The following is a 72,089-nucleotide window of genomic DNA, read 5'->3' as shown; positions in this document are numbered from 1 at the left end:
AAGAAAACCATTATATACAAGGGAAACTCAATAAGATTAAGTGCTAATTTCTCATCTGAAACCATGGAGGCATGAAGGCAGTGGTATGACATAGTCAAGATACTAAAAAAAAACAAAAAACTTCCAGCCAAGAATTCTCTATCCAGCAAAGCTGGCATTCAAAAATGATGGAGAATTCAAAATATTCACAGATAAACAGAAACTAAGAGAGAATGCCAATAAGAAAGTGGCCCTTCAAGAAAAACTACAGGGAGTTGTGCAGGTTGAAAGGAAAAAACATGAGAGAGAGAGTTGGAGGAAAGTGTAAGAACAACTAAAAATACAAAAAGAGAAATAAAAACAGCATATGACATACACAAAGCCAAAAAAAAAATAAGACTACTGTAAGTAATTCCTTGATAGTAACAACACTGAATGTTAATGGATTAAACACCAGTCAAGAAACAAAGATTGGCAGAATGGGTAAGGAAATATGACCCATCTATATGCTGTCTACAAGAAACCCAGGGATCGAGCAGGTTGAAAGTAAATGGCTGAAAAACAATCTTACAAGTATACAATATTGAAAAAAATGGCAGGAATAGTTATATTATTATCAAACAAAATAGACTTTAAATACAAAACTATTGTAAGACAAAAGATGGATAGTATACATTAGTAAAAGGGGTAATCTTTCAAGAAGAAAGAACAATCATGAACATTTATGCACTTAACCAGGGCTCCTCAAAATACATGAGGCAAACACTAGAAAAACTTAAGTGGAGAATAGATGCCTCTACAATTATAGTGGGGGACTTCAATACACGACTATCACCATTAGACAGAACATCTTCACAGAGAATCAAAAAAGAAACAAAGATTTTGAATACTACGTTAGAGGATCTGGACCTAATAGACATATACAGAACGCTACACCCAAATACAGCAGGATATACATTCTTCTCAAGAGCACATGGATCATTCTCCAAGATTATCCACAGGTGAGGCCACATAGAAAGTCTCAATGAACTCAGAAAGATCAAAATCATTCAAAGTAATTTCTCTGACTACAATAGAATGAAGCTGGAAATCTGCAAGGGCCAGAAAATCAGATTAGGCACAAAGATATGGAAGTTACACAACACACTCTTAGACAAACAGTGGGTCAACAAGGAAATCTCAAAAGAAATCAGTAAATACCTTGAAATGAATAAAAATGACAACACAACATCTAAAAACTTATGGGATGCAGCAAAACTTGTGCTGAGAAGGACATTCATCTATCAAAAAAGAAGAGCGAAAATTGAAGACCTAACTGCACATTTGGAGGAATTAGAAAAAGAACCACAAACTAACCCCAAAGGAAGTAGAAAGAAAAAAAATAACAAATATCAGAACAGAACTAAATGAAATGGAAAATAAGAAAGCACTAGAAAAAATAAACAAAACTGAGAACTGGTTCTTTGAGAACATCAATAAAATTGAGAAACCCTTAGCTAGACTAACAATGGAGAAGATGCAAATACACAAAATAAGAAATGAGGAAGGGGATATCACCACTCACCCTCACAGAAATAAAGAGTACCGTAAGAGGATACTTTGAAAACTGATATGCCAACAAGAAGGACAATTTAGAGGAAATAGATTAATTCCTAGAAACACACAAGCAGCCTCCACTGACAAAAGAAGAAATTGATGATCTCAACAGGCCAATATCAAGTAAAGAGATAAAATCGGTAATCAAAAACCTCCTATCTCAGAAGAGCACAGGACCAGATGGCTTCACAGGTGAATACTACAAAAAATTCCAGAAAAAAACTAACACCAATCTTGCTTAAACTCTTCCAAAAATTGAAGTAGAAGCAAGATTGGCTAACTCATTCTATGATGCCAAAATTACCCTAATATGAAAGCCAAACGAAGAGACCAAAAAAGGAAAATTACAGACCAATCTCTCTAATGAAACTAGATGCTAAAATCCTCAACAACATACTTGCTAAACATATTCAACAACACATCAAATGAATTATACACCATAACCAAGTGGGTTTCATCCCCAGTATCCAAGGATGGTTCAACATAAGAAAATCAATTAATGTAATAGACCACATAAACAGCAAAAAAAAAAAAAAAAAAAAAATTACAGGATCATATCTAAAGATGCAGAAAAAGCATTCAACAAAATACAATACCCTTTCCTGATAATAACACTGCAAATGATAGGAATAGAAGGAAACTTTCTGAGCATGATAAAGCATAAATATGAAAAACCCATACCTAAAATCATTTACAATGGTGAAATCCTAAAAGCTTTCCCTCTAAGACAGGGAAAAAGACAAGGATGCCCACTATCACCACTCCTCTTTAACATTGTATTAAAAGATATGAAAGGCATCCAAATTGGAAAGAAAGAAGTAAAAATGTCACTATTTGCAGACGACATGATTCTATACATAGAAAGCCCTGAGAACTCTATAGCAAAGCTTCTAGAACTTATAAATGAGTTCACTAAAGTAGCAGATTATAAGATCAATGCACAAAAATAGCAGCATTTTAGTACTCCAATAATGAGCAATCTGAGGAGGAAATCAAGGAAAAAAATACCATTAATTTACAAGAGTAAATTAAAAAATCAAATATCTAGGAATAAATTTAACTAAAGATGTAAATGACTTATACACAGAAAACTACACAACACTGTTAAAGGAAATCAAAGAGGACTTAAATAAATGGAAGAATATTCCCAGTTCATGGATAGAAAGACTAAATATCATTCAGATGTCTATCCTACCCAATCTAATCTACAGATTTAATGCAATCCCAATAAAAATCAACATGACATTTTTTACCAAACTGGAAAACTAACTATGAAATTTATTTGGAAGGGAAAGAGGCCCCAAATAGCCAAAGACATATTGAAAAAGAAAAATGAAATCAGAGGAATCATTCTACCTGACTTTAAAACATACTACAAAGCTACAGTGGTCAAAACTGCATGGTATTGACACAAGGCTAGACACACTAACCAATGGAACCAAATCGAGAGTTCTGATATAGATCCTCACATATACAGTCATCTGATACTTGACAAGGCTTGGTGGCCCACTCAATTGGGAGAGAATGGACTCTTCAACAAATAGTGCATGGAGAACTGGATATCCATATGCAAAAGGATGAGAGAGGAACACAATCTCACACCTTATACAAAAATCAACTCAAGATGGATCAAAGAACTAAATATAAGAGGCATGGCCATAAAGAACTTGGAAGACAATGTAGGGAAGAATTTACGGGACCTTGTAATGGGAAATGGCTTCATGAATTTCATACCCAAAGCACAAACTATGAAAGAAAAAATAGATAAATGGGACTTCCTCAAAATTAAAGCCTTTTGCACCTCAAAGGAGTTTGTAAAGAAAGTGAAAAGACACCCTACCCAATGGGAGAAAATATTTGGTAACCATATATCTGACAGGAGCCTAATATCCAGCATACATAAAGAAATCCTATATCTCAAAAATAAAAAGAAAAACAACCCATTTAAAAAATGGGCAAGTGATTTGAACAGACACTACTCCAAAGAAGAAATACAAAAAGCTAAAGGCTCATGAAAAGATGCTAAACATCACTAGCTATTAGGGAAATGCAAATCAAAACTACAAGTCACTGAGGGCAGGAAGAGGGTAGAAGAGGTGTGATATAAGGGCATTTTCAGCACTTGGAGTTCTCCTGAATGATATTGCAAGGACAAATACAGACATCATATATCCTGCCATAATCCATGAATGGACTGGGAAAGAGTATAAATGACTGTGTGAACTGTAAACCACGCTGTGTAGCAGTGTTCCAAAATGTATGCATCAAATGCAACAAATGTGCCACACTGAAGAAAGAATTTGGTGATGTGGGAGGAGTGGGGGTGTGTGGAGTGGGGGTATATGGGATCGTCATATTTTTTAATGTAACATTTTGTATGATCTATGTATATTTTTAAATTTTTTTAAATCTATTTTAAAAATTGTAACTACAATGAGATACCACCTTACACCCATTAGACTGGCAGCGAATAATAAAACAGGGGATTACAAGTGTTGGAGAGGATGTGGAGGAATAAGAACCCTCATCCACTCCTGGTGGGAATGTAGAAGGATCCAGCCATTTTGGAGGACAGTTTGGTGCTTCTTCAAAAAACTAAATATAGATTTTGCCATATGACCCAGCAAGTCCACTGTTGGGTAAATACCCAGAAGAACTAAAACAAGGACACGAACAGATACAGGCACACCTATGTTCATAGCAGCATTATTCACTATTGCCAAAAGTTGGATTCAACCCAAGTGCTCATCAACAGATGAACAGATAAACAAAATGTGGTATATACATACAAGGGAATACTGCTCAGCTGTAAGAAGGAATACAGTACTAACAGATGGGATAACATGGATGAATCTTGAGGACTTTATGTTGAGTGAAGAAAGACAGGCATTGAAGGACAAATGACCTTTCTGTATGAACTAAGCAAATTGAGCCTCTCAGAGAGCTAGAGACTGGAAGCAGGCTTATAGGAAATAGAAAGGGAGAAGTTTGTGAGCCAATGCCCGCATGGGCAAAATCTATGGTAAGGTGGAAGTGAGTAGCTCTGCAGTGAAGGGATATGACAGGGGTGTAGGTATACTATTGGGTTGGGTGGTACAAGCTTGACAAAGGCTAGGATTGGGAGCATGGGTCAGATGACCCATGGAACTGGGGGGAGAGTTAGAGGAAGGAGCAGGTGAACACAGGGAATTGGTGGGCATATGGTTGAAACTATAATGTTGAGAAAACTCCTTTGGCAATATAATAGGGAAGGGTTACTAGTTTAGGGTGTTTCATGGGGGCACATTTGGCACCGAACACACCTGGGGTAGGCTTCTAGGGAGTGTCTGAGTGCTAATCTTGTCATAGTGTGTTATATCAGTGGATAGAGATCCATACAATGAGCAGGAAGGTCTTGTACTCACATCCTGGGGAGGCCCAATGTTTTCAAACAGAGGGGCGAGAGCATGGAGGCACCTAATAGGGGAGAACAGAATAGTTTGTAAAGCCCTCAGCATTGTTGCAAGTTTCTATAAATCTTGCCGTTCAAGCAGTAAAGCCTGGTTGTCACTGTGGGTCCCAAGGGGAGCAGAAGGGAGGGACAGAATAGATGGAAGAGGTGGTAATTAGGGTACAATGGAAGTGTTCTGCATGATCATGCAATTATGTTAAATTTCACCAAAAATTTATAAAACTGTATGGTCTAACATGTAAACCACAATGTAAACTACTGACCATGGTTAGTGGCTATGTTTCAATATTTGCATATCAATTGTAAAAAATGTAACATCCACATGTAAAAAGATCATTAATAGGGAAGGGGGAAAGGGGGAGGATGTTGAGTATATGGGTGTCCCTTACATTCTGTATATGACTTTACTGTGACCCAAAACTTCTTTGAAGACGTAATTTAAAAAAAAGTAAGACCCTGATGAAGAAAAGGAAGAAATTGCCACTGTACATACAGGACAACACCTATCACAGTGATGAAAGGCAAAACATCAAAATAAAATTTTTCATTTTTTTAACTTTATTTTAGTTTTTCTAAATTATTATGTATTTCATTTCTTATGTTTAAACTTATCATTACTATCTCATTATCCTATTAATTGAAATTGGCAATATATTAGGTTTCATTTCTGAAGAAGTTTTGAATCACAGAGGGGTTCAACTATGACAGGGGAGAAGCATTGGTGCAGGGTGTCATTGATGGGGGATGCATGGGAGCAAGTGCACCTGGGCATGCATATAGGGTATATGGATATGTTCGGATATTTTTGGGTATTGACCCAGTGGGTGGAGATTCACATGACAACTGAGGGAGTGCTGGGTTCCTATCCTGGGGAGCTCTGTCAGATTCCCCAAAGGAACAGAAGCAATCCCCCAAGTGCAGGGACAATGACAAGTGAAGAAGGGTGGTCCAATAATGGGCACTTGATACTGACAACTATGCTTATAAAGCCTTTTGCTCTGGAAATTTCAACTTGGCCTGGTGTTACAGTGTGCCTAAGAGTTACCTCCTAAGGGCCTCCGTGTTGCTCAAATGTGGCCAAACTCAGCATTACCTTCCCCCCAGCATGGGACATGCCTCCAGGGAAGGGCCTCCCTGCACCAAGGGATTATTATGAAGTCCTGGCTGGTGATACAACTGGAAAAAGTTCTTGAATAAAAGGGAGAAATGGTAAGGGCAAATGAGTTTACATGGCTAAGAGACATCAAAATGAGTCAGGAGGTCATCAGAGGGGTCATGCTTAAGCACATCGCAGCAGGATCTCTTAGCCAAAGTAGCTACAACCACAGGTAGTGTGCTCCTGAGGGCTACAGAGACACCCAGGTACTACAGTCGTGGCAGATGGCTCCAGTATTTGGTGCCTTGCCAATGGGCCCTACTTTGGAATTTGTGCTTCCAAGCATGACAGAGTTGGACTCAGATGTGACTTCACTACACATACTTCTTCTGTCCCTTTTATTGAACCTGTGGTTGGTGCTGGGGTTGGTGTATGTCCAGGAGATTGGAATATCTGGGCTGTCCATATGCTAGGTGAGCCCTGAGCCTCAGTGGAGGTGCAACACCTACACTCCTGTTCGTTGGACTTACCCAGGTCAGCTGCCAAGGAGGTAAGGATGGTCAATCACCACACCAAGGAACCAAGAGAGTCTACACTTGCAAGCAGGAGAACCCCATCCATCAGCTATGTGGGATCGAAGTGCCCTCTCAATTAAAAAGTAGAGTGGCCATCACCATCCCAGAATCCTCAGGGTTGGGGAATAAAATATGGACTAGATTGGACTGACGGGTGTTATACTATAGAATTATTATGAATCTAGGAATGGAAGAAATTATATCATTGATATGGAGACAATGGCTTCTGGAGTTGCTGAAGGCAGGGAGTGGGAAAAAGAGGTGTAGTATCCGGGCATTTTTGGGACTTGGAATTGTCCTGAATGATATCACAGATGCAGGACATTATATATCCTGCCATAACCCCCTGAATGGACTGGGAGAGACTATAAACTAGAATGTGAACTATAATCCAGGCTATGTAGCAGTACTCCAAAATGTATTCATCAAATGCAATGTATGTACCACACTAATGAAAGAAGTTGATGTGGGAAAAGTGGGGGATGTGGGGAATGGGGCATATGGGAATCTCCTATATTTTTTAAGGTAATAATTGTGTGATCTCTGTATCTTTTAAAAGTAAACAAAAAGTATTTATTATTTTTAATTGGCAATACCGTCAGTAGGTATATTCCCAGAATAACTGAGAGCAGAGATATGAACAGATATCTGCACACCAATGTTCAAAGCGACATTATTCACAATTGCCAACAGATGGAAACAACCCAGGTTGTCCATCTAGTGACAATGGATAATCAAACTGCAATTGGATATTATTCAGTTGTAAGGAAAAATGAAGTCTTGAATGAACCTAGAGGACAGTATGTTGATGAAGCAAGCCAGGCACAGAAGAACAAATATTGTAGGTTTTGCTATTATGAACTAAATATAATGAGCAAAATCATGGAATTAATAGCTAGAATATATTACTAGAGAAAAGATTATGGTTAGAGAATGAAAAACTGCATATTAATCTGCACAGAATTGGTCAAAAGTTGTTTGGAAATGAATAGAGATGGTGAAAGCACATCACAGGATTTATAATTAATAGCGCTAACATATGGGTATGATAGTGGTTGTTTTTTGTTGTTTTTCTCTTTTCTTGAGGTAATGAAATCCTCTAATATTGATTGAAGTGATGAATGCACAACCTGGTGATTATACCAAATGCCATTGATTGTACACTTTAGATAAATCATATGGTTTATGAACAAAAAACTAATTGGGTGATTGGGGAAAAATACACAAAATGTAAGATATGGATTATAGTGATAATAATAATTTTTTAAAAGGACCTAAATAAAAACCAACAACCATAAAACTCCTAGAAAAAAATGTAGGAAAACATCTTCAAGATCTTGTGGAAGGCAGTAGTTTCTTAAACTTTATATCCAAAGCATGAGCAACAAAGGAAAAAAATAGGTAAATGGGACCTCCTCAAATTCCAACACTTTTGTGCCTCAAAGGAATTTGTGCCTCAAAGGACTTTGTCACAAAGAGTGAAAAAGCAGCCAACTCAATGGGGAAAATATTTAGCAATCACATATTCGATAAGAGTTTAATACCTATGATATATTAAAAAATCATACAACTGAACAATAAAAAGACAAACTAACCAATTAAGAAATGGGCAAAAGACTTGAAAGGACAATTGTCCAAAGAGGAAATATAAATGGCAAAGAAATACATGAAAAAATGTTCAACATCACTAACTATTAGGGAAATGTAAATCAAATCTACAATGAGATACCATTTCACACCTGTTAGACTGGCCACTATTATAAAGTAGGAAAACTACTAGTGTTGGAAAGGTTGTGGAGAGATAGGAAGAGTTATTCACAGTTGGTGGGAATATAAATGTATCGCCACATGGACAACTGTTGGGCAGTTCCTAAGGAAGTTGAATATAGACTTGCCATGGGACCCAGCAATATCATTACTAGGTATATACCCAGAAGAACTGAAAGCAGTGACACAAATAGACATCTGTACATCAGTGTTCAAAGCAGTGTTATTCACAATAGCCAAAAGTTGGAAACAACCTAGGTGTCCATCAACTGATGAATGGATAAAAAATTGTGGTATTTACACATGATGGAATATTATGCAGCATAAAGAAGTAATGAAGTCATGAAGCGTATGACAACATAGATGAACCTAGAAGGTTTATGTTGAGTGAAGCAAGCCAGACACAAAAGGATAAATACTGTATGATTGTGCTTTTATGAACAAAATATACTATGTAACTTTATGGAGTTAATAATTAGAATATAGATCACCAAAAAAATAGAACAAGTTGTTTATCCAGTCAACAGTTGATGGACACCTAGGTTGTTCCAACTTTCGACTATCATGAATTACACTTCTATGAAGGGAAAGCTGAGGGTTAATTTGGGAAGAATTGTTGAATAGGTTGTAAATCTTTGGAAATGAATAGAAATGGTCAAAGTATATCATGTGACTAGCAGTGTGTTTGTATGCATGTGACAGTGTTTGAAAAGGAAAGTCTAAGGTCATATATATTACTAGAAGGAAAGCTAAAAACTGTAACATGAGACTATGTAAGATAGTAAAACCTCATGCAAAACTCGAATATGAGTGATATTATATATATAAGACAGTTTTTACAATATTATAAATACAAATATACTAGAGAGAAAGAAACAGAATAGCAACTATGTACAGCAAGGGGAGCATAGATTGAGAGGTGATGAGTATTGTTTGGTTGGTTGGTTGGTTATTGTTTTCTAGTATTATTATTACTAGAATAATGAAAATACTCTAAAAATGATTGGAGTGATGAATGCAAAATTATGTGATTGTACCAAAAACCATTCATTATACACTTTGGATTGATTTATGCTTTATTAACATGTATCAATAAAATTGTTTTGTTTTTTTAAAAATGAAAGAAACCAAGCTAGCAAGTATGATTTTTAGTTGTAACACATTTGATAGTTTCCAATCATTCCTTTGGAATGAATTTTTAAAATTTAAATAAATGTTTCCATTGGGAAAAAAAATTGGGGGGGGAAAGAATATTGATGAAGGTAGCACAAAGAATGGGAATGGAATTATCAGGGAATTGTACACTCTAATTTGGTTAAAAGGGGAATTTTTAGTTGTATTTACAGTAATACAATAAAGCATTTAAAATAAAAAATATTAAAAAACAGGACAGTATCTCTCCAAATTGGAGGCTGAAGATAAGTGTCTAACCCAGTATGAGTAAAGCTCACAGACCAAAGTCATGGTCTGCACATGTTATTAGAGTTTCAGTAACACTCATTTTCCTCTATCTAACCCTTCACTTACCAAGCAAGTGTCAAAACTCTATTTTGTTACATAAACATACTAATCCACTAAGAATGATTTAAAACATAGCTCCATTTATATTTCAGTAAATTTACCTATTGGCAGTTAAAGTAATAGAACTGATGGATAGGTTTGGGTACTAGAAACCCTCTTCCAGGAAGTTTTCCTTGTCCCTTCCAATGTTTGCCAAGTGCCTCTCCCACTCTATTCTCCCACTGAACTTGGGTGGACATATCTATTACAACAGTCACAGCTTTGTATGATTGTGATCTCTATTTCTGCCACCAAGATAGACATTCTTCAAAGATAAGGATTGTCTTTCTTAGTCATCTTTGTAGTCTCTGCAGAAGGTAATCAAGATGTATACATTCAGTGGACTCAAACTAGATCTCTCAGATCTGACAATTACAGGTGAAGAAACAATAAAGCATTTAATATTGCAAAATGGAGACCAGATCCAGAAACAACATCCTGTGGTCCCAAAAGCAACAGCCACCCCACAAGGGGAAAATCCCTGATTAGGCACATCTTACTCCACAGCACCTCCTAAGCCTGTAAACTGTGCAGCACATTCAAAATCAGGAATGTGGACCTGGAGCTGAACACGTAGAGAGGTGATGAGGGACCAGGGAAGTGCCTGGCAATGGGTCTATATTAGTCAGCCAAAGGGGTGCTGATGCAAAATACCAGAAATCAGGTGGATTTTATAAAGGGTATTTATTTGGGGTAGAAGCTTACAGTTACCAAGCCATAAAGCTTAAGTTACATCCCTCACCAAAGTCTTTTGCATTGTGTTGGAGCAAGATGGCTGCCAACATCTGCCAGTGTTTAGGCTTCCTTGGGGTTATCCTCTCTATGGATCTCTCTATGGGCTCCGCTCCTCTGTTTTCTCCACAGGTCAGCTATAGACTATGAGCCTCTCTAGGCTTTGCCTCTCTCCACAAGGCCAGCTGTAAACTATCAGGTGACTGGCTCTTTCTCCCCAGGGCTTGAGTCCCTCTGGGCTCAGCAGCTCTGCTCCTCTGTGTGCTTACTTCCCGGGCTCCAGCATCAAAACTCCAACATCAAAACTCCAACTAACTCCTCTGCGCTGCCATGTAGTTTTATCTGTGAGTCCCTGCCCCCTAAGGGAGCGAAACACAACATCCTACTGATGTGGTCCAATCAGAGCCCTAATCATAATTTAATCATGCCCAGATCAGTTTACAAGCATAATCCACTATCTATATTTGGAATTCATAAACCATATCAAACTGCTACAGGGTCTATGAAACCCACAAAGGAAAACATTAAGGATTAGAGATTAAATGACCTTCAGTTTTCCTCTTTTTCTAATAATTCTTTACATTAGCAACACATTCTTACAGTAATCAAATAGTCCGTGTTGCTTGACATCCTATTAATCCACTGAAGTTGTCATTGCATCACATGTCTAATTCATCAGTGGAGATACTGAATCTCAAAGAAGAAAACCAAAACCAAATATAAAATAAACATTTTTCTAAAAAACTAAAAACACTAATAAGTAACACTCTAGGGATTAGAACCCAAGTCCCCTGCTTCCAGATATAAGGCTAGTTTAACTTGGCTAACCTAAGTTAAATTCTCTCACATTTGCAAGTAGGATTATGGGTTGCCTTCCCAAACTGTAGCCTCACAGAGACAGTTTCTGTAAACCACAAACCATGTGTACATCTGACCATGCAAGCCTCTTCCCTCCATTTATTTTAACTCAGTTGAATTCCACTTTTTGTAAACTGGGTTGTATGAAAAGTTAAATTTGTTAAAATAAAAGGCCCATCATCAAAAATCCTCAAAAATAAACTGAAGAAATAAAGTCAAACCAGACTCACACAGAAGAGCAACAGGAATAATGTCAAAACTTTCCAAAGGCACCTACAGGAAAATATAATGTGGTAAAAACCTCACCCTACTCACAAAATAACCAAAAATAAGTGAATGGGGAAAATGATTTGAAAAAACGTTTACTGTCCTAAACCTGTGCAGGAACCTCTGCGGGCGCAGCCCCGACCTCGCCGACATCCCCGTGTAGTCCGCCCTGCAAGAGCTGAAGGCAGCCTCCAGGCCCAGGGCGGCCAGCACCTCTTCTAGATCATAGCTCCCTTCCACTTGAAACCGGGGCAAGTGTAAGCTCACGTTCTTCTCTTCCATACTCCCTGGGTTAGTCCATTCTATTAATTTATCAGGAGTTATCTTATCTACAATCTATCTTTATTTAAAAAAAAAGATGGGGGAGAGAGCAGAATAGCATGATCATCAATAAAAATTCAAAACAATGTAATGCTGAATTGTATCAGTCATAAATTATTAATGTTAATAAATAAGACTAGAAATTTCATTTCTCTAGACCATTGTTTTATATGGCAGGCAGTTTTCGTATAGCTTTCTCTTTTTAAACTAGCCGTGTATATGTGAAAAGCCAATCGTATTAACTGAATTTTTAAAGATGAGAAATATCATTTGTTATTCTACCAATTTAATAAATATTACTCCATTTTTGCAACATTGTATGCCCACATAATTTCACATCATTGCAATCACAATGAATGCTTTGACACAATATAATATAAAATTTTTCATACTACTTTAATACAATAATCTAAATACTACTGAATGTCTTCAAACTGCTAGATAACAGCAGATTGATGCCTCCAGTTGCTATATATTTTACATAGCACTCATTCACTCATTCAATTTACAAACATCTAATATTTACCAGGCACAATAAGAGATGCTACAGATACAAAAATTGCTAAGACTTAGTCTCTGGATTGCAAACTAGGTGTTCTATTGTATTTAATGCTGAAATTACCAATTTAACTCACAAAGACAATTCTTTTTGGAATTTTTGATTCAGAGTATGACTATCCTTAAAGCTCTTGTACATTTTGTAATTTTGTTGTCCCAAAGTAATTTCCAATTTATAATGCTACTAATAATATTTCACAGCAAGAGCAGAGCATCCAGTGATACAATACTGGAATAGCTATCATTTATTGAGCACTTTTTGTGCCCTAGAACTGCTCTAGGCTCTCTATCTATTTATCTATCTCTCTTTCTATCACGTCTAATCATTTCAACAACACTGCCAATTAAGCACTGTGGAGTCCACTCTACAGAAGGGAGAATATGGGGTTAAAGGAAGTTAAGAAGCTTCAAAGGGCAGATAGCAACTGAAAAGAACAGATATTTAGAACAAAACCTTCCTGATTTCAAAAACACAGAACTTTGCCACATTACTTTGTAACCTCAAAGTGTGGTGAACAAAATCACTGACACTTTACAAGGAAGATCAAAGAAAGAAATTCAGAAGGCATATGAGGCTACTGAAAAGCATGAAATATTTACTGTATATGTGCATATGCGATTTTTCTGGGGGGAAGAGGATCCATAGGGATTGACCATTCCTCAGAATGGTGGGTGATCTGTAGAATTTCTATACAGCCTTTTTTAAATTAATTTATTTCTTTATTTTCCCCCTTCCCCTCCTCCTGTCCTGCTTTTGCTGTCTATGTTGTCTTCTCTTCTCATTTTCTCTCCTCTAGGATTCACCAGGAATCAATCCTGGAGACCTCTGATGTGGAGAGAGTTTCCCTGTCAATTGCACCACTTGAGTTCCTGATTTCTGCTACACTTCACCTTGACTCTCTCCTTGTCTCTCTTTTGATGCGTCATCATCTTGCTGCGTGACTCACTTGCGTGGGCACTGGCTGATCATGTGGGCACTCATGTGGGCACTGGCTCACCACGCTGGCACTTGCACGGGCACTGGCTTGCCACACAGGCATGCTTTTCTCTTCTTTTTCGCCAGGAGGCCCCAGATATCGAACCCAGGTCTTCCCTTATGGTAGGCAGAAGCTTTATTATTTGAGCCACATCCACTTCTCCAATATGGTCTTAAATTTCAATTTCAGCTCAACCAAAATAGCAATGGTTCTTCTAAATAAACCTAACACTATTAGGTGCTCCTTTTTGGACATCCATCTGTACCTGGTGCTGAAGGCTGTTTCCACTGCCTATCCTTATGCCAGCCATTTGCTGCCCTAGGATGACTGACAGTATGATACCCAGGACCTGGCCCCATCATCCTCAACAGACAACCATGAAGGAGTTCAGGTTGGTGTCCACATATTTTCCAAGATCTCGGCTGTTCAGGCTTGTTCATGATCACACGGATTCTCAAATGTTTTAGACTCACAGAAAAAAAATATCTGAAAGGTTTCTTTCCAAACTCTTTGCAGTGAGCCAGACCCATATGGACAAAAGCTGTGATGAGGTGGAAAGGTGCAGTTGTGCAGTGGATGGGCATGACGGTGGTGCAGTGAAGCTATTGGTTTGGGTGGTGCTGCCCTGTGAGGGGGCTATGGTGGGGGGTTTTCACTGTCCATGGAAGTTGGGCGAGGGTCGGGGAGGGAGAGGGTGAACTCTGGGGATTTGCGGGTATGTGGTTGAAAATACAACTTTGAAATGTTTTTCTTTTTTTGCTAATACTGCAGTGGGGGGCATGTGGGACAGGGTGTACCTGGGGCACGCTTCTAGGGAGCATGTAAGTGTTCATCCTGCCATAGTGTGTTGTATCATTTGGTGGAGACCCGCACAATGAACGGGAAGGTGGTAGACTCCCATCCTACAGAGTCCTGCTGTGTTCTCAAATAGAAGGGTGGGAGTCTCTTGAGAGTATAGGCAGTGCCTAAAAGGTGGAGGAGAAGCCGTATGTCAATATCGGCAATGTCGTTGCAAGTAACTATGAATCTTGTTCTTCAAGGAGTGAAGACTGGTGGTTGCCATGGGTCCTGAGAGGAGGGGAAGGAGGAATAGAATAAATAGAACATCAGGAATTTGTGGGGGGCACTGGAATTATTCTACATGATCTTCCAATAATGGATACAGGCCATGTTCAGTTTCATCAAAACTGATAAAAGTGTATGCTCCAAAATGTAAACCATAATGTAAATCACTGACCACAGTTAGTAGCAGTGCTTCAATATTTGTACATCAATTGTAACAAATGTACCATCCACAGATAAAATGTTACTAATGGAGGAAAGGGGGAAAGGGGAAGGATGTTGGGTATATGGGAATCCCCTATATTCTCTACGTGACTTTTCTGTAGCTTAAATCTTCTTTGAAAATAAAATGAAAAAATAAGACACTAGGGGAATAAACAGAAGACAATACCACTGTACATACAAGACAACAGATCTTATAGTGATAAAAGACATAATGCCAATTTATTTTATTTTATTTTTTATTATTTTGAATTCTTTTTAACTTTTTGTAATTTATTTGTCATTTTTGAAACTATCATTATTTCATTTTCTTATTAATTTTATTCAGTTATTTTGTTGGCTTCATTTCTGAAGAAGTTTTGAATCACAGAAGGGTTTCAACTGGGGCAGGGGAGGATGACAGGTATGGGTATCAGTGATGGGGGATGCATGGGAGAAGGTTCACCTGGGTCATACCTATAAGGCACAAAAATGTGTTCAAGTGTTCATGGGGCACTGTCACAGTGGGTTGAGAGTCACACAATAACTGAAAGAATATCAAATTCCCATCCTGGGGAGTCTACCACATTCTCTAATGAGACAGCAAGAACCCCCAAGTACAGAGCAATGAGTAGTGAAGGAGGATGGGCCATTGATGAGCCCTCAATATTGATGACTGTACTTATGAACCTTATCTTTTGAAACTGAAACTTAGCCTAGTATTATAGGTTGCCTAGTTACCTCTTGAGAGCCACCTTGTTGCTCAAACGTCACCTCTCTCCAGGCCAAACTCAGCATATAAATGCTTTACCTTCCCACCAGCGTGGGACATGACTCCTGGAGACAAGCCCGCCCACCCCAGCACTGAGGGATTACTACCAAGCACCAACTAGCAATGCAACTGGAAGAGACTTGACCAAAAGCGGAAAGGGTAAAGCAAATGAGTTTATGTGCTAAGAGACTTCAAAGTGAGTCAGGAGGTCATTCCAGAGGCTACATTTATGCACATCTCAGCAGGATCCCATTGACTGCCACAGTAAATACTGCCTCAAATAGTGGGGCTCCTGAGGGCTCTGGAGACATCAGACACTATAGGCAGGGCAACAGCTCAGGAGTTTGGCACCCTGCCAGCAGATCCTACTTTGGAATTTATGCTGCCCAGTGTGACTGAGTTGGACTCAGTTGTGGTTTCCCCACACATGGCTTTTCTGTCCCTTCTATTTGAACCTATATTTAGCATTAGAGTTGATAGGTTTATGTCCATGAGACTTACCTCTTTGGCATTTCCAGTGCCAGTTGGGTCCTGAATCTCAACAGAGTTGCAACACCTACTCTTCAGTTCGTTGGACTCACCCAGGACAACTATGAAAGAAATGATGATGGACAACAACCATGCCCAGGAACAGAGAGAGTTTGCAAGTGAGATAGTCCCATCCATCTGCCCCATGGGAACTAAGCATCCTCTCAATTAGAAGCAGAGTGGGCATCACCATCCCAGAATCCTCAGGATTGGGGAGTGAATAAAGGACTAGAGTAGACTTACTGTTATTCTATTATAGACTTATTGTTATTCTAGCAATAGAAGAGCTTTTATCACTGATGTGGAGGCAGTGGTCTCCGAAGGTTCTGAGTGGAGGGAGAGGGAAAAATAGGTGTAATATGGGGCATATTTTGGACATTGGAATTGTTCTGAACGACATTGCCATGATGGATACTGGCCCTTATATATTTTGTCAAAACTTATAAAACTGTGTGGGACAGTGTAAACTATAATGTAAACTATAATCCACACTTAGTGGTAATGCTCCAATATGTGTTCATCAATGGGAACAGATGTACCACACTAATAAAGGAGGTTGTTAATGTGGGAAAGTGTGGGGGGGGGGCCTATGAGAATCCCCTACATTTTTTATGTAACATTTTTGTACTCTAAGTAATCTCTAAAAATAATTTTTAAAGTATTTTAATAAATAAAAATATCTGAAAGAACACTTTCCAAGTAGAGAAAAAGAGAAGGGATGTGGTTCCCTTTCCTGTAATATTTTATTTTTTTACAAGGTGAACATATTCATTTCATTTGTGAAATATTTTTTTTTAAAGACTATTTGGAAGTTACTAGTGCACTTGAGTAGGGATATTTAAGAAGAATACTGGGGTTTCAGAACACCAGATGCAAAAGAGATAAGGAATCTCCATTCATCTGGCTTAACCACAAGCCTGAGCACACAAACCACAGATGTTGTCTAAGTGACTGAGTGCTCTATAAATCATGTACCAGAGCTGATGACAATCTATGTAATGATCATCAAGACAAGAGATATACCCAGAGATCTCCCTACAATTCTCTGGCATGCATAATCTCTCATTTCCCAGAATGACTATTCCATCCTTGGGCTCCCTTTTTTCCCCACCCACACATCAACATGATCACACATGCACGCACACTCCCCAAAGGAGGCCTTGCTTCTTGCGTCTTGACTCATTAAGAAAATCTGTACCACCAGACAGGAGCATCGTCATCATCCCGTCATCTGTGAGACACCCGTCCTCTCCTCCTCTGCTGCAGGCACATGGAGGGAGGGCCAGCTCTCTCAGGAACCCTCTCTGTGGGCTTCTCGGAAGGGAGGGCCCCTCTCGTCATCGCAAAGATTTACTCCTTTAATAACCCAATTTCCCTCCAGGATTATTAATATTTCCTTCTTTCTACCAGATCATTTCCAACAGTAAATTAAAATGCTCTTAAAAAATCCTCTAGGGAAACGATGTGGCGCAACCAATTGGCTCCCATCTACCATATAGGAGGTCCAGGGTTCAAAGCCCAGGGCCTTCTGGTGAGGACAAGCTGGTGCATGCAGCGAGCTGGCCCTTGCAGAGTGCCGGCCCACACTGGAATGCCACCCTGCACAGGAGTGCTTCACTACATGGGAATGCTGCCCAGCACGAGAAAGTCACCCCACACAGAAGTGCCGGCCGCCCCTGAGAGCTGGCACAACAAGATGATTCAATGAGAGACACAGGAGAGAAGACAAGAAGACGTAGCAGAACAGGCAGTCAAAGTGGTACAAGAGAGTAATCGCCTCTCTCCCACTCTGGAAGGTCCCAAGATTGGCTCTGAGGGCCGCCTAATGAGAATACAAGCAGACACAGAACACACAGCAAATGGACACAGAAAGCAGACAATGCAAGAACAGGGTGAGGGGGGAGAAATAAACATAATAAATCTTTTTAAAATAAGCATTATCTATTCCTCTCATCTACGAAGCATCTCTCTACTCCTTTTTGTAGCCAATTTTATTTTTCTTCTCCCAATTCCTCCCTTTTCCATTCTACAAATTTTTAAAAAGTATGGAATATCTCAAACTTATAAAATGTCCTGAAAATATCAAAAGTTTATGTGCCTACGAATTGTGTTTGCCACTCGCCCACACCAGCGCCACCTCTTGCTCGATGCTCAACCCAAAGGGAAGGGGTAGTGAGGTCTCCGCACCATGGCTTGTACCAAGCAGACTGCCCACAAGCCAACCCGCAGTAAAACCCCCTGGAAGCAGCTGGCCGCAAAAGCTGCGTGCAAGAACGTGCCCTCTACCGTAGGGGTGAAGCGACAGCATCGTTACCGACCTGGTACTGTGGCACTCCATGAAATTAGGTGTTATCTGAAGTCCACTGAACTTCTGACTCGCAAACTTCCCTTCCAATGTCTGGTGTGAGAAATTGCTCAGGACTTCCAGACAGACCCGCGCAGCTATTGGTGCTTTGCAAGAGTTGGCCTTTTTGAAGACACCAATCTGTGTGCTATCCATGTCAAATGTGTAACAATTATGCCAAAAGACATCCAGCCAGCACACCGCATACATGGATAATGTGCTTAAGAATCCACTATAATGGGAAAGATTTCATTCTCAAAAAAATTTTTTTTTCTTTTTCCTTTCTTCCTGTTATTGGTAGTTCTGAACATTAGATATTTTTTTCCAGGGGCTAAAAGGTTCCTAAGTATATGGTTATGAATGGAAAAATAGGGGAAAGAAATCAGGTATTGGCAGTTTTTCCATTTTCATTTGTGTGTGAATTTTTAATATAAATCGGGGACATAAAGCATTAATGCAAGTCAAAATGTTTCAGTGAACAATTTTCAAGAGATCAATTTTATAGCAATTATAAATAAAACTGTTAAATTTTTCTGGACAATGCCAGTATTTGGATTATTTTTTAAAAAGTAAATTTCTTATTGATGGCAACAAAATGGTGTTTGTAGCATTTTTATCATACAATAGATTCCATCCGTTCACTGTACTTTTTTGAGTTGTCCAACATGCAAGTACATGTTTTTTGTTTGTTTGTTTTTATTTCTCTTCCCTTCCCCACCCACCCTTCCCCCAGTTGTCTGCTCTCTGTGTCCATTCGCTGTGTGTTCTTCTGTGACCACTTCTATCCTTATCAGCGGCACCCAGAATCTGTGTCTTGTTTTTTCTGTTGTTGTTGTTGCATCACCTTGCTGCATCAGCGCTCCATGTGTGTGGTACTATTCCTGGGCAGGCTGCACTTTTTTCACACTGAGTGGCTCTCCTTACAGGGTGCATTCCTTGCACATGGGGCTCCCCTACACGGGGGACACCACTGCGTGGCAGGGCACTCCTTGCACGCATCAGCACTGCGCATGGGCCAGTTCATCACATGGATCAGGAGGCCCTGGGTTTGAACCTTGGACCTCCCATGTGATAGGCAGATGCCCTATCCATTGAGCCAAATCCACTTCCCAAACACATGTTTTTAATGTCTATCTTCTGTGCTGTTCCTGTAAGTCTGCTATTAAAATACATTAAACTACAACAAAAAAAGTTCATGTGCCTACCACCCAGATTTGACACCAGTTAGCATGTTTTCATTTCCATGTTAAAGAAATAGTACATTACATATATGTCGAGTGCCCACCCCAACATCTCACTCCCATGAAGCCTTGCTCAGAAGACACCACTATTCTGGGGTTCGTGTGTAGATTTCCCATCAATGTTTTATTGTTTTGAATACATAGGTGTGCATCCTTGAACATGCTATGTTGGATGTGCTTTTCTAAAAACTTTATATAAATTTTATGTACATATCCTTTTGCAACTTGCTCTCTTCTCACCCCAACATTACGTTTAGATATTTATCCTTTTTGGTACATGAATATCCAGTTCATTTGTATTCCATTGTATGAACTTAGCATAATTTACTTTCCTTATCTTCTATTAATACGCATCTAAGTTGTCTCTAAATCTTTCCCATTGCAAACAGCCCTGCAATTAACACCTCACACGGGTATCCCTGGCACAGTAGGGGAGTTCATCCTGGTTAAATAATTTAAAAAGGACTTCCTAAATTTGAACCACATATTATTAAAACTTACCAAATTAGTTGTACTAATCAGCATCCTCACCAATATTTTATCAGTAATACTCTTTCTCTACATCACACCAAACCTGCATATTTAAGAATTATCGGGAGGGGGCAAGATGGCGGCTGAGTGAACATCCCTGTTAGGGTCTTCCGCAGGGAATCGGCTGGGCGGCGTTGGAGACTCTTTGGGACCGGATTGTTTCGGGATTTTTGCTGGTCCGGAGGTGTCTGGACATTGATTTGGAGGGAAGTATACAATAGGTGCTACAGGGAACACCTCACATTTGCTGGGTTTTCCCATCCTCCACTGCCTCATTTCTGTGTGAACTGATTTAGGCTACCTACACTATCCCCCTTCCCCTGCATCTTGATATCCACTATCATCTACTGTCTCTCCTATATTCCACCCCCCACCTCCCGTTCTTTGATCCACAAAGTGTCTAACTCTTAATTTCTAATACCTTTGTTCTGTTTTCTGTCTGTTATCCACTCTTGAAACTATTACCTTTCTTTTCTTTTTCCCTCTCTCATGAAAACAATAGCTTTGTAGTTCATACCATATTCCTCCCATATTCAGTCATCTACTTCATAAAAGGTACTCTACCTACAGCTATAACTCTATACAATCTACATGAATCTAACCTCCATCCTCCCAGATCTCATATTCTTGCTTTGTTAACATACATCACCAATACTACTTTACACTTTTCCCTTGCTTACACAATTGCCTTTCCCCAACACTAATACTTTCCTCTAAAGTGAACTTAACCAACAACAAGTAACTAGAATAAGAAGAAAAAAGTGACAAAGAGAAGATATAACACCTATGCAAAAATAACAACTAATTAACCTCCAAGAGCAGACAAAGAAGCTAAGGAACTGATTAAATTCGTCAAAATAAAGAGATGACCAGAAAGCAACAAAAATCTACAGACCAAACCAATAATCAGGAAAACATGGCTGAATCCAATCAACAAACCAATAATCACGAAGGGGAGCAAAACTTGGCACAAGCAATGAAAGATCTCAGAACATTTATCACCAACAAATTTGATGCAGTAATGAAAGAGGTTAACAACATGAAGACATCACTTGGAGAGGAAATTGCAGACATACGCAAAAACATAACAGATATGATGGGAATGAACACCACAGTTCAAGAAATCAAAAATACACTTGCAGCAAATATCAACAGACTAGAAGAGGCAGAGCAGAGAATTAGTGATGTGGAAGACAGTACATCAGAAATCAAACAGATAGTAGAAGGCATCGATAAAAAGATAGAAAAAATCCAGCTAGGATTTAGGGACCTGAATGACAATGCAAAACACTCAAATATACGTATTATAGGTATTCCAGAAGAAGAAGAGAAGGGAAAGGGGTGAGAAGGAGTGTTGCAGGAAATAATGGCTGAAAACTTCCCAAATCTACTGAAAGAGACAGACGTACATATCCAAGAAGCACAGCGCACTCCACTGGTCATAAACCCCAACAGGCCCACCCCAAGACATATACTCGTCAAATTATCCAATGCTCAACACAAAGAGAAAATCCTAAAAGCAGCAAGAGAAAAGAAAACCATCACATACAAGGGAAGCTCCATAAGATTAAGTGCTGATTTCTCTTCTGAAACCATGGAGGCAAGGAGGCAGTGGTATGATATAGTCAGGGTACTAAAGGAAAAAAATTTCCAACCAAGAATACTCTATCCAGCTAAACTAGCATTCAAACATGATGGAGAGTTCAAAATATTCGCAGACAAACAGAAACTGAAAGAGTATACCAACAAGAAACCTCCCCTTCAAGAAATTCTAAAGGGAGTTCTGCAGGAAGAAAGGAAAAAACAGGAAAGGCAGAGTTAGAGGAGAGTATAAGACCAACAACAACAACAACAAAAAGACAAAAAAAAATATACAAACAAAATATGACAAACACAAATCCAATCAAAATATGGCTAACACAAATAATTCCTTGATAGTAATAACACTGAATGTCAACGGATTAAACTCACCTATCAAAAGATTCAGACTGGGACATTGGATAAGGAAATATGACCCATCCATATGCTGTCTACAAGAGACACATCTTAGACCCAGAGACGCATGGAGATTGAAAGTGAATGGCTGGAAAACAATCATACAAGCTAACAATAACCAAAAAAAGGCAGGAGTAGCTATATTAATATCAGACAAAATAGACTTTAAATGTGAAACAATTGTGAGAGACAAAGAAGGATACTACATTTTAATCAAAGGGAAAATCTGTCAAGAAGATCGAACAATCATAAATATCTATGCCCCTAACAAGGGTGCCTCTAAATACGTCAGGCAAATGCTGGAAAAACTAAGTGAAAGAATAGATACATCTACAATTATAGTGGGGGATTTTAATACACCACTATCAACTCTGGACAGAACATCTCAAAAGAGAATCACCAAAGAAACAAAACATCTGAATAGTATATTAGAGGAGCTCGACCTAATAGACATATATAGATCACTACACCCAAACACAGCAGGATATACATTTTTCTCAAGCGCACATGGATCATTCTCCAAGATAGATCATATGCTAGGCCACAAAGAAAGGCTGAACGAATTCAGAAAGATTGAAATCATACAAAACATTATCTCTGACCACAGTGGAGTCAAGCTGGAGATTTGCAAGGGACAGAAGCCCAGATTTCACACCACGATTTGGAAATTAAACAGCACACTCTTAGAAAAACAGTGGGTCAAAGAGGAAATCTCAAAAGAAATCAATGACTACCTTGAAACAAATGATAATGATAACACAACATACCAAAATTTATGGGATGCAGCAAAAGCAGTACTGAGAGGGAAGTTTATAGCCATAAATTCATATATCAAAAAAGAAGAAAGAGCAAAAATTGAAGAACTAACTGCACATTTGAAGGAATTAGAAAAACAACAACAAAGTAAACCAACAGGAAGAAGAAGGAAGGAAATAACAAAGATAAGAGCAGAACTAAATGAAATAGAAAATAAGAAAGCACTTGAACAGATAAACAAGACCAAGAGCTGGTTTTTTGAGACGATTAACAAAATTGACAAACCTTTAGCAACACTAACAAAGAAAAAAAGAGAGAAGATGCAAATACACAAAATAAGAAATGAGAAAGGCGATATCACCACTGACCCCACAGAAATAAAGACTATCATAAGAGGATATTTTGAAAAACTATATTCCAACAAAAATGACAATCTAGAGGAAATGGACAAATTCCTAGAAACACATAAGCAGCCCATATTGACGAAAGAAGAAATTGACGATCTTAACAAACCAATCACAAGCAGAGAGATAGAATCAGTTATTAAAAATCTCCCAACTAAGAAGAGCCCAGGGCCAGATGGCTTCACAGGTGAATTCTACAAAACATTCCGGAAAGAACTGACACCAATCCTGCTGAAACTATTCCAAAACATCGAAACAGAAAGAACATTACCCAACTCCTTCTATGATGCCAACATTACCCTAGTACCAAAGCCAAACAAAGACATCACAAGAAAGGAAAATTACAGACCAATTTCTCTAATGAACCTAGACGCAAAAATACTTAACAAAATACTTGCTAATCGTATTCAACAACACATTAAACGTATTAAACACCACGACCAAGTGGGATTCATCCCAGGTATGCAAGGATGGTTCAACATAAGAAAATCAATCAACGTAATACACCATATAAACAGATTGAAGGAAAAAAATCACATGATTATATCTATTGATGCAGAAAAAGCATTTGACAAAATACAGCAGCCTTTCTTGATAAAAACACTCCAAAAGATTGGAATACAAGGGAATTTTTTGAACATGATAAAGAGTATATATGAAAAACCTAAAGCCAATATTGTTTACAATGGAGAAATCCTAGACTCCTTCCCTCTAAACTCAGGAACAAGACAAGGATGCCCACTGTCTCCGCTCCTATTTAACATTGTCTTAGAAGTACTTGCTCGAGCACTGAGGCAAGAACCAGAAATAAAAGGCATTCAAATTGGAAAGGAAGAAGTCAAAATTTCATTATTTGCAGTTGACATGATCCTATACATAGAAAACCCTGAGAGATCTACAATGAAGATTCTAGAACTCATAAATGAGTTTAGTAAAGTTGCAGGTTATAAGATCAATGCGCAAAAATCAGTAGCATTTCTGTACACCAATAATGAGCAAGATCAGGAGGAAATCAAGAAACAAATACCATTCACAATAGTAAATAAAAAAATCAAATACTTAGGAATAAATTTAACTAAAGAGGTAAAGAACTTATACACCGAGAACTATACAAGATTGTTCAAGGAAATCAAAGAAGACCTAAATAAATGGAAGACTATTCCTTGTTCATGGATAGGAAGACTGAACATTATTAAGATGTCTATCCTACCAAAACTGATCTACACATTCAATGCAATCCCAATAAAAATCAACGCAGCCTTCTTTAAGGAACTAGAAAAACTAACTATGAAATTTATTTGGAAAGGAAAGAGACCCCGAATAGCCAAAGACATACTGAAAAAGAAAAACGAAATGGGAGGAATCACACTACCTGACTTCAAAACATACTATAAAGCTACGGTGGTGAAAACAGCATGGTATTGGCATAAGGAGAGACACATAGACCAATGGAATCGAATTGAAAGCTCTGATATAGAACCTCACATATACAACCACATAATATTCGATAAAGCCACCAAACCCTCTCAACTGGGAGAGAGTGGCCTATTCAACAAATGGTGTCTGGAGAACTGGATAGCCATATGTAGAAGAATGAAAGAGGATTACCATCTCACACCTTATACAAAGATCAACTCAAGATGGATCAAAGACCTAAATATAAGAGCCAAGACCATAAAAACCTTAGAAAGCAGTGTAGGGAAACATCTACAGGACCTTGTAATAGGAAATGGATTTATGAATATCTCACCAAAAGCACGAGCAGCAAAAGAACTAATAGATAAATGGGACTTCCTCAAAATTAAAGCCTTCTGCACCTCAAAGGAGTTTGTCAAGAAAGTAAAAAGGGAGCCCACACAGTGGGAGAAAATATTTGGCAATCATATATCTGATAAGAAACTTATAACTTGCATATATAAAGAACTCCTATATCTTGAAAATAAAAAGATAAACAACCCATTTAAAAAATGGGAAAAAAACTTAAACAGACACTTCTCCGAAGAAGAAATACAAATGGCAAGAAAGCACATGAAAAAATGTTCCAAATCTCTAGCTATCAGGGAAATGCAAATCAAAACTACAATGAGATACCATCTTACACCCATAAGATTGGCAGCTATGAAAAAAATAGAAGAATACAAGTGCTGGAGAGGATGTGAAGGAAGGGGAACACTCATCCACTGCTGGTGGGAATGCAGAAGGATCCAACCATTCTGGAGGACAGTATGGCGGTTTCTCAAAAAACTAGCCATAGATTTGCCATATGACCCAGCAATACCACTGCTGGGTATATACCCAGCAGAACTGAAAACAAGGACACAAACCGATATATGTACACCAATGTTCATAGCAGCATTGTTCACTATTGCCAAAAGTTGGAATCAACCCAAATGCCCATCAACAGATGAGTGGATCAATAAAATGTGGTATATACACACAATGGAATACTACTCGGCTGTAAGAACAAACACATGTGATAACATGGATGAATCTTGAGAACCTTATGTTGAGTGAAGCAACCCAGACATTGAAGGACAAATACTACATGACCTCAATGATATGAAATAACCAAGCTGCCCTAGATAGCAAGAGACTGAACGATAGGCTTACAGGAAATCGGAGGGTGGAGGAAGGATATGAGCCGACGTCTGCAGGGGTGGAATTTAAGACGAGATGGTGGTAAGTATGAACACAAAGAAGAGATAAAAGGGGGGCAAGGGGTTGCCTTTGGTTGGGGCTTTGCGGGTTTGAGGGTGGCTGGGGAGGGACGGATGGGTAACGTTGCCCAAAAGTGGGGGGAGGGAGGGGTAGCACACGAACACAGGAGAGGGTCAGGTGTTGGTGGAGAGTAAAATGCCAAGAAAATCATATCAAAATATAATAAAGAGGGTTACCTGTTTAGAATGCTCGGAGGGGAGGGTCTGATGCAGGACGGGCTCCTGGGGAATGCCTAAATGCTCATTCTGCCAGAGTGGGTGACACCATGGGGTAGAAACCCAAGTAGTGAGAGTGGGGGTGGACCCACATCCTGGGGAGGACTAATGCCATCAAATAGAGGGAACTGTATCCCTCGAGAGAAAGGGTGGCTCCCAGGGCATTGGGGCAGTTGAGCAAGTTAGGCCCTGAACACTATTCCATCTATATCTGGAAGTGGCTCCTCAGGAAACGGAAGTTGGCTGTCACTGTGGGCACCAAGGTGGAAGGGAAAATGGACGTTAAATGTGTGGAACCAAAGTAAATGGGGGGTAAGAGAGGAGTTTCTTGAGAGTACACAAGGATGGATATAAAACATGTAATATTACAGCATAACATATAGGAGATGACAGACTGATAATGTAAACCATAATGTAAAACATAGGATAACTAAAAATGTAAAGAACTGTGTATCCTAAAGTATGCACCATAATGTAAGCACAGATGTCACCTTGTTAGAAAGCTAATGTCTCAGACTCTGTACATCACTTTAAGTAAATATGATATGAATAGGGCGTAAGAGTATCACTGTGGAAGGGAAAAGGTTTTCTGGTGGATGTGTGGGAGTGCTGTATATTATATATATACATTGCTGTGGTCTAGGACTCCTGTGAAGAAAAGCTGAATAATTAGGGGGGGGGGAAAAAAAAAAAAAGAAAAAGATAGGATGTGGAATTTTTTCAAGTCAACATTCTTTATCTAAGTTCTTTATCTAACTTTATCCAAGTTCTTTATCTATCCTTTAAACCCATCGCTATATGCCATTCCCTAGTAAGGGACCATGACATTATAATGGGCTTCAAATTTCAGGGAGTTCTGGATCACAGAGTGTTTCAACAATGGCAATGGAGGGATACTGGTATGGGATACCAATGACAGGTGATATATGGCTGACAGGGAGCTGTACAGAACATATGTCCAGGGTGCATGGTAATGTTTGGATATACTCATAGTGGCAACAATTAAAAACCACAGTAGGGGGGGTACTGGGTTCCTGGCCAGTAGTGCTCTGTCATGGTCCCTAGGGGAGCAGCGACAGTCTCCCAGGTACAGTGGCGGGGACCGGGAGGGAGTGAGGGTTCAACAGTGAGCCCCTGATGCTAATGACTATGCTTCTGAGCTGACAAACCTAAAATAAGAACAAGGCCTAGAGCAACATTGTGCCTGGGAATTTCCTCCTGTCAGCCTTCGTGTTACTCAAATGTGGCCAGTCTCGAAGCCAAACTCAGCATGTAAATGCAATGCCTTCCCCCCAGCGTGGGACATGACACCCGGGGATGAGCCTCCCTGGCAACGAGGGACCACTATCAAATACCAACTGATGATGCAACTGGAAAATGACCTTATACGGAAGGTCCAATGCGGATCAGCAGAATATCCATGTCTACATAAAATAACATGACTTTAAAATGCTGTTTGACCTAAAGTAAGGGGGAAATGGAAAGGAGAAATGAGTTTATATGGCTACGAGTTTCTAAAAAAGAGTCTGGAGGCTGGCAGAAGGATTGCCCTCATGCACAACTGAGCAGAGTCAGAGAGACAGATAAAGCAGATACGACCCCCAGATACTGGTTCCTTTGAGGGCTAAAGAGACCCATGGGAGTTATGGTCATGGCCGATGGGGTTAACTACCAGGGCAGATGGCCCCTCTTTGGAAATGGTGTTTATGTGTGATGAATCTGGACTCAGATGGGATCACCCTTCATAAGACTTCCATGCTAATGTGCTGGAGGTGCAGTTAATGTTGGGGTTTAAGATATATTTAGGGGATTTGAATCTCTGGACTGACAATGTGATAGCCAGGTCCTGAGCCTCAACAGACTCCAGCACCTACAATCTGATCTATTGGACTTACCACACTCAGCTAAGATGGAGTTGAAGAAGGACAACCACCACACCATGGAGCCTAGAGTGATTACAACTGAAAATGGGAGGATTGCATCCAGCATCCATGTGGAATCTGAGCCTCCTCTTGACATAGAGGTGCAATGGACACAACCAATCCAATGTCCACATAGAAGAGGTGGCATTGGATTGGGAAAAGTGGACATGATGGACGATGGGTATGGGGAAAGGCAGGAAGAGATGAGAGGTGGAGGCGTCTTTGGGACATGGAGCTGCCCTGGATGGTGCTTCAGAGGTAATCACCGGACATTGTAAATCCTCACAGGGCCCACTGGATGGAATGGAGGAGAGTATGGGCCATGATGTGAACCATTGTCTATGAGGTGCAGAGGTGCCCAAAGATGTACTTACCAAATCCAATGGATGTGTCATGATGATGGGAACGAGTGTTGTTGGGGGGGTGAGGGGGGGCGGGGGGGTGGGGTTGAATGGGACCTCACATATATATTTTTAATGTAATATTATTACAAAGTCAATAAAAAAAATTTAAAAAAAAAAGAATTATCAGTTTTATCTATGTAAATCTCACTGTTTTTATTTCATTTCTTGACTTGGAAAGATATAGGACACATATGACTTTACAATTTACTTGTCATGACCTGAAAGAAGTGTTTTTTACTTTATTTTTTATTTTTATTTTTTTAAACCTTTCTTGGTTTTGTTTAAGCCCTTATTCTGTTTCTAAGATTTTTTTTCTCTCCCCCCCCCCCTCGCCCCACCATTGTCTGCTCTCTATTCCATTCACTGTGTGTTCTTCTGTGTCTACTTGTATTCTTGTCAGCAGCACCGGGAATCTGTATCTGTTTTTTTTTTTGTTGCATCCTCTTGCTGCGTCAGCTCTCCATGTGTGCGGCACCACTCCTGGGTGGGCTGCACTTTCTTCGTGTGGGGCAGCTCTCCTTGTGGGGCGCACTCCTTGTGCATGGAGTGTCCCTGCATGGTACAGCACTCCTTGTGTGCATCAGCACTGCGCATGGGCGAGCTCACCAGACAGGTCAGGAGGCCCTGTGTTTGAACCCTGGACCTCATGGTAGGTGGATGCCCTATCCCTTGAGTGAAGGTTAGACTTGAATTTTCCAGGCCAAACAGAGGTAATCAGCCAAGCACAGCACACAGTCTTTACACTTGCTGTTTTCACTATAGCATCTAAGTACCACAGCCACTTGGTGTGCCAACACCTGGCCTTCGGCTTGTGATTCCTGTATGTCCTTCACTAGTGATAACTGGATGCTACTACACACCATAGAGCAGTACCCCCTTCCTTCCAGCACACGCTTCTCAATATGGGAGCAAATCAATCCCAGATCCCACTCTGAAAGTCTGTTTCCTGGGGCTAAGCCTGATACCAATCCTGTATTAGTCAGGGTCCCAGAATATCAGTTTGTCTCAGTCTTTCCTGCCTGCCTGACTATCCACTTTCAAAACTAACTTCCTTTCCAACCTTACAGAAGTGGGTTTTTCTAAAAGAAAATCAGAAAATAAAATTAATTAGGCCAAGTTCTAATGTTACTCCAGACACCCCAGTGAATGTTGTAATTGGTGGATACCCGATTATTTGATCCTGGAAGAATCTTACCCACTAACTTGTTTCCTAGTAACAGGCACAGCTACATCCTTGGTAATACGGAAGAAATAAAATGTCACTGTTGCATTGCATGTTCTCAGTAATGACACATCTTCACACCCTTCCCAAGAAACAAGGCTGGGGAAAAGCTAGGTGATATTTCTTAAGCAACCTGAAAGGGCAGCAGAAAAGGCAGAGTGTTCCAGGAAGTGAAATTTACAGTTGAGTTTTTTGGCACTAGGGAAGTCCATGACTGTTTATGAGTTACCGACAGAAATACATTTTCAAGTTCTCTGACACATAGACTCCTAAAGTATGCCGAGTGACCCATGACACTAAATGCCATCAGGATGTGAAAGACTGACTACTTAACACTGGAAGCATTTTTGGAAACTGGAAAAAAAAAGCATAAAACGATTTCTCATTTAACTAAGCTAAGCTATAGCCAATTTTTAGCAAACTTTTAGTCATTATCAATGACTACCTTTTCCCCAAACTCAGCCTCCTACTGACAAACCTTGGTCACTCAGTGCCTCAGGAGAATTAAGCCTTAGTTTGAAGGCCCTTTCCTTAGAGCCACCCCTTGAAGCCTTAATTTATCCTACTACATCACCCTGCTTCTTCCCTACACAACCAGGCTGGTTTCTTGGTTCCATCCCAGCGGGGAATCAGGTCCCTTTCTCTTTGAGTCCCAAGTAAATGCCTCCTGCACCAGCTGCAAGAACTTCAGATTCTAACTTGTGATTATACCCCATGGTGCAAACTTAACTGAGAAGACCTTATCCCTCCAGGCAGGGACATTCACATGAGAATTCTGCTCTTGCCTCATCATCCCACATGTATTGCTGAAGAGACCCACAGGGAACACATCTAGCCAGGTGGAAAGGCAGGTGAAACTTACAGTTTTGAAAACTTTTCTCCCCATTTCCTCCTTCCACCCCCTACTTTCACCCTCTGTAATTCTTAGACCTTGTTGTAGGTGAAACTTCTGTGACTTTCTGATGAGCTGGGGCAAAAAGAGACCCCTGCTCGTGGTTGGTGATAAAAATAAGTGCATGAGTACTGGAGAATTGGGAACCTTCAAGCATTGCTGGTGGGAACATGAAATGTGTAGTGCTATGGAAAACAGTGAGGTGGCTGCTCAAAATATTAAATGTAGAATTAGCAGATGACCCAGCAATTCCACTTCTAGGTACATGTCTACATAAATGGCAACAAATGTTGACTAATTAATAAAAACTTATACATAAATATTTAAAGCAGAATTATTCATGTTAGTCCCAAATTGGAAACAACCCAAATGTCCATGAACTGCACAAACAAGATGTGTTCTCTCCAAAGAAGGGATATTATTCGGACAAAAAGAATGAAGCACTGTAACATATTACAACACTGACGAACCTTGAAGACACTGTGCTGAGTGAAAGAAGCCAGACACAAAAGGCTACAGCATGAGTCCATTTATATGACATGTCCAAAATAGGCACATCCATTTGGCCTATTTTGACAAAAAGATTACTGAGTGCCAAGGGTTGGGGGAAGGGATAACACAGTACAGAATTTCTGTATGTTCTGGAATCAGATGGTGGTGATGGCTGCACACCCTAGTGATATCCTAAAAACCATTGAATGCACACTATAAATGGTGAACATTGGCGACGGACTTGGCCCAGTGGTTAGGGCATCCATCTACCACATGGGAGGTCCGTGGTTCAAACCCCGGGCCTCCTTGACCGTATGGAGCTGGCCCATGCACAGTGCTGATGCACACAAGGAGTGCCCTGCCACACAGGGATGTCCCCCGCGTAGGGGAGCCCCATGTGCAAGGAATGCCCCCGTAAGGAGAGCCGCCCAGTGTGAAAGAAAGTGCAACCTGCCCTGGAATGGCGCCGCCCACACGGAGAGCTGACACAACAAGATGACACAACAAAAAGAAACACAGATTCTCGTGCCACTGACAACAGAAGCGGACAAAGAAGACGCAGCAAATAGACACAGAGAACAGACAACCGGGGTAGAGGGGTGGGAAAGGGAGAGAAATAAATAAATAAATAAATCTTTTTAAAAAATGGTGAACATTATGGGGTGTGAAAGGTAAATCAATAGAAAGAGGCCCACAGTCTCAAGAGCCCCCTCCACATGCTCCCCTCGCCTGATGATGGGGGTGACACTGGGATGGCTGCCCTGAGATAACAGCCTTGTCCGTCCCTGCAACAGACACCACCCAAGATACAAGACTAAACTTTAAGGAAAGTATTTTTTGTTTGCCTGCCTCTTTCCTCTCAAAGTTATTCATATTTACCCCCTGCCACCATGATAGAGCTGTCGTGGAGGAAATGAAGGGCTGGATGCCATCGGATGCCCCCTTGTCACCAGGCGCCACTCTTCCTGTCTCGGGACCGGTCCTGAGAGGTGCCTGGGGCCAGCCGCTCTCCTAACCAGTCTGGCCGTTCAGAGGAGGGAGCAGGGGCGTAGCACTGGACTCATTCCTGCACCTTCAGATTTTGTGAGGGAACACCTTCCCTCCTGTTAGTGCCAGAGGAAAGTTTCTTTCCACACGAAGAAGAGGAAATGTGTCTTTAGACCTGGCAGCCCTCCTAAGCACTGCGGGGTACTGGGTAGATGCAGGTTCTTGAGCCAGGTGCTCAGCCTTGAGACCTCAGCTGTGCAGGTGCCTGGCTGTGGGGCCTCAGCCTTCGTGTGGCCTCTCTGGGCCTCTTTTCCTTCATCTATGAAAGGGAGAAAACAAACGTGCCCATCCTAATGTAGCTGTACATGAGCTAAGACATATCCCTGCTCAATAAACAGCACAGTTATCAGATTCTACCAGAATATGGGCACTCAGCTCACCATGCGGGCACTGACATGGGCACTGACTCACTGCGCAGGCACGCTTTCTCTTCCTTTTCACCAGGAGGCACCAGGGATTGAACTCTGTCCTCCCCTATGTTAGGAGGAGGCCCTATCACTTGAGCCACCTCCACTTCCCTATGTCATTTTCCTTTACGACCTTTTTAGTTCAGAATAATTTTCTGTTCAGTAAAGTCATTATAAAATGACTCATGTTTTTGCAGAAGTTCCAGATCACACCAAGGCCACCATGAATTCACTCAGTGACAAAAGCATCCACTTTGGGTTGGACCTGTTCCAGGAGCTGAGAATGTCAAAGAAGGGCAACATCTCCTTTTCCGCTGTGAACAGCACATCAGGGTTGTCTGTGCTCCTCTTAGATGCCAGAGAAAACACTGCATTAGAAACTGAGAAGGTGGGTGTTGACTTCCTTCAGGTTTACCTGTTCAGACTGATTTTTCTCTGTCAGCTCTCCGGGCAGATGCTCCCAGATAAGGCTGGTTTAAAGGGTAGCACTGGAAGCTGAGCAGGCAATTCTCCATGACAAGGTGAACACAAGTTTGTTGGGGAAGGCACACACCCTCCCACATGCTCTGCCCCCATCTGTTCACTTATGCCTGAACTTCCTTCGGGAGGAGGATGGCCAAATTTGCCCACAATTTTAAGATGAAGTTAAAAATGCACAAACTATTGGTTGAAGTATGTTGACTTAAATTTGTGGTAAATATTAGGCATGTATTCAAGAATAAATGGATGGACGGATGGACGGATGGACGGATGGATGGATGGATGAGTGGGTGGGTGGGTAGGTGGATGGATGGACGGATGGATGGACGGGTGAATGGATGGACGGGTGGATGGATGGATGGATGGATGGATGGATGGATGGATGGATGGATGGATGGATGGATGGATGGATGGCTGGAGACTCTTTTGAAATACTTGCTGACAAACCAGCTTTCCCGGTTTTCCTTTCTGTCAAGAAGAGTACTCTGACACTGAATTTCTTTGGGTTGTTTGTTTGTTTTTGGAGTTTTATTTCTTGCTTTCCTATGATTTAAACAGATCTTTGCATAAAGTTTTCTTGTCCCCTTTCCTGTGTCTCCCAGTGCAAATGTAAGAACTACAAAGGAGCAAGTGAGCCACACAGCAGCTGGACCCAGAAGCATCATAAAATACCCAAGGGCGTCAGCGTTTAGACTGAGGGGGAAATTACATAAAGTGTAAAATGTGATTTTTAGGGGAACTTGGGGCAAAATGATTGGAACACACAGAGAGATTTCACATTTCATGTTACCCTCTTATTCTTCTCATATATTTGTTTCACTGAGAGAAAGTCAGTGTTGTACTTGAGAGCCCAGACTGCAGCTAAACAGCCTGAGTTGAAATTCTAGCTTTCTTGTTCACCAGCAGTGAATGCAAGGGTCAGACACAACTGCTTTCGGCCACAGTGACCTCATTCCACGTGGGAAATAAAAGAATCTGCCTCAATAAATGTGAATACATGCAAAATAACTGCAACAGTGGCTGGACTATTGGAAGCCGTTAATAAATGCTAGGTATTGTATTAGCCAAAGGGGTGCTGATGCAAAATACCTGAAATCTCTTGCTTCTTATAAAGGGTTTTTATTTGGGGTTGAAGCTTACAGTTACCAGGCCATAAAGTGTAAGTTATTTCCCTTACCAAAGTCTGTTCCCACGTATTGGGGCAAGATGGCTGCTGACATCTGGAAGGGTTCAGGCTTTCTGGGTTGCTCTCTTCCTGGGGCTTGCTTCTCTCTGGGCTTCTGCTCTGCCCACTCCATAAGGCCAGCTGTAGACTAGAAGGGAAATGGCTCATGTCTCTTCCAGGGACCTTTGCCATATCTGCTTCTCTGTCTGTTTACTTCGCTGGCTCCAGCTCAAAACAACAGCATCAAAACTCCAACCAATTCCTCTGCTCTGCCATGTAGTTTTATCTGTGTGTCCCCACCCCCTACAGGGACTCAACATCCTACTGACGTGGCCCAATCAACGCCTTAATCATAATTTAATCACGCCCAGGTACAGACCAGTTTACAAACATAATCCAATATCTATTTTGGGAATTCATAAACCATATCAAACTGCTACAGGTATTATTATTATGAAAATAATGTAAAATAATACCATTTTAGTTAATCAATAATGGGCTTAAGGAGTAAGTCCAAGTATATTTTGGTAAATGATGGCTAAGAGATATATTGCTTTAGAGCTTTAATATTCCAAAACTCGGTGCTAAGAAATGGAAGGTTCTGGATTCAGACAGTTCTGGTTCAAAACTGAGTCTGCCACCTCTTTGCCTCCTTAGAGAGATTATTCAACCCCCCACTTCTTGTCTTTCTCCGAATTGGAGTAGAGACTTAGAGATGCTAAGAAGCCCTTAGCAGAGCACTGTGCTGAGCACATTAGAGGCACTCCCCAAAGGTCACTGCTGCTGCTGCTGCTATTGCCATTTGCCCCCACCTTAGACCCGCCAGAAGACCACAGAGCCATGTTAACCAATTCATCAATCTGAGTGACAGTGCAAGATAATTGGTCTCCTCAGGGCTCCTCTGGCAGAAACCATCCACAAGAACAAGCAATGATTAGAGTCTCCACCCAAGCCCCCCATGCCCTGGCTGCCCAGGCCACTTCAAGGAGCCTGTGAGCTCTTCCCTCCCTAATCCCAGGGTTCCAGGTGGCCATCAGGGTCCACTCAGCCTTCATTGCTTCTGTAGGGGAGCTTAGAGTTTCTCTGTCTTACTTTCTTTGTATCTGTGATTCTGTGAAAGGCTGCAGAGAGAGAAACAGGCGATAAGAGCTGGGATGTGTTTCAGAGCTTCAAAGTCTACACTGCTTGTGAGGACAAGCAGAGGCTCAGGCAGGTAAAGTGCTTGCCCCAAGCTCCAGCAGCCACTTAGCTGCCAAGCCAGGGTGGAAAATGATACCCTCCTCCCCCACTGCAGGCACACTGTGGTCTGCACACAAAGGGTACCATGAACTGCACCTCATCCCCAGAGGTGAACAAATGGCCCTTCCCTGCCCGGCCACTTGGGATTTGCTGGCTGGCTACTAACCACACCCCAAGGGCAAAGGATGGCTTCCAGGTACGAGGTGCTGAGCTCATGCCAGGATGAGAGCATGTATTTCCTGTCCATGCACCTTCTTTCTCTCTGACTCCCCAGTCAGGCTCCCTGGTTTCACCAGACCCCATCAGATCTCTTTAATCACCCTCAGCTGCCCAAAGTTGGGTTTACTACTGAAGTTGAGAAGAGTTTTACCTCTGCCCATGGTGTTATTTTACACCAAAGAAACAGTCTTCTTTCCTGGGTGGCCCTGGAATAAGAACTGTCCCTGACAGCCCACATGAGCAGGAGGCTCTTCCCTTAGCTGCATCATAGAAATTTGCAAGCTGGGGTCCAAGTCTCATCTGCCAGCATCCCCTGCAGTGTCTGTTACAGGTGTAGATTCATGGGCATTTCCTGAACCTGTATCTCTTGACCAGGGCCAGGTAAGAATTTTAACAGGCTCTCCAGGGCAGCTTGGTGCATGCTGAAGTCCGAGACTCACTGGTTTAGAACATTTTCCTTAATCCTAACAGGATCCCATACAAGCCCCTTAGTTCAAACAAGCCTCAATCCTGACTCAAGTCTTCCCCATCTCAGTAGCTCAGGTCTTGGAAGCCAGTAAGTAGTAGAATCTGAATGTAGACCAGGTCCTGACTAAATGAGGAAGAGAAATTCTTTCCATTCCCATCTCAGCATTTCTGTCAGTCAGCCTTGTAACTCCAAGCATAATGCTTTCTTCTTCACAAAAGAATTGTGCCACGGACAAAGTTTCATAACATGGACCTAATACCCAGATCAAATCAGCAGACATGTACTCATCACGACAGTGTACAAGGTGCTATATTCAGAGTTGAAGGTAAACATAAATAAGAGAGGGGACCCAGGAAGCGGTTGTGGTTCAACTGATAGAGTGTCTGCCTACCATATGGAGGAACCAGGGTTCGATACCCAGGGCCTCCTGACCCGTGTGGTGAGCTGGCCCATGCGCAGTGCTGCCGTGCACAAGAAGTGCCGTGCCATGCAGGGGTTTTCCCCGCATACAGGTGCCCCACACACAAGGAGTGCACCCCGCAAGGAAAGCCACCCTGTGCAAAGAAAGCACAGCCCGCCCAGGAGTGGCACCGCACACACAGAGAGCTGACGCAGTAAGATGACACAACAAAAAGCGACACAGTTTCCCAGTGCCACATGACAAGAATGCAAGTGGACACAGTAGAACACACAGCAAATGTACACAGAGAAAAGACAACAGGGGGCAGGGGGAGGGAAGGGAGAGAAATAAATAAAACAAATAAAAAAAAAAGAGAGAGAGAGAGAGAAGGGATCACACTCAAGGAGCTCACATTCTAGTAACAAATAATTATGATCTAAGTTTAAGAGTCAAATACAGTTTCCTTTTGATAGTATTTTCTTTCCTAAGCATTCTCTAAAGCAATGGCTCATATAGGTGGAAATTTCACCCTCCAGGAAGTAGTGAGCAATATCTGGAAACATTTTTGGTCATAGGTTTGGGTGAGGGGTGCTCCTGGCATCTAATGGTAGAGGTCAGTGATGCCACCAAGTATCCTACAGGGAACAGGATGACCCCCAGAGCCAAGAATTGCTGAACCCATTGTCACTACAGTTAAGGTTCAGAAACCCTGCTGGAAACAAAAAGAACTGGGAAGAAAAGAAAGTTTCGTGTCTTTCTCTACAAGGTAGTGTGATGGTTAGGCTAATGTGTCAACTTGGTTAGGTAATTGTGCCCAGTTGTTTGGTCAAGCAAGCACTGGGCTAACTGTAATATAAGGGCATTTATGTACTTTAGTCACCATTGACTTTACTGCAGTGGTAAATCATAGATAGCTGATTACAATGACATCAGTGAGGAAGATTGCCATCAGCAATGAGTGACGCTTTATCCAATCAGTTGAATGCCTTAAAAGGGGAAGTGATTCCAGCATTGAGAGAGAATTTTCCAGTTTGTCTTTGGACAGCCAATGTCTCCCAGTCCAGAACCTTCACTGGACTTTCATCGGAGCCCCTGGTTGCAGCCTGCCTGTGGAACCTGGACTTGTGCATCCCCACAGTCACGTGAGAGACTCATAAAACCACAGACTATTGACAGATATCTCTTGTTGATTCTGTTTCCCTAGAGAACCCTGACTAATACAGCTAGGTTGCGAACTTTCTGTCTAGATGTCAGGGAGTGCCACAACCTGGCCTTCCTGAATACACCCTCTTCCTACACTAGGTAAGATCATCACAGTGAACACATCCAATGAGATAATATCACCGAGGGTGTGATGGGGCTGGAGATCACAACACAGTTAAGACATCCAGACTTTGGCAATAAACACAGCCTTGGTGGCCGATAGGAAGAAAATATGGTGCTTGTTCTTAAGGAACTTGGAGCTGAGCTGCGAGGCTGAAAGGAACCACTTGAACCAATTAGAAGATAATTCAATGGTAGACTATACGGTGCTGCTAAAAGGAGCATTGATAGTTCAAATTAACAAAAAGATCAGGGTATGTTAAGGCAGGAAGAAACAAGTTCCTGGAGAAGGTTGAATGTCAGGCAGATTTTAAAGGATATTGGAGGACCAATGCAACAATCGGTGAGGCTACTGAGCTTCAAGGATTGCAGCATTGGGGTAGTTTTTACACTACCAGAGCAATGCAGTGAGCTGCCTTTTGCATGTTTGAGGTTGACAGTCCAGGAAATGTGCATCAACAACTTCAAAAGCTTTGAGTGAATTGAAGAAATCCATTGATGCTTATGAACTAAACACTGCCAACAGGCTCTATGGAGAAATGACATCCCAGTTCCTTCAGGTAAGTTCCACGCAGCCTTCCACACCTTTAATCTGCATGCTGGGTGAGGGAGGCAGCATGGCCTGGCTAGCTCAGGTAGGGGGGCATTTACTCAAGTGTGCCAGGTTGCCCACCTACAAATCTCCTCCCCACAAAGGTCTCAGAGCATAACAATTGACTGGAAAGGTATGGGTTTAGGGGCTAGCTTATGTGGAAGCTGAGTTAGTCACAAGACTCCATGAGTGCCTGGCATCAATTCAGGCATACTAGGTAAATTGGGATGGTAAAGGATCTAGGAATCTCATGTCTAATGGGATATTGGTGGGTGGGCAGGCTTGGGAAGTCCCTGGGGAAAGTTGGGGATGCACCTAGGAATACTGACTACACAGGGTGGGAGGGATTAGCAAAAAGGTGAGATATGTAAGGGTTGAAATGACTGGTGAGAAGACCCCAGGGCAAATCATCTTCAGGGTAGCTCGATTTGCAATTTGCAGCCCACAGCTCTTTACTGCTGCCCTTTCTCTAGATGCACTTGCCCTTTAATGCTAGCCCACACTTCCCTTCCATGCTAACCACATTGCTCCTATATATAAATATGCAGCAGTTATAGAAAGTCGATTTGCTCATGGTCGTGCTTTCTGAAATCAAATTTTGAGAATTTATAAATAAATACCTATACTCACTGAATTATCATATAAATGTTTTCTCAATTTTAGTATATTGTAGAATGACTCACTCACTGTATTCATGGCCTTGATGTATGTTAACCTTTAAATCTTATTTCATGGATTCAAGGCTATGTTTTATAAATGCATAATCTTTAACTCTGTAAATGGCCCCAGTTTGTATTCCCTTACCTTACCACACATACCCCAGTTGGATCTGTCGGTTCTTAAAAGTCAGCTTTGTTTAGTTTTGTCTCTGTACTTGTTACTTCATGTTAGGTAAGTAATTTACGAGTGTTCAGATTAGTCTCCTTCCTCATTATCTTATGTGGATTGAAATATTTACAACTTTTACAAAATTTTTGTAAATATTTACAAAATTTTGTCAGTTCCTAATCAATGTTAACTAAGCAATTTCAGACACAGCTTCTATCTTGCTTCTAGATGCCTCCCCAGCCAGCCTCTGGGGCCTGAGCTTACACCTCCTGATTAAATAAATCAATCGACAGCACCGAACATCCCAATATCAGTATTTTCACCTTTGTTTGAGTTCATAAAAACCCAAATTTTTCCAATTTGGGGAAAATAGGTAAGAGAATTTTTCCTAATCTTCTGCTTTGTGCAGTATAATAAAGAGCCTGTCTCTCTGTGAAACCAGGTGTCTCAGGAGTAGTCTTTAAGAGTGTCGGGCAGATTACCCAGGTGTTTGTACAGAAACACTTTCATTCCATCTGAAAGGACTATTTGGACAACACTAAGAAATTTTACCTAGCTAATGCAGAATCCGCTGATTTTGTAAATGCTGCAGAAGAAAGCGGAAAGAAGATTAATTCCTGGGTGGAAAGCCATACAAACGGTGAGCATGGGCGGGTCGCTCATCCTAAAACACTTCGTGTGAGTAAAGTCCCAAGCCTGACATAGGAGGCAGGGTGGGCAAGACTAGGAGGAGGGTGAGAGGAGTTTTGGAGGGAGAGGAGAGCAGGCGTGTGGAAGGAGGGTGGGAGAAGGTACTGCAGATGGAAGAATGGTTACGTCTATGTGGTCAGAGCCCAGGGAATCAAGGAGGGGATCCAAAGTACCCGACTATACAGAATCTCTTTGTACTTGACCATGGGTGACAGTATTTTGGGGGACCAAAGTCTCTACTCAGACCCATCTTCACTTCACATCCTTTTCTTGACATCAGAGCCTCAAGTTCTGGTTGTGAATCCTTAAGAGCAAGCATTATAAAAGGACTCCCTACCATTTATTAAGTGGGAAATGTACATTTGTCCTGTAAGCCACTTACAGCTCCCCTACAAGCTGTTCTTCTTACCACCAGCAGCTCAAGGGCTCTGGGTCACATCCCCATCCACACATCTTGGAGGTATTCACTGCTGTCCTCCCCAACATCAACAGAGAGCTTGACTCTGGACTCCTACTCCCTCCCACTCCCATTGCCACTCAGGATGAGTCCAACCTACAGCAACTTAAAGTGGAGAATGAATAGCAATCCACCCCCTGGAGTGGGGTCTGACACACAGGGTGTGGGCTTCAGAGAATAGATTTTATGTTGCTTCTTCTATAGAACAATCAGGCCCTACTTCCTCTGAATAGTAAACAAAAGTTTTAAAAATGGAAGGAAGGATGGAAGGAAGGAAGGAAAGAGGGAAGAAGGGAAGGAGGGTGGAAAGAGACAGAGGGAATCTATTGAAGGAGTGGCTGGAATCCATGAATGGGTATTCAGTGTGAGATGACTGCTGTCTCCAATATAGGGAATCCGAATTCCTTTCCCATCACAAGATATGGTGTCCATACTTCAGATGTCATTGGCATGATGAGAAAATCCACAGTTGGCAAGCCATTGATATGCAAGTCCCTAAACTGGTGACTTAAGTGAATAATTAATGGTCACTCCAGACCTTTTGCAAAACATCTTCAAGGTAAACCACTTCTACTTTGCATGGCAAACCATTTGTTCTTCTTTCACAGGAAAAATCAAGGACCTGCTCCCAGGAAGTCTCATAGCAGCTCCACCACACTGGTTCTAGTGAATGTACTCTAATTCAAAGGGCAGTGCAACCATGAATTTAACAAAGAACATACCGAAAAAGCAGAGTTTTGGCTGAACAAAGTAGAGTCTGTATTTTGTCTGTATAATGTCATGTGTTCATCCATGGAATGTTAGATTCAAACTCACAATGGATGGAATGCACAAGCATAGTACCAAATGGAAATTGTTATGACTGATTCTATTTTATTGTTTAATCCACGTGACTTCATTCAATTGCAAATACTTGGAGAAACTCATGGCCTCTAATTCTCAAGTTTCCTGTTATCTTTTAGAAGAAAAGTGTGCTTGGTATCTCAATAATGTTACCTTTTTTACTTCTACTTCACTAGGTTTTAGTTTGACACATTATTTTAAACAGGACATGAGCAAATCTGTGCAGATGATGAATCAAAGAGCAACCTTTAACTTAGCCTTCCTGGAGGATGTGCAGGCCAAGGTCATGGAAATCCCATACAAAGACAAAGACCTAAGCATGTCTGAAAACTAGCTATAGATTTGCCTTATGACCCAGCAATTCCACTGCTGGGTATATACCCAGTAGAACTGAAAACAAGGACACAAACTGATAAATGCACACCAATGTTCATAGCAGCATTGTTCACTATTGCCAAAAGTTGGAATCAATCCAAATGCCCATCAACAGATGAATGGATAAATAAAATGTGGTATATACATACAATGGAATACTACTCAGCTTTAAGAACGAATACAGTACAAACACATATGATAACATGGATGAACCTTGAGAACCTTATGTTGAGTGAAGCAATCCAAGCATTGAAGGACAAATACTACATGACCTCAATGATGTGAAATAAGTAAACAAAGCTGCCTTAGAGAGCTAGAGACTAGATGGTAGGCTTAAAGGAATTTGAGGGGTAGAGGAAGGTTGTGAGCTGACACCTACCTGGGTGAAATCTATGATAAGCTGGAGGTAAGTATTTATACAGGGAAGGGATAAAATGGGGGCATAGGGATAACTTTGGGTGGGTCTTGGCAGGCTTGAGGGGGGCTAGGGATGGGAGGATGGGTAATATGGCCCAAGAAACTGGGGGGAGGGTAGGGGAACATATGAACATAGGAGACTGTCAGGTATGTGGTTGAGAGTATAATGTTGAGAAAACTATTTCAAAAATATAGTAAGGAAGGTTTCCTGTTTAAGATGCTTAAAGGGGAGAATCTGACACAGGACAGGTTTCTAGGGAGTGTGTGAGTGCTCATTTTGTCATAGTGGGTTATATCATTGGATGGAGACCCATAAAATGAGAGTGAAGGTATACCCACATCCTGGGGAGGACTGATGTTCTCAAATAGAGGGAATTGTATCTCTCAAGAGAAATGGTGGCTCCCAACATATTAGGGCACTCAAGCATGTCAAGCCCTCAACATTGTTGCAAGTATCTCTGAACATGGCCCTTCAAACAATGAAGATTGATTGTCATTGAGGGGAAGGGGAAAGAGGTATTGAATGATGGCATCAGTGTAATGGTGGAGCAATGGAAATGTTCCACAAGATTATGCAAGGATGAATATAGGACATATTAAATTACACCAAAAATATATAGGGGCCTATAGGCTAAAATGTAAATCATAATGTAAAACATAAGATAACTAAAAATTTAGAAAATTGTATAGTCTAAAATATAAACCATAACGTAAACCCAAGTGTAACCTTGTTTGAAAGCTATTATCTCAATATCTGTACATCAGTTGCAGTAAATATACTATGAACATGTAAAAAGATTATTGCTGGGGAAGGGACAAAGTGTTTGATGTTGGATATGTGGGAGTACTGTATATTGTATATATGAATTACTGTGATCTAAAACTTTTGTGAAGACAAGCTTAATAATTAGAGAAAAAGAAAAAGAAAGGATGTAGACACTGAGGAAGGGATGGAAGAAGTTGCCTTGCCGATGTGCATACAGGACAACACTTATTGCAGCGATGGAAGGCAAAACATCAATAAACAAAGCTTTTTCATTTTTTAATTTTTGATACCCGAATTTATTTTTGCTTTAATTTTTCTAAATTAGTATGTGTTCTGTATCTAACCTTTGAACTCATCACTATATTCCATTTTACTGTTAATGGAACCTGGCAATATTTTTTTTTTTTTGCTTCGTTTTTGGAGAAGTTTTGCACCACAGAAAGGTTCAACAATGACAGGGGTGGAATAGTGGTGTGGGGTATTATTGATAGGGGCCACATGGTTGGGAGGGAGTTCTCCAGGGCATATATACAGGATACATAAAAATGTTTCAATATTTTCATAGTTGTTACAGTTAAAAATGACAACTGAGGGAGTGCTGAGTTCCTATCCAGGGGAGTTCTATCACATTCCCTAATGGAACAGCAACAATCACCCAAGTGCAATGGCTAAGACCAATAAAGAAAGATGGTCTAACAATGAGCCCTTGATACTAATGACTATGCTTGTGAGCCTGTGCACCTGAAATAAGAACTAGGCCTAGAGCTGCAGAATGCCTAAGAATTACCTCCTGAGAGCCTCCATTTTGCTCAAATGTGGCAACTCTCTAAGCCAAACTCAGCATGTAAATGCATTGCCTTCCCCCCAGCATGGGACATGACTCCTAGGGATGAGCCTTCCTGGCACCAAGGGATTACTACCAAGCACCAGCTGATGACGTAACTAGAAAATGACCTTGAATAAAAGGGTCAACTCAGACCAGCAGAATATCTCAACCTACATGTAATATCAGGAGTTAAAAATGCTTTTTGAACTTGAATAAAAGGGGAAATGGAAAGGACAAATGAGTTTGTATGGCTATGAGTCTCCAAAAGAGAGCCAGGAGGTCATCAGAGGGGTCACCCTTAAGCACACCTCAGCAGAGTCTCAGAAGCAGCTAAAGTAGATACAACCCCAGGTATTGGTTTGTCCCCTGCTCCCACCCTGCCTTTCGCTTCCTTATACTTTGCCCGCCTGTTCCTCGTAACCTCCCTGTATTATGGCCCTTCTCAAGCAGCAGTTTGTGCTGCTGCCTCCCTCTGCCCCTCCTCCCAGCCACTGTTATCTTCCCCCTCCCAGCCGATCGCTGTTCTCCCCGCCTCATTTCAACCGCCCTCATCCCGTATCCGCCCCGGCACAACCTCGGAAACAACCCCCTCTGCCATCAATGGCTTACGTCATAAACCGCAGGTCCGCCCTTGCCTCTGCAGCCAATCCTCAGCTGCCCCGCGGACATGCCCCTCCCACAACCTCCCCGCCTCCATGACACTATAAAACCCCATGTACTTCCCGAATAAAATCAGACCTGCGCATAGACCTCGTCTCCGTGGTTTTTCCTCCATCGAACCGCGCGTCCCCACCAAGCCTTGAGCCGCCCGCTGCCGCCCCGGTCAGGCCGTGGCGTAGGCCCGATCCCCGGCAGCGACTCGCCTGTAGTGACCCGCCTGCAGTGCCGCAGCGGAGGCCAACAGGTGGCGCCTGAACAGGGACCCCAGCTACGGCCCCTTGTCTGGCCAGCCCGCTGCTGACCCCTCGCACGGGACCCATCGCCGTCCTCCCGTGCCGCCGCTCAAGGTAGGGACTCTCCGGCGTTGCTCCCTTCACCCCCCTCCTGAGCCCTCTGCCGCGATGGGGGCCTCCCTCTCATCCCGTCAGGTTCCTCAAGTCCGCCTGCTCGCTGCCCTCTTAGAGACTCACCACGTGAAGGTCTCTCTCCGTCAGCTACAGCGGTATTGGGACCTTCTCCTACCCTTTAACCCTTGGCTTGTCACCTGTGCTCTCTGGAGCCCAGAGACCTACGAACGTTTAATTCAGCGGGTGACGTCCGCTATGGAGCACGATCGCAAGCAGTTTCCCCCCGGCCTTATCCCGACCCTCGTCGCTATCCGCGCCTGTCTCCAAGGTGTGCCCTCCCCTGCCTCCGCTCTCACCTGTGAGCCTAGCCACCCTCTCACCTGCGATCCTGATGGAGACGACGATGCTCGTTCTCTGTCCGCCCAGCTAGAGGCCGCGCTCGAACTGGATCCCCCCACAGCCTCCGATCCGGACCCCAACCAACATGGCGACCCCCCGCCTTCTCCCCCCCCCACCGCGTCCTGCAAACAATGCCAACATGGCGCACCTCCTCCTTCTTCTTCCTCGGCGCCCTCTTCCCGCCTTTACCCACCTCTTCCTGTCTCGTCGCCATCCGGTCCCGTCCCGGATGCCTGCCGATCGCCATTTTCGGCTAAACCGGCAGAGCCTCCGGTGCCATCTTGGCCTGTACCTGGAAATGACGTGGCCACTCCTCCATCTTGGCCCGAGGCCAGAAGTGATGTCAGGCGTGACGTCACCGTGCCGCCATCTTGGCCAATCAGGAACACCGTTGCCGCCGCGCCCTCCTGGCCGGCGCCCGGTGGCACCGCCAATGCCTCACCTCCATGGCCCGCTTCACCTCCCGCCTGCCCCAGCAATAGCGGGAGCATCGGGAATCCTCCTCCACCAGCGTACGACACCGCCTTTCTCACCTCCCCCACTCCGCCTCTGGCTCAGATGTTCCCCCTCAATCCCGCTCGCACTCCGCAGAGCCCACAAGCGTGGGTCCCCTTCTCTCCCAAAGACATCCAAATGCTCCGCAACGCGATAAAAGAGGATGGCCTTGCCAGCCCTCATGCCCAAGACCTTCTCGAGCGTATGACCATCCCTCGCTGCATCCCTTACGACTGGATCTCTCTAGCCCGAGCGGTTCTCTCCCCCGGGCAATTCATTGACTGGCGAGCCCATCTTGGTGTCCTGATCGACAATCAGATTGCCGACAATGCTCGTCAGGGTGTGCATTACCCTGCAAACGCATTTCTCAGGTTCGGCCCTTACGGCGATCCCAGCGCCTACACTGCCACCCCGCCTGGGTTTTTCATCCAGCTCCGTGTCTGTGTTTTTCGAGCCTTCCGTTCGTGCGCCGCGGCCGCCCCAGAGCCCCTCGTGAAGCTTTTCCAAAAACCCGAGGAGCCGTTTAATGAGTTCGTAGCTCGTGTGCAGGCCGCTGCAGAGAGGCGAGTCGTCGGCAATGCAGCCCGCGAGTCCTTCGTTAAGGACATCCTGCAGGAGGGGGCTAACCCAGCTTGCAAAGCCATCATTCGTCCCCTTCGTGACAAGCCGCTCCAAGACTGGGTCCTCGCATGCTCCGGAGTTTCTGGGCAAGCATCTGCGCTTGCAGCGGCTATTGTCGCGGCAGTCCAAACAACCAACACCTGCTTCTGCTGCGGCGAATTGGGCCACTTCGCTCGGGAGTGCCCCAACCTTCCGGCTCCGCCGCAACCCGTAGCCCAGCCTATGGTGCCACCACCGCGCCCTGTTCCTGCCGCCCGGCCGCCCTCCACCCCCTGCCCGCGCTGTGGAAAAGGGTATCATTGGGCTCGCGATTGCCGTGTTCCGAGACAGCCTTTAAACGGGCAGCGGGGCAAGCCTCAGCCCCGCCACCAAGAGGCTCCAATCGCCCCGCGCCAGCCCCGCCCGTAGGCATCCACTGGTCCGTTCCCGTGTCGCCCGCTTCGCAGCCGCGCCTCACCATCAAGGTCAATGGAAAGTGGATGGACGGCCTTCTTGACACCGGCGCCGAAATCTCCTGCATCCCACTCTCCCAAGCTCGTGACTTCCCACTCACAGCCGGACCCGTCACCGTAGGCGCCACAGGCCAGTCCTCCTCGCAACAGGCTGCTGAAGATCTTGCCTGGCATGACACCGATGGACGGTCAGGGTTCTTCTGTCCCCTGGTTCTCAGGGATATCAAGCAAGTCCTTTGGGGGCGCGACATTCTTCACCAGTCAGGCGCCGTTCTTTTTACTTCGCAGCCATCGCTGCCCCCCCAATAGTTTTGGCCGTTGCTCGCGTTCGACCTCCAGCACCCGTTCCTCTGCAATGGGATACAGAGGAACCCATTTGGGTGGAGCAATGGCCTATGACTGCCCCGAAACTAGCTATTCTTCAGGACCTCGTGGAAGAGCAGCTCCGTGCTGGCCATGTTGAGCCCTCCACCAGTCCATACAATACTCCCATTTTTTTCATCATCAAAAAATCTGGCAAGCCACGCCTCCTCCACGACCTGCGAGAGGTTAACAAGCACATCAAACCCATGGGCTCTCCTCAGCCCGGCATGCCTCACCCGTCAGCCTTTCTGCGAGATTGGTATGTGGCAGTCCTCGACATCAAGGACTGCTTCTTCTCTATCCCCCTGCATCCGGATGACCGCCCACGGTTCGCCTTTACTGTTCCCCAGCCCAACCACCACCGGCCTGCCAAACGGTATCAGTGGAAAGTCCTCCCCCAAGGCATGAAGAACAGCCCTGCCATCTGCCAGCTGTTTGTGGCTACTGCTATTGAGCCCTTAACCTCCGAGGCCACTATCGTGCATTACATGGATGACATCCTTGTAGCCCATCCGAGCGAGCCAAAACTGCAAGCTATAGTTGCCAGTCTTCTCTCCAATCTGAAAGATATCGGTCTTCAGATCAACATAGAGAAAGCCGTTTTCCACCCACCGTTTCAATTCTTGGGCTTTGAAATCTCGGAAACGGTCACGCCCATGGTGCCGCTTATAAACGTCCCCAAAACCATGATGCTCCATGATCTCCAACAGCTTTGTGGCCAGCTCAACTGGCTGCGCCCGTCGCTGCCAGTCACCACACATCAGCTGCAGCCTCTGTTCCAGCTCCTTCAGACCACTGGCCCACCATCACAGGCACCCACAAAGAGGGTCACCCTGTCGTATGAAGCAGAGTGTGCCCTGAGCTGTGTCAACTCTGCCCTAATGGACTGCTTGCTCCAGCGAATAGACCCAGACAAGCCATTTGCAGGACTTGTCCTTCCCACCCGTGGGACCCCCACTGGCCTCATCTGGCAGGACGGTCCACTCCTGTGGGTCCATTTAGCCAAAAGCAAGCTTCGCAAAATCACCCCCCAATCCGTCCTGTTCGCGCAGCTCGCCATCGCCCTTGTTGAGCGCTCCACCCACCATTACGGGCGTCATCCAGATGTCATCATTTGGCCCCTTACAACTCAGCAGGTCACTCACTTGCTAAAGGACTCCATAGATATGCAGGCACTGTTCCTCCTATTCTCCGGCCCATTCGATAATCACTTCCCCCAGCACCGCCTCATACAAGGCCTCAGCACGCTCCCCGTCGCAGCTCCTGACCATTTCCCGTTCCCGTCCTCCAAGCCACTCCCCAACGCCGCCATCGCCTTCACTGACGCCTCCAAGCACTGCCTTGCTATAGTCCTCTACAAGCCCAACTCCACACAACCCCTCTGCCACACCCGCCGACATAGCAGCTCTGTCCAAGTGGCCGAATTGAAAGCCGTCACTCTGGCTCTCCAATACCTCCAGGACCAGCCAGTAAATATCTTCACGGACAGTCTCTACTGCCTGCAGGTCTCTCGTATCCTTGCCTTTGCGGCCTTCCTGCCGCCTGCTAGCATCGGCAACCGGGACATCAACCTAGCCTTAGCTGACCTTCAACTCCTCTTAGAGAGGCGGCGACAACCCTGGTTCATTGCCCATGTTAGGAGCCACTCAGGCCTCCCAGGCCCCTTGGCTCACGGCAACCATCTCGCTGACCAGGCCGCCCAAGGTGCTTCCATCAATGCCCTTAGCCCCGCAGCTGCCGTAGGAGACATTATCAACCAGGCAAAGACCTTGCATGCGCGCTTCCATCTTGGTGCGCCCGCCCTCCATCGACTCCTCCCAGAACTTCCCATCGAGACATGCAAACATCTGGTGCGTGCGTGCCGCTCCTGCGCACCTTTGCTGCCCCTGGGGCCACTCCAGCCCCAGGGTGTCAACCCGCGCGGATTGCGGCCCAACTCTAGATGGCAATTAGATGTCACACATGTCGCTTCCTTTGGCCGATGGAAGTTCCTTCATGTTGCCATCGATACGTTTTCGCACCTCTGCTACGCCGTCGCCCTCCCGGGAGAGTCTGCCAAGTATGCCACTCAAGCGCTCCGGGAAGCCATCCTCTTCATGGGAGTCCCTTGGGACATAAAGACAGATAATGGCCCCGCCTACCGCAGTGCCGCCTTTGCCGAGTTTGTGAAGCTCTACAACATCACCCACCACTTCGGCATCGCATACGACCCGCAAGGCCAAGGACTTGTTGAAAGAATTCACCAAACCCTCAAGATCCTCGTCCAGAAGACTAGAGAGACTCAACCCCGCCTCACCCCACGTGAAACAGTCACGCAAGTGCTCATCCAGCACAACCTGATGACCTTTGACTCTGAGGGGCTTTCGCCCGTCCACAAGCACTGGGGGCCCTCTTACCGGCCCACTCCGGCCCCTCTCGTCCTCTGGCGCGACCCGCTCACTAGCAAGTGGACCGGACCAGCGCCCCTTCTCACCCAAGGGCGAGGATTTGCCTGCGTCTTCCCGGAATCTGCACCCCAGCCTGTCTGGATCCCTGCTCGTCTTGTTAAGCCCTTCACTCCACACGGCCCTGCCGACCTTCCACCTCCCGACCCCCTTCCCCCTGATGATTCCCCCCTGCCATAATGATGGCCCCTCTCCGCACCTCACCCCCCCCCGTGAGGTTTTTCTCCTCTTGTCATTGCAGATGACGCCTCCAGTCGCCCAGTCGAGCCCACCTGAGTCTGCCCCTCCTGCGCCATCACCCGCAGGGACCACGCCAGCTCTCTCCCGCCGCGAGCGACGTCGACGTCGTCTTCTTGTCCGCCGCTTGAGCCGTCTCTCCCTCGAAGATGCCTCCATCGAGCAGCAAATTCTCCAGCTTCTCCGTCGTGCTCGCGCCTCCCCTGCCCCGCGCCCTCCTACCACCACCCCCTCCTACACCTTCTCATCATTATGCTCTCCTTGGCCTCCTCAGCCCAGGCCACGCCCCTTTGGGCTGCCCTTCTTCAACCGCCTGGTTTCCTCTTCCTCTCCCCTCACTCCCCCACCTTCCCCACCATGTACTCCCCCAACTGCGACTTCCTCCCAGAAAGCTGCGACCCCCTCGCCCTTCCTGTCTCCTCGTCGTTGCCAAATGTCTCCATCCCTATTTCCCTCGACGCCTTGTAGTTCGTCAACAACCTTTCCCTGTGCGTAAACCCCTGCAATAACTCCTGCCTTTTTCTCACCAACGCCACTCTTCCTGACCTCTCCCCCACCTCCCCCCTCAATGTCAACTCCTCCTCTACGCCTTCCTTTTCCTCCTTCTCCTCCTCCTCCTAGGCCTCGCCTGCTGTATCCGCAAGTCCGTTCGCCAGCACCGAGAGCGGCAAAGGCTCTTGGCCACAGCTGTCCTAGTCCTCTCCCAAAGCCATCCCCTTCCCGAGGAGGCCCGGCACGCCCAGGTGTGGCTCACGGAGGTGGCAGGAGGCGGCCATCGATAGGGCCCATCGTGGTCGCCTCGAGCTGCGGGTACGGGTTCTCTGCCCTCCGCATGGGGAATCGGGCGTTTCAGCCGCCCTCCCCTCTGCTCACGCCCCCCTCGTGCCCCCACGCCCCCTGCCGGTAGCCCCTCCTCGTTCCTTTCTCTCCTATTTCCCCTCCTCTCACCCCCCTCATCTTTCCTCCCTACAAAATGTCAATCCCACAAAACCTGTGCGTTCTTATTTTCGAAAGAGGGAGCAATTGTCCCCTGCTCCCACCCTGCCTTTCGCTTCCTTATACTTTGCCCGCCTGTTCCTCGTAACCTCCCTGTATTATGGCCCTTCTCAGCAGCAGTTTGTGCTGCTGCCTCCCTCTGCCCCTCCTCCCAGCCACTGTTATCTTCCCCCTCCCAGCCGATCGCTGTTCTCCCCGCCTCATTTCAACCGCCCTCATCCCGTATCCGCCCCGGCACAACCTCGGAAACAACCCCCTCTGCCATCAATGGCTTACGTCATAAACCGCAGGTCCGCCCTTGCCTCTGCAGCCAATCCTCAGCTGCCCCGCGGACATGCCCCTCCCACAACCTCCCCGCCTCCATGACACTATAAAACCCCATGTACTTCCCGAATAAAATCAGACCTGCGCATAGACCTCGTCTCCGTGGTTTTTCCTCCATCGAACCGCGCGTCCCCACCAAGCCTTGAGCCGCCCGCTGCCGCCCCGGTCAGGCCGTGGCGTAGGCCCGATCCCCGGCAGCGACTCGCCTGTAGTGACCCGCCTGCAGTGCCGCAGCGGAGGCCAACATTGGTTCTTCTGAGGGCTACAGAGCCTCACAGGTTCTACGGTCATAGTAGATGGAGTTCAGTGCCATGTCAGTTAGCCCTACTTTGGAGTTTGTGTTCCTGAGTGTGATGGAGTTGGACTCAGATGCGATCTTTGTTCACAAGCCTCTCCTGTTACTTTTACCGGACCTGTGGTTGGTGCTGGGGTTTAGTGTATACTCAGGGGACCTGAATCTCTGGACTGTCCATGTGATAGCCAGGCCCTGAGCCTCAAAAGACTTGCAACTCCTTCCCTCTGATTTATTGGACTTATCCCAGCCAGCTAACAGGGAGGTGAAGAAGGTCAACCTCCCCACCAGGGAGCCAAGAGTACCTGCAACTGCAAGCAGGAGAATTGCATCCATCATCGAAATGAAATCTAAGTACCCTGTCAATATAGAGGTGGAGTGGACATAACCATCCCAGGGTCCACAGGCTGGAGGAATAGAGTATGGATTAGAGTAGACTTACCGATAATCTATTCTGGAACTATTGTGTTTTGTAATGGAAGTAAATGTAGCATCAATGTGGAGAAAGTGGCCACGGTAGCTGCTGAGGGTAGGGAGTGGGAAGAAGAGATATGATGTGGGGGCATTTTCAGGACTTGGAGTTGTCCTGGGTGGTACTGCAGGGACAGTTACTAGACATTGTATGTCCTTCCATGGCCCACTGGGTAGACTGGGGGGGAGTGTAAACTATAATGTGGACCATTGACCATGTGGTGCAGCAGTGCTCAGAGATGTATTCACCAAGTGCAATGAATGTTCCATGATGACGGAGGAGGTTGTTGTTATGGGAGGAGTGGGGTGAGGATGGTGGGGGTTATATGGGGACCTCATATTTTTTTAATGTAACATTAAAAAGAAAAAAAAATGTTTAACACATTACAGTAAAAAAAAAAAAAAAAAAAGCATGTTTGTGCTGCTGCCAAATGAAGTAGACAGTCTGCAGAAGGTAAAATCTTACACATGCAATCCCCAGAATCACAGCACTTGTTGGGCTGTTCCTATCAGAGCTCACAGATTGGAGGGGGCAGAGGGGGGCCTATTGCACCTTTGCTGCAGGCAGCCTATAGAAGAATCCTTAAGGAACCTGGCCGGTTGCACAAAATAAATATCCAAAGTATTATATCTGATTATGATTATGCCCAGTCCTATTAAAATTTTGATAAAAACTATGGAATCTCACTTCAGAACAAAATATACCAATGCAAACAGAAGCAAAATTTTGTAACTATAAACATCGCTAATGTCAATCTATTCACTTTTAGACGAGGAAATGAAGACTCAGAGAGTTAGGGAGGCAATAGAAAGAAAGTTCACCATTAAACTAGAAGGAGAAATTAAAAGAATGAGGGGTACCACTGTGTACTTATTAAATCAGGACAGTTTAGTAGGCAGTGAACATATAGATTTCTTTTTAAAGACTGGTATTTAATTTAGAATTATCTTGATTTTAGGAGGTCAAAGGTCACTCTAATCCTGATTTCTGGGAGAAAAAAAGAAAATAAGAGATAAATGAAATTTTCCTTTATCATTGTTATAATGATCAAAGATAATGTTATAAAAATACCAATAACAGTATTTGGCATATAAAAGGTATTCCAAAAGCTGCAGTTGCTATTACTACACCAGCCGATGGTGCTGCTGAAGTTGCACTGAACCTGCTTCTCTTTATAATAATGGATATTGGAAATCCTTCGGGAAACTAATTTGACAACATACATGAAGAGCTATTGCAATATCCATACCCTGGCTTAGTAACTGCAGTTATCAGTAAGTCAGTTTATTAGTCAGTCAAAAGCAGTGTTGATGCAATGTTCCAGAAATCTGTTGGTTTTTATAAAGGATATTTATTTTGGGTACAAGCTTACAGTTATAAGGCCCTAAAGAGTCGAACTCAAGGTACCACAAGAAGTACTTTCTGGGAAGCAGACTTGGCCCAATGGATAGGGCATCTGCCTACCACATGGGAGGTCTGCGGTTCAAACTCTGGGCCTCCTTGACCAGTGTGGAGCTGGCCCATGTGCAGGGCTGATGCGTGCAAGAAGCGCTGTGCCACTCAGGGGTGTCCCCCACGAAGGGGAGTCCCACGTGCAAGGAGTGCGCCCCGGAAGGAGAACTGCCCAGTGCGAAAGAAAGTGCAGCCTGCCCAAGAATGGCACCACACACGGAGAGATGACACAGCAAAATGACGCCACAAAAAGAAACACAGATTCCCAGTGGCACTGATAAAGATAGAAGCCATCACAAAAGAACACAGAGCAAATGGACACAGAGAGCTGGGGGCGGGGGGTGAGGGAGTGGAGGGAGGAAGGGGAGAGAAATAAATAAAAAATAAATCTTAAAAAAAAAGTACTTTCTAACCCAAACTCTGTTGCCATGTGTTGACACAAGATGACTGCAAATATCTGCATGACTTCAGCCTTCCTCTTTCATCTAAGGCTCCATAGGTCCAGCATCTTCCAGTTTCAGCTCTAGGCTATCATAGGGTTTGTTTCTCTTCCCAGAGCTAATTTCTTTCCAGACTCAGCTGCTTTGTTCTCTTCACAAGGTCAGCTGTAAACTCTCAGGCTCATCTCTCTTCCCTGGCTCCAGCATCAAAATTAAGTTCTCTCCTCTGCTGTGTCTTTTTCTGTTTATCTACTCCTCTATGTGTCCATTTGCTTGTGAGAGTTTGTTTTATCAGCCCACTAGAGGGTGGGGACTCAACACTAAGTCACACTCTAATAATGCAGCCCCAATCTTAATAATTTAGTCAGGTGTCTCAGCTAAATCTAATACAGTCAAAGGGTTATCATGCCCAGAGGAACAGACTAGTTTAAAAACATAATCAATATCTCTTTTTTGGAATTCATAAATATATCAAACATCCACAGTCAGTAATCCAAGTAATATCAGTAACCCCAGGCCTGGAGTTTTATCTTAAGGTAAGAAGGCTAAACAAGACAAAAGCTTTTGGATGGAGGTGCCTCAAAATAATGAAAAATTTGAAACAAGGAAAAATAGTGCATCTTTGTCTCATCAAAGTTTATCCTAGGTTCCTGGTACAAATTGAATGCTTAATATATGTTATTTAAGTAAAATTACATATATTGAATATGTTTGCTGGTTTTATTATGTAATCATTTAATAATGATTTAGGGAAATAGATAATACTATGGGAAATGTTTACAAATATGTCAAGCAAGAATAGGAATAAAAAATAATATATATACTATAATTGCAAAAAAGTAAAAAGTTATATACACAGGGATAAAAACAAGATGGGGCTATTTAAAAATGAAAAATCTAGTAGGCCTCCAGCATAAGGAATAGTGACATGTAGTTCATATTTCACAAAATAATTTAACGCAATGGCTCTGTTTTGCATATCTACATTCACAATCTAACTAAATGTAGTGACTTATCCAGAACTGTCTTTTTGCCTAGCATAAAATAAGTTGTCTACTAAATTGAACCTTCCATATTTTACACTTACTGTTAAATAAAGGTTTCCCACATGATATAATTCCATATGAGTTTGTGCTCAATGCCCATTGATAATCATGTCAGTTCCTTTCTTCCATATGTATAGCTTAAAGATAAGCTCACTATTGAGAAAGTAAAGAGAAGATGAGCTCACCAAATATGCGCGAGAGGCACATGGACTTCTACTTACCTAAGTTCAAAGTGGAGAAGGGCTACGACCTCTGAGCCATGCTCGAACACAAGGGGATAGTGGACGCCTTCAGTCCACAGGATGACGACTTCTCCAGCACCACTGGAGCCAGGATCTCACAATATCTAAAATCCTACACAAGTCCTGTGTAAAGGTGACAGAAGAGGGCGCTGAGGTTGTGGCTGCCACCAGCACAGAAATGGTTCCAATGTGATGACCAGTTGATGTAAATTTCGTTGATTGCCCTTTCATATTCACCATTAGGCACAGTAAGTCCAACACCAGCCTCTCCTTGGCAGAGTCTCTTCCCCTTAGAAGCTATTAGCCTGGGGAAAAGGTCACAGAGATGTTCTAGTAAAATGTTTGCTGAAAATATGTTCCATTTGAGTCATCTTCCTTTCCAATCATATATCACCACAAAGGATTTGATGGTTTGAAATAGCATGGCTATATGTCTATCTCTGTTTCCACACACATATATAAACATACTTTTTCCCTTGAAAATTTCCTTTGGGACAAAATGTTCAATGGCAAGGTAAGAGAGAAGGATATTTAAATACTGTATCCTTTCTACATTCGAAATATCATTCTGTTTATGACCAGTTTAAAATGAACCAAGCCAGGGAAGCATCTGTGGCTCAATCAGTTGGGCTCCCGTCTACCATATGGGAGGCCCTGGGTTCGCATCCCAGGGCCTCCTTGTGAAGGCAGGCTCGCCCGCACGCTGCAGAGAGCTGATGCAGGAAGATACCCAACAAAGGGAGACAAGCAAACACAGAAAAGGAAAAAAAAAAAAAGCTCAGTGAATGGACACAGAGGACAGAAAAAAAAAAGGCAAGCAGCAAGGGGGGGAAATAAATAAATCTTAAAAAAATTAAAAGAACCAAACCAAATAAGTCCAGCTCTTCAACCTAGACAACCACATTTCTTTAAAACTGTGTGAAATCCAAGAACCCTTAAACCTCTAAATTTTGCCTCCTATAAAATGCATATATCAATAAAACAATGACTTTCTAAAGAGTACTTACTGCCTGCCTTCTGGTTTTTTTCCACTTCAACAAACTGCAAGGGAACAACCACACATTGGAAAGATAATTTAGAAATATATTAACCATGTAGAAAGTAAGGAAAGTATAGGACATGATGAGGCTGGAGAGGCAGGCAGGGGTCAGAAGATGAAGGGGCTCCAAACTCATCTATGAACTTTCTAGTGTATCCTTAAAAAGGTGTGGAAATCCATAACAGATTGTGTTTGCTTGTTTTTCAAAGATGAGAGTAAGATGAGATCATGTCTGCATCTTGAAAATCTACCCTAGCTGCTCTGATGTAATGGATGAGAGGAAGGAACTGTACAGAGGCAGTGGATTAAATTAAGAAAACATTGGCATGTTGGCAGAGAAAATGGAGAGAAAAAGCCACATGTAAGATTTACTTAGGAAGTAACAACCACAGAATTCTGGCAACAATTAGATCTAATAAAACCGTGTCATACTAAAACACACATAAAAATGGAATACATGTTTAGAAATAGACGTATATACAAATAAAAATATACTATACAATTAATCAGGAATTTCAAATCAGCAGAAAATTGAGTTGATCATGATAAATGAAAGACAAAAGTACTAGAAGAAACCAAAGAGCAGCTTTTCCTACAGAAACACAGAATCTAGAAGCCGTTAAAAAAGATTAAAAATCTGTGCCTTATTAGTGAGTCCCTGGCCCTATTTTGAGCACTTAAATGGGACGATTTTAAAGACCTAGAATAAGTTGAACCAAATATCAAAGAAGAGCTGTGAAAAAAATAAGCAAGATAGAGAAATTGACCATCAGAGTAAATTCGCCAGCATATTCAAATGCCTAGACATCAGCAAAAAATTACAAGCTACACTAGGAAAAAGGAAGAGATGGACCAACCAAAAGAGTCAACCAAATATCCTGAAGAGATATAGGATTTAAGACAATTCATCAGTGATAATCACACAACTCTCCTAAGTCACTTCAAAGAATTTAAAGAAAATATGACTAAAGAAATAAAGGATATTAAGAAGACACTGGGTGAGCATAAAGAACAATTTGAAAGCCCACAAAGAAAAGTAACAGACCTTACAGGAATGAAAGACAAGATGGATGAAATTGAAAATGCATTAGAGGCACATAAGGGCAGATTTGAATTGCTTGAAGACAGAATTAGGGATTTTGAAGACAGAATATCTGAACTGGAAAAGACAGGAGAACAGAAAGAGAAGAGACTGGAAAAATGGAACAGCATCTCAGGGAAATGAATGATCACATGAAATGCAAAAACATTCGCATTATCAGTGTCCCAGAAGGAGGAGAGAATGGGAAAGGGGCAGAAAGAGTATTTCAGGAAATAATGGCCAAAAATTTCCCAATCATTATGAAAGACATAAATACCACTATCCAAAAAGGACAATATACCCCAAGGTGAATAAATCCAAATAGACCTACCCTAAAATACCTACTATTAATAATGACAAATATCAGAGATAGAGGATTCTGAAAGCAGCAAGAGAAAAGCAGAGCATCACATAACAAGTGAACCTCAATAAGATTAAGTGCTTACTTCTCATCAAAAACCAAGGAGGCAAGAAGAATGTGCTATCATATAATTAAGCTAGTAGAAGAGAAAAACTGCCAGCCAAGAATTCTGTATCTGGCAAAACTGTCCTTCAAAAATCAGAGTGAGCTCAAAGTCTTCACAGAAAAATTAAATCTGATAGAATATGGTACCAAAACTCCATAATTACAAGAGTTACTAAAGGGTGTGCTGCAAACTGAAAGGAAAAATATAAGGGCAGGAAACTTGGAGAAGAGTGTAGAAGAGAGGATTATTAGGAAGGGTAAATTAAAGGATAAAAAGGCAGTCAATAGTAAGATATGACAACAGAAAGACAAAAGACAAAATGAATAAAGTAAGTAATGCCTTCACAATAATAACATTGAATGTTGATGGCTTGAACTCCCCAAAAAGATACAGACTGATAGAATAGATACAAAAAATATGAGCCATCTATATACTGTCTACAAGACACTCACCTCAGACTAAGGAAGGAACCAGGTTAAAAGTGAAAGGCTTGAAAAAGATTTCTACACAAATAGTAAACAAAAAAAAAGAGGTGAAGTAGTAATACAAATATCAGACAAAATAGATTAAAAATGCAAAATTGTTATAAGGGATGAAGAAGGTCATTACATATTAATAAAAGGGACAATTCACCAAGAAGAATTAACTAAATATTTATGCACCTAACCTCAATGCCCCAAGATACATGAGGTACACACTGACAAAGATGAAGGAGAAGTAGATGCCTCTACAATACTAGTTGGAGACTTGAATACACCACTTTCAGTACTGTATAGAACTTTTGAACAGAGGATAAATAAAGAAACAGAGAGATTGAACAATATGATAAATGAACTAAACCCACCAGACATCTATAAAACATTGCACCCCAAAACAGCAGGACATGCATTCTTTTCAAGTGTTTATTGATCCTAATCCAAGATAGACCATATTTTGGGTCAAAAGACAAGTCTGAATAAATTTTAACAGATTGAATTTATACACAATACTTTCTCTGATTATAACAGAATGAAGCTGGAAATCAATAATGCATAGAAAACAGAAATTTCATAAGTATATGGAGATTAAACAACATACCTTTCAATAATCAGTGGGTCAAAGAAGAAATTGCTGGAGAATTCAGCAAATATCTTGAAATGAATGAAAATGAGTATACATCATATCAAAACCTATGGGGAAATTTTTGTCTGCTGTGTCCCATGAGCCTGTCCAGGCTGGGACCTGGCATGGTACTAAAGAGATCTGACCCTCTCAATCTCCCTCTCAACTAAGACTGATTGTTGAGGATGCACCTCCTCAGGAAAAGGGAGAGAGGGACACAACCTAAGACTGACTCAGCTTTTGACCAACAAATTTAGTCTGGTGTGTCCCATGAGCCCTTCCAGGTCATGTGGGGCCACATCATTGTTTGCCTTGGGAGCCAGCTCAAGATTAAAAAGATCCTGATCTGAAGAGATCCAAACCTCTCAATCTTCCTCTCTACTAACCAGGACTGATTGTTGAGGATGCATAGGGGAGTGGAATTATTTCCTACCCAGGAAAAGGGAGGTAGCTGTCAGTGAAGGCTGGAAAACTGTCTCTGAGAAAGTTTGAATTACAAGGCTCTTAGCCTCCAGGCAGGAACCTATATCACATTAATCCAGGATTGCAACAATCAGGCCAGGCAGTGATCTGAGTGGGCTGCCAAAGTGCACGATCTGCTGGCAAACCACGGAAGTGCACACAAGGTAATTCAAAGTAAATAAGAGAGATTTTTTTCTGGCCTTTTTAGCCTCCCTCCCCAAGGCCCTAGGAAGCAGATCTGCAATCCATTACTGGGTCCAGAGCCCAGTTTTGAGCAACGAATGGGGACAATCATAAGACCCAGGTTGAAACAAGAATCAAAGAACAGTAATAACATACAGCCTCCTGCCACTAAATTCCTAAGAGAGAGAGAAATTGAACATCTGAGTACATTCACCATCCTAATCAGATGCCTAGACATCAGCAAAAAATTACAAGCCAACAACAAAAATGGAAGACATGGCCCAAGAAAAGGAATATATCAAAGTCCTTGAAGATAGACAGGTTTGAGACAATGAATTTACAAGATGTACACATATTTACAAAATCAAATTAATGAGTTGAACTTCAGTATGGCTAAACAGATAAAGAACATCAAGAAGACACTGAGCAAGCAAAAGAAGAATTTAAGAATTTGAAAACCTGAATAAAAAAGTAGCAAAGCTTATAGGAATGAAAGATGTGATAGGTGAGATCAAAAATACTTTAGAGGCATACAATAGCAGACTCAAAATGATAGAAGAAAGAATAAGTGATTCCAAAGACAAAATAACTGAAATTGAAGAGAGAAAAGAATGGGAAAAAATTGAACAGGGACTCGGAATTGAATGACAATATGAAATGCAACAACATACATGTCATGGGAGTTGAAGAAGAAGAGAAACAAAAGGGAGCAGAAAGAGTATTTGAGGAAATAATAGCTGAAAATTTCCTAACTGAAAGAAATGAACTTGCATGTCCAAGATATGCAGCATACCCCGATCAGAATAAATCCAAATAGACCTACTCCAAGACACATACTAAGAATGTCGAATGTCAAATATCAAAGATAAAGAGAATATTCTGAAAGCAGCAAAGGAGAAGCAAACCATAACAGACAAGGGACACCCGAGGAAGACTTATCACAGTTTCTCATCGGAAACCATGGAGACAAGAAAACAGTGGTATGATAAAATTAGAATACTGAAATAGAAAAACTGTCAGCCAAGAATTCTTTATCCAGCAAAATTGTCCTTCAAATATGAAGGTGACAGTAAAATATTCACAAACAGAAACTAAGAGAGTTCATAAAAATAATCCAACTTAGCAGAAAATATTAAAGGAAGCCTTAGAGCCTGAAAGAAAAAGACAGAAGAAAGGCTTAGAGGAGAATATAGAAGAAATAATAGCATTAAAGATAACCAAAAGAGTAAAAAGAAAGACAAAAGTAAGATATGGCATGAAAACCAAAGAATAGAATGGTGGAAGTAAATAATGCATTTATAGTAAAATCACTGAATGTGAATGGGTTCAATTCCCCAATCAAAAGAGGCTAACAGAATGGATAAAAAACCATGAGCCATCCATATGCTGCTTACAAGAGATTCACCTAGACTCAGAGATACAAATTGGTTGAAAGTAAAAGATTGGAAAAAGATACTCCAACCAAATAACAACTAAAAAGAGCAGAGGTAATTATACTAATATCAGACAAAACAGACTTTAAAAGCAAAAAAAGTTATAAGAGACACAGAAGGCCCTTATATATTAATAAAAGGGACATTTCACCAGGAAGATATAACAGTTATAAGTACCTATGCACCTAACCACAGTGCCCAAAAATACATGAGGCAAACTCTGTCAAAACTGAAGGGAGAAACAGACATCTCTACAATATTCATTGTAGACTTCAACATACCACTTGCATCATTAGCTAGAACAACTAGGCAGAAGATCAAAAAGGAAACAGAGAACTTAAACAATATGATAAATGAGTTAGACCTAAAAGACCTTTACAGAATGTTGCAACCAAACTCAGCAGGTTATATATTCTTCCCAAGTGGCTGTGGATCTTTCTCTAGGATAGACCACATGTTATGTCACAATGCAGCTCTGAATAAACATAAAAAGACTGAAATTACACAAAACACCTTCTCAGATCATAATGAATGAAACTGGAAATCAGTAATAGATGGGAAAGAAGTAAATTAGCAAATGTGTAGAGGGTAAACAACACACTCCTAAATAGTCAGTGGGTCAAAGAAGAAATTTCAAGTTAAATCAGTAAATATATTGAGACAAATGAAAGTGAGAACACAACTTATCTAAACTTATGGGATACAGTGAAGGCAGTCTTGAGAGGGAAATTTATTTCCCTAAACATCTGTAATGAAAAAGAAGAGAGAGCTAAAATCAAAGATCTAACTGAACAACTAGAGAAACTAGAAAAGAACAACAAACCATTCCAAAGCAAGCAGAAGGAAAGAAATAATAAAGATTAGCACAGAAATAAATCAAATTGAGACCAAAAACAATAGAGAAAATCAACAAAACCAAAAGCTGATTCTTTAAGAGGATCAATAAAATTGACCAACTCCTAGCTAAACTAACAAAGAAAAAAAGAGAGAAGATGCAAATAAATGCAATCAGAAGGGGGAAAGACGTGACTGGCTCCACAGAAATAAAAAGAATGATAAGAGGATATTATGAGAGGGAAATGGATGTAGCTCAAACAGTTGGGTTCCTGTCCACCATAAGGAGGGTCCAGGGTTCGATGCCCAGGGTCTCCTGGAGAAGGCAAGCTGGCCCACGTGACAAGCTGGTGCACTCAGGGTGCCAGCCCATGCAGAGTGCTGCCCCACTTGGGAGTGTTGCCCCACTTGCGAGTGCCAGCCAAAGCAGAGAGCTGGCACAGCAAGATAATGCAACAAAAGACACAAAGGAGAAGCAATGAGAAGACGTAGCAGAACAGGGAGCTGAGGTGGTCCAAGAGAAAGATAGCCTCTCTCCCACTCCGGAAGGTCCCAGGATCAGTTCCCGGAGCTGCCTAATGAGAATACAAGCAGACACGGAAAGAACACACAGCAAATGGACACAGAAAGCAGGCAATGGGGGGTTGGGGGGGAGAGAATAAATAAAATTTTTTTTTAAAAAAAGGAGGATATCATGAGAAACTGTGAGCCAAAAAAACTAGACAACTTGGACGAAATGGACAAATTCCTAGAACTGCACAAACAACCTACACTGACACTACAAGAAATACAAGAACTTAACCAAAAAATCACATTTAAAGAGATCGAATCCATCATCAAAAATCTCCCAACAAAGAAAAGTCCAGGGCCAACTGGAATTCTACAAAGCATTTTGAAAATAATTAACCTCAAACTCTTCCAAAAAATTGAAGAGAAGGGAAAATTACCCAAAACATTTCATGAAGCCAACATCACCCTAATATCAAAGCCTGATAAAGACACAAGAAAAGAAAATTACAGACCAATCTCTTCAATGAGCATACATGCAGAAATCCTCAACAAAATACTTGCAAACTGAATCCAACAGCATATCAAAAGACTTATACATCGTGACCAACTGGGATTTATTCCTGGTATACAAGGTTAGTTCAACATAAGAAAACCAATCAATGTATACATCACAATAACAAATTGAAGGGAAAAAAATACATGATCATCTCAATCAATGCAGAGAAGGCATTTGACAAAATCAAGCATCTTTTCTTCATAAAAACACTTCAAAAGATAGGAATAAAAGGAAAATTCCTCAATATGATAAAAGGCATATATGAAAAACCCACAGCTAATATCATACTCAATGTGGAAAGGTCGAAAGCTTTAAGATCAGGAAAAAGATAAGGAAGTCCACTGTCACCATTGTTATTCAACACTGTATTAGATGTTCTGGTTAGAGCAATTAGACAAGAAAAAAAAATCAAAGACATCCAAATAGAGAAAAAGGAAACAAAGCTGTCATGATTCATGGATGATATGATCCTATATTTAGAAAATTCTAAATGTCTATGACAAAGCTACTTGAGCTAATAAATGAGTTCAGCTGAGTGACAGGATACAAGACCCACATGCAAAAATCAGGTTTTTGTACACTAATATTGAACAATCTGAGGAGGAAATAAGGGGGGAATTTCCATTTACAATAGCAGCAAAAAGATTTAAATATCTAGAAATCACTTTAACCTAAGAAGTACAGAATCTATATGCAGAAAACTACAAAACAATGCTAAAAGAAATCAGTGAAGACTAAACAAATGGAAAGATAGTCCATGTTCATGGATTGGAAGACTAAAATCATGAAGATGTCAATCCTATCCAAACTGATTTATAGATTTAATGCTATACCAATCAAAATTCCAACATCCTACTTTACAGAAATAGAAAAGGCAATTACCAAATTCAATGGAAGGGAATGCTCATCTGGGGAGCCAAAAGCATTCTAAAAAAGAAGAACAAAATTGGAGGAATTTCACTGCCTGACCTCGAAACATATTACAAAGCTACAGTGGTCTAAACAGCATGGTACTGGCATATAGACACATTGAACAGTGGAATAGAATTGAGAATCCAGAAATAAACACTCACCTCTATGGCCAGCTAGTTTTTGACAAACCTGCCAAGTGCATGTTAATGAACAAAACAGTCTTTTCAACAAATGGTGCTGGGAGAACTGGATATCTATAACCCAAAGAAAGAAACAGGATCTCTTTCTCACTCCCTATACAATAATCAATTCAACATAGGTCAAAGACCTAAATAAAAGAGCCAGGACCATAAAACTACTAGAAGAAAATGTAGGGAAACAGCTTAAAGACCTTGTGGTAGGTGGTGATTTCTTGGACCTTATACCCAAAGCATGCACAACAAAAGAAAAAATAGATAAATGGGACCTCCTTAAATTAAACAACTTTATACCTCACAGAACTTTGTCAGAAGGGTGAAAACACAGCTGACTCAATGAGAGAAAATATTTTGCAATCACATATCTGATAAAGTTTAATATCCATAATATATAAAGAGATCATACAACTCAAGAATAAAAAGACAAATTACCTGATTTTAAAATGGGAAAAAGGTGTTGAGTTTTGTTTGTTTGGCTGGTTGGCTGGTTGGTTTTTGTTTTTTAGTATTATTATTATTATTATTACTGGAATAATGAAACTGCTCTAAAATAATTTAAGTGATGAATGCTCAACTATGTGACTATACTGAAAAATATATTGTATAAACTCATGGAGTTAGTAATTAGAATATAAGTCACCAGAAAGTTGATTGAGGGTAGAGAATGGAAAGCTGATATTAAATCTGTGCAGAATTGTTTAAAAAAAAAAAGTTTCTTTGTAAATCTTTGGAAATGAATAGAAATGGTAAAAGCACATTATACTGTTTGTGACTAGCAGAGCTTTTATATGGGTATGACAGTGGTTGAAAGGGTATGTCTAAGGTCATATATATTACTACAAGGAAAGCTAAAAAAATGTAACATGGTCTACATAACATAGTGGAACCTCATGTAAAATACAAATATGGGTGATATTGCATATATAAGAATGTTTTTACAAAAAATAAATACAAATAAAATAGAGAGATACAAATAGAATAGCAACTAGGTACAGCAGGGGAAGCATAGAGAGATGGAGAAATGATGAGTTTTATTTGTTTTCTGTATTTTATTATTATTATTATTACTGGAATAATGAAAATGCTCTAAAAACAATTAAGCGATGATTGCTCAACTATGTGATTATATTGAATAGTATTGATTGTACACTTAGATCTATGATTAATATGAATCAATAAAACCGATTTGTCAAATAAAATCAAATAAAAAAAGAAGACACTGGATGAGCATACAAAAGAAATTGAAAAACATACATACATAAAATATTAATAGAGCTTATGGTCATGAAAGCCACAATAGAAAACATAAAAAATACATTAGAATCACACAACAGTAGATTTGAACAAGTAAGGAAAAGAATTAGCAAATTAGAAGATAGCACAACCAAAATCACAGAGATAGAACAGATAGAGAGAAAAAAATGGAAAAATTTCAGCAGTGTCTCAGGGAATTGAATGACAGAATGAAGTGCACAAACATATCCATTTGGGGTGTCACAGAAGGAGAAGGAAAGGGAAAGGGGCCAAAAGAAGTGTTAGGAAATAGTTGCCAAATTTTCCAAACTCTTAGGAGGGGCATGGATGTATATGTCCAGACAATACAGTACTCCTTACAGAATATATCCTAACAGAACTAAACCAAGGGAAATTCTAATCAAATTGTCAAATGCCAAAGATAAAGAAAGAACCCTGAAAACAGCAAGAGAAAAATGATGCAACACAAAGAAGGGATGCTTGACAAGATTAAATGCTGATTTTTCATCTGAAAACATGGAGGCAAGAAGTCATGTTATGACATATTTAAGATACTAAAAGAGAAAAATGCCTTCCAAGAATTCTGTATCTAGCAAAATTGTCTTTCAAAAATGATAGAGATTAAAATATTCACAGATAAACAGAAACTGAGAAAATTCATCAACAAGTGTCCTGCCCTACAAAAAATACTAAAGAGAATTGCATAGGTTGAAAGGAAAACACAGGAGAAAGCAGTTAAGAGGAGAGAGTAGAAATGAAGAATATTAGTAAGGGCCAATACACGGGTAAAAAGAGAGACAAAAATAATATATGACATACACAAACCTATGATAAAATGGTAGAAATAAGTACTGCCTTTACAGTAATAACACTGAATGTTAATAGATTAAAATCCCCAATTAAAAGACACAGATTAGCAGAATGACTAAAAAAAAAACTATGACAGTGGTTGAAGGGGTATGTCTAAGAGACACACCTTAGACCCAAGGACCTAGATAGGTTGAAAGTGAAAGGTTGGAAAACCATATTCCATGCAAACAGTAACCAAAAAGAGCTGGGGTGGCTATACTAAAAGCAGACAAAATAGAACTTAAATGCAACACTGGGCACTATATATTAATAAAACAGGCACTCTATCAAGAAGAAAAAACAATCATAAGTATTTATACACCTAAACAGGGTTCCCCAAAATATATGAGGCAAACACTGGTAAAACTGAGGGGATAAATAGATGCCTCTACAATAATAGTGGGGGGCTTCAATACACCACTCTCAATGATAGAAAGAACATCTGGACAGAGGATTAATAAGGAAAGAGAGATCTTGAATAATGTAATAAATTAACTAGACTTAACAAACATATACAGAACACTGCATGCCGAAAGAGCAGGTTATACATTCTTCTCAAGTGCTCATTTGTCATTCTCCAGGATAAATCACATGTTAGATCATAGAACAAGTCTCAATTAATTTATAAAGATTAAAATTATACACACATTTTCCATGACTACAGTGAAATGAAGCTGGGAAACAGTAAGTGGAAAATCCAATTATCTAATTTATTTGAAAGGGTAAGGGGCCCCGAATAAACAAAAATATCTTGAAAAAGAAGAACGATGTTGGAGGACCCATACTACCTGACTTTAAAGCACATTATAAAGCTATAGTGTTCATAACAGCAAGGTATTGGCATAAGGGTAGATATATTGACCAATGGAATACAATTGAGAATTCACAAAAAACCCACTCATATATCAGCAAATGACATTGAACAAGGTTGCCAAGTCCACTCAACTGGGACAGAAAAGACTTTTCATGGGAAGCGGACTTGGCCCAGTGGTTAAGGCGTCCTTCTACCACATAGGAGGTCCGCGGTTCAAACACTGGGCCTCCTTGACCTGTGTGGAGCTGGCCCCAGCACAGTGCTGATGCACACAAGGATTGCCATGCCACGCAGGGGTGTCCTCCAATAGGGGAGCCCCATGCGCAAGAAGTGCACCCGTAAGGACAGCCGCCCAGTGTGAAAGAAAGTGCAGCCTGCCCAGGAATGGCGCTGCACACACGGAGAGCTGACACAACAAAAAGATGATGCAACAAAAAGAAACACAGATTCCCATGCCGCTGACAACAGAAGCGGACAAAGAACACGCAGCAAAATGGACACAGAGAACAGACAACCGGGGCAGTGGGGGAAGGGGAGAGAAATAAATAAATAAATCTTAAAAAATAAAAAAGAAGACTTTTCAACAAATGGTACTGGAAGAACAGGGATATACATATCCAAAAGAATGTAAGAGGATCCCTGTCTCACACCTTATACAAAAACTAACTCAAAATGGATCAAAAACCTAGATATAAGATAAAAGACCAAAAAACTCTTAGAAGAAAAATGTAGAAGCACATTTTTGAGATCTTCTGGTGGGCAGCAGTTTCATAAATTTTATACCCAAGGCATGAGCAATGAAAGGCAAATTGGATATATGGGACCACCTCAAAATTAAAACCTTTTGTGCTTCAAAGGAGTTTGTTAAGAAAGTGAAAAGACAGCCTACTCAATGGGAGAAAATATTTAGAAACCACATATCCAATAAAGGTCTAATAGTCAGCATATATAAAGAAATCATACAACTCAACACCAAAAAGATAAACAATCCAATTTACAAACGGGCAAAAGACTTCTGTAGGCATTTTTCCGAAGAGGAAATACAAAGGGCTAAAAAGCTCAGTGGTTGAGTGCCTGCTTCACATGTACAAGGTCCCAGGTTCAATCCCCAGTACCTGCTAAAAACAAAAAATAATAATAATAAAAAGCACATGAGAAGATGCTCAACATCACCAGCTATTAGGAAAATGCAAGTCAAAACCACAATGACTTATCATTTCACACCTATTAAACTGGCCCCTATTTTTTTAAAAAAAGAAAAGAAAACTACAAGTGTTGGAGAGGATGGGGAGATATAGAAGCACTCATTCACTGCTGATAGGAATATAAATGTGTCCTATCACATTTATATTCTGTTTTCTGGATAGATAGAGGCCCTCACAGTAGCTAACAAAATATTAAACTTCCCTTCTGAAGAAGTCTCACTACTTTCTCAAATAAGATGGCAAAAACTTCTGGAATAATAAATCTTGCCTAATAAAATAAAACAGACTAATAAGCCAAGCTCTCAATCTTGATGCTTGGACTTACAAACCTTATTCCTGTAACAATGAAACCTCTTAAGTATACTTCTCAGAGACTTAATGCCTTCAGATTGTTCCTATGCCAGTTGAACCTGTAACCTAGCAGATATGTGACTGTCTTCATTTGCTAAAAGTTGCTGGAAGCAATATACCAGAAATGGGGTAGCTTTCTTTCCTCCATTTATAAGGACTCCAGCAAGAGGACCAAAACCTACCCTGGCTCATGCCTCAATTAAGCAATCCAAAGCCCTCCCAATTGAATCCAATCCAATCAAAGGTTCCCACATCCATAGGAAGGGATTAGCTTAGAACACAGTTTTCTGGTTTCCATCAAAGACTCAAACCAGCACAGTGGCAAACTCCTACTGTCCAGTTTCTTTGCCGACCCCAGACAACTAACAAAACTATGATGATGGACCAGCCCCATCCAAAAAGAAATGAGGATCTCCAACTACAAGCAACTAGAGTAAGCATATCCAACAAGGGTTTAATATGTATGATATAAAAAGAGATCATATGACCTGACAATAACAAAACAAACTACCCTATTAAAAATGGGCAAAAGATTTAAAAAAACAATTGTCCCAAGAAAAAATACAAATGGCAGAAAAACACATGTAAAATTCAACATCACTAGCAATTAGGGAAATCAAAACTAAAATGAGGTATCATTTCACATCTATCAGACTAACCACTAATAAAATTCAGAAAACTACAAGTGTTGGAGAGGATGTGGAGAAATAGGAACTCTTATTCACTGTTGGTGGGAATATAGAATGGTACAGGCACTGTGGAGGACTGTTTGGCAGTTCTTAAGGAAGTTGAATATGGACTCGCCATAGGACCCAGCAATACCACTACTAGGATATATACCCAGAACTGAGGGCAGTGACATGAACAGACATCTGCATACCAATGTTCATAGTGGTGGTATTCACAATTGCCAAAACATGGAAACAAACCGGGTGTCCCTCAACTGATGAATGGATAAATAATTTGTGTATACACATGATGGAATATTATGCAGCTATAAGAAGAAATGAAGTCCTGAAGCATTTGACAAAATGGATGAACCAGAGGACATTATGCTGAGTGAAGTAAGCGAGGAACAAAAGGGCAGATACAGTATGGTTGTGCTATTACGAACTAAATATATTGTGTAAACTCCTGGAGTTAATAATTAAAATATAGGTCAACAGAAAATAGAATGAGGGTAGAGAATGGAAAGCTAAGAGTATATCTGTGCAGAACCAGTAAAAAGATTGTGTGTTAGTCTTTGGAAATGACTACAAAAGGTGAAAGCACAACATAATATCTTTAACTAGCAGTGCTATTATACAATATGGCAGTAGTTAAAAGAGTAAGTCTAAGGTACTAGAAGGAAAGTTTAAAATGTAACATGAGATTGTACAATATAGTGAAACCTCATGTGAAATACAAATCTGGATTATATTGCATATATAAGACTGTTTTTACAAAATATAGGTACAAATAAGCTAGAAAAAAAATAAAAAGAATTCCTTTTCCATTGAGCCGATCTAAGAATAAATTCAGATAAGCACACACTGTGTTTAGTAGGCTGCTGGGCAGAGAGTTAACAATTCATGTTAGCTGCTCTTGGCATTGTTGTCAGTATTGTTGTCATTATCATCAGTATTGTCATCATTTGTCATTGAAGATTCTGGCTAAACCCCTAGCTTTACTTTGAAACTAAGCTTTTCCTTAAGAGGTGATATAGTATAGTGATTTTAGAGCAAGGATTTGGAAGAGATTTCCTAAGTTGGAATCATGGCTCCACCACTTAAAATCTGGCTGACCATGGACAAGGTAGTTAACCTTTCCTGGTATCAATTTCTGTATTTGTGGAATAGAGATAAAAAGATTTCCTACCTAATGGCACCATAATACATAAGTCTTAGCCATCATTATCATCATCATCATCATCATCATCATCATCATCATCATCATCATCATCATCTACCTCCAAGAGCCACATATTCTTCAAACCTGAGCTACTCTTGTAATTTTCTAAAAACTTTTAGTATAGCTCAGCCAAGGGAAGCATCTCTTCCAATGTTTGATGAACATCTCTATTTAAGTACATGGAAAGGTAATTCTTTTAGAAAACTGAGTAGGGACAGGCCTACTATGAGTATTCAGAAACTCTACCTCACCAAGCAGCTTTACTGAGGCCATTTCCCTGACTTGAAAACACTGCACACATTTATGTTTCTACATTTATGATGCAGTTTAACTTTCCCAATGAATTTCATCTTTCCATTTCCACACCCAATTCCCATCGCTAAGGGAAGTTTTGGCATACTTCATGTTTCATTTACAAAATTCACTCTTCATTTGGCATAGACTCAAGTATTTTGTCCATCCTCACATCCTCTCATTATCTATTATTTTGGAATTTATGTTATTAGATCCTATCTATTTATGCAAATAATTAGTCAAAGTACACATAGAATAACCCATCACTTGGATTTTAAGCTTCTTGGTTGCAGCCACTCCATCACTCCTGACTCCAGTCTGGATTTGGGTAGTGCTGTCCTTGGAGAAATCACATACACACTTTTTTGTTAGCACAGAAGCTTCAGTATCTGTGAGTTCTCAGTACAGATCCCTAACTGTCACTCAAAGGGCTTGGGAATCTGAGTTCCTTAATTTCCATCAATTTCTGAGTTCCCACTTCCTCAAACAGGCCCTGACGCAGCTGTGTTCACACAGACCTCAGGTCAAGCATCCCAGATACAGGTTCTGATGTCGTCTTCCTCCTCCTCCCTCTCCAGGCTGTGGCCTGTGCCACAGGTTTGTCTTCAGCACTTCTGGTCCATTTTCCACACCTCCCTTCTGCGAGAAACAGAAAGCTATTTCTTCCTAGATAAATGCTCACCAAAAAAATTATTTCAATACATTAAAAAAATTTTTGATGATGCACATTGAAATATAAATGCACTCTTATTGACCATAAAAATAGGATATTTGTTCACAGATTTTCTCAGAGTCCTGTTTTTGTCTTTTCTGCATTGAACAAAATTGATCTATGTATTATAATTCAACTGTGAACCATGAGTTGATATCTTTGATTAGTGGAAACGTTATTTATATCTACTGTCAAAACTAACTTTAAAAATTGTATTAGGGAATGTAGGTGTTGAAGATTTGGGTCCGAAGGGTATTGGGAATGAGAGAAAGAGAAAAAGAAGAGTGAAAGAAAGAAAAAGAAAGAAAGAATGAGAGAGCTGGGATCCGGGGTCTGCAAGTAGAGACTCATCAGACAACTTTATTGTTTACAAGGGGCTCTATATATACCCCAGTCTATGTGAGAACAAGCAGCAACATGCAGTTAACTATCAACATTACTCATAGCCTAAGGAATTAAAAAAATCTTATCTCAAGGTACAAAGTCTAAGTGTTCTATTTACTACAAAAAGTACATGCTCATCTTTTCTTTCAGCCTTTAAAAGCTTCGTCCTGTTTGCCAGGGGAACTCTTAATTACCACATTCCTTAGGTTGCAAGAGTAGCCATGGAAACAGCATATCTCTATTTGCAAGACCACTGTGCCTCAGTTTCCAACATTTCCCCTTTTTGTTTTAATCGAGGTG

The 72,089-nt window shown here is 41.8% G+C and overlaps 1 pseudogene; it reads left to right on the top strand.

The window, feature by feature from the left end:
* Positions 1 to 18,488: 18,488 nt before the first annotated feature.
* On the top strand, positions 18,489 to 55,454 carry LOC139436642 (serpin B4-like; annotated as a pseudogene).
* The last annotated feature ends 16,635 nt before the right edge of the window (positions 55,455 to 72,089 follow it).

This window comes from Dasypus novemcinctus, chromosome 16 (assembly GCF_030445035.2).
Source record: "Dasypus novemcinctus isolate mDasNov1 chromosome 16, mDasNov1.1.hap2, whole genome shotgun sequence".
Lineage (NCBI taxonomy): Eukaryota > Metazoa > Chordata > Mammalia > Cingulata > Dasypodidae > Dasypus > Dasypus novemcinctus.
The sequence above is the reverse complement of the archived record's forward strand: the minus strand, read 5'-3'. Positions and strand labels throughout refer to the sequence as shown.